Raw genomic sequence first — 72,089 nt, 5'->3', positions numbered from 1 at the left:
CTACAACATATTTCAACACACCCCATTAATTCTGATTAAAAAGCATCACCCAGTTGTGATTCTTATTAGAACTCTATTAGCGTCTCTGCTAATAGATGCCATCTCCGTTATTATCATAATTATTGTTATTTACCACTTATGTTACTGCTGCAGTGCCTTGAGGGCTCATTCATAAGCCGTGCCCTTATTGGATCATTTGCAAATGCAGATTCCAAATATGTTCCTTGCACTCAGTGCCTTTCTTGGTAAGACAACAGATAAAAGATGAAGGAACATAAAGAGACAAAGTGACCATCTGGGTTGGCACTGAGACATGGCTTTCAACATATCTGGAGCCTAAGTGTTGCCATGCTTCCACCAAATGCAACTGAGAATGGCACCCAAAGTTCAGCACTTTCATCTTGATTTTGGCATTCTCTGTGTCCTCAAGTGCTGAGGGTGCCACTGCCAGTGACTCCTTTATAGCAGACACAAGCATGGGAATTCAGAAGACACAGATCATGTAACATTGCTGCCAACCACTAGTTGAGTGTGTGTGCCCAAGTAAAACTGTAGCTCCTGCATATCTGGGGCTCGTGGGATACATTCAAGCCATGCCTAAAATGATTAAACTCATTTACAGCAGTGTTAATATAAGCAACATGTTTCTACTTTTGGTCTTATAAATAAGCAATCTGATTTACAAAGTGCCACATCCTGAAATCCCAACATCCTGAGAAGCAACCTTTATATTTGATGTCCCAGCTGTGAGCAGCCACACAGGGGGCCATGTCCCTGCATACCCTCTGGAAAGTCAACCTGAATAGCTCTCCAGAAAGTCTCACAAGTGGGGATGAAGAACAGATTAGGGTGAAATGAGGAACCAGGCATATTTTCAAATAATAAATAGAGCAGGTAATGCAAGAAAGGTGAGTTTGATTAAAAAGGGGAGCAGACTCTACTTTCTCCAGCTCCTCTGATCCTCCCAATCATCTGGAATCAATCACTTGTATCTATGTCACCTTGTAACATTAAGCAGAATGGGAGCACTGGCTTGTGAGATGCTTTGTAATCCCAAGACAAAAGGTATTGAACAACTGCAGCATACTTATTGTTAAAAATGTTTTCATTCTGAATTACAGCACCATCACAAAAAGATCTTGCATTCCTCCATCCCTGTAACCTGGGGCTGTCTTCTTCCTACAAATTCTTTTGCAATTTAGCTTGGAAGATTAATATTTTAAGAGCAACTAATGCTGCTAATTGAACAGGGGAAGAGATATGTCAACCTTTGTTTTCCACAGGACTCACTTCAGAAGCATGAATGATAAATGCACCCCAAGAGACATTATCATAAGCATCACTCCAAATAAACTTTTTAGACAATGGAGTGTGTGGGCCAATAACTTTCAATGAGATACAGAAAACACACTCAGTACAACGCTATTTCCTAAACATATGAATATGTATTTTCGTCCTGTTGTAATGAACTGATACTGTTTAGATGAGAAGGACCAAGACCAGATAAAGGCAACATGGAGAGAGCTCAAAACCAGAAGAGATACTGAGTTAGCAATCACACTCAGGCTGTGCACTCCCTGTGGAGCTCCCCATTTAACATCTTGATAAGACCACATGGTTGCTGCAGCAGTTTTGGCAGCGAAACAGAAGAGTGACCTTCGTATCAAAGAACAACAGATACTTGTTGGTGTGAGATGGAGAGTTTTAATTTCCAACAAAAAAATTATCCACTGAAGCTGAGAAATGCTGCAAACCAATAGCTGTTTTTTTCTATCATTAGACACCAATGATATAAGGTGACTTTTCAAATATATTCCTTCTCAATTCTATAATTAATTTAGTATTTTGGGAGGTGTTTCTTTGAGTTATGTTTTACCAAAGAGAAGCAGCATTCAAAGCCAAATGTCTCATTCCCATCACACATGTATGAGGATCTCTGATGGCTGTTAACTGTGCAGCAGAGATCCAAATCCTGTCCTGAAATCCCAGAAATTCCAGGTTGTCTGGGATTTCACTATAGGGTTGGGTCCCCTCCTCCTTGGTGCAAGAGCTCCTTGCCCCAGGCTTTGATAATGAATTGTTTGGTTTTGCTTCCTGCTCCTCTGTCCCTGATGCTTTTGTCAACAAATAAATAAAATAATAATTTTGAAGTTATTTTCTTGAAAGGAAGAAAAACAGAAAACATGGGTTTATGCCTGATTTTTGATATGGCCATTTTCTTCAGAAATGACTTGTTGACAACTTTTCCATCAATCCTGCTCAGAGGTTCTCTGCATTGGGAGGCACATACTGCTTTCCCAATTATGCTGCATTTCTTTGTAGATTCAGCTGTAGGAAAACATGTTAAATAAATTATTTGTTTCCAATTACTGAGTCAGCTCTAAAAACAAATATGCACACATGTCTTTACATAGAGATATAGCAGGCAGACCAAAATATTTGCTGCTTTATGAGCTTATTGGGAAATAAAAAAGACAAATGTCTCTTCTGATTGTGAGCAGGTACGTCATCACTTCTTGTGCATAACATGGAAGGCAGAGGATTTTTTCTGTATTGCAAGCCTATAAATATTACTCCATAAATGTTTTATTTATTTTGAAGATAAAAATGAAGGTGCACAGCTGTTATAGTATATCTTTCCCTTCAGAACTGTAATCTATTGCAGTGAAATGATTCCGATGGTGACTGCCAACAGCTGTGTGATCCTCCTTCCTGGTAAGATCATGTGTCATTATCTAAGTAGCAGAGTTGAGACTATGAGAGAAAAGAGCACAAAAGAGAACATCCTGGAATATATGCACAAACATATTTGCTCTTTCATTTTGTTTTGAAGCCGTTTAACTGTGTTTTGGAAAACTAGTTCTGTTGTCTCTTTTTCCTACTTTAGGAACACTTCTTTTGCATACTTTTCTTTTTTTGGTTTGGTTTTGATGGTCCCAGAAGGAAGGTGCAAAGCAACATGGTCAGAATTCTAATGTTAAGGGGCCAGCTGAACCTGGAGACATTCCCAATGTAGTGTCCTTTCCAGCTTTATCATTAATCCAGTGAATGCCTCATTAGCTGCATCTGCTGGCCTGAAATCAAGTTGCTTTGTTTACAGACCTCTGCTGGGACTGGTCCACCCAGGCAAAGCAACGGTATTTGACTCATCCCTCGGAACCACAGCAGCAGATGGAGCATTTCACCTGCAAAGTATCCTGGATAACAAAGCAGTGATCCATTCACTCACAGTCAGATAAGGATATACCTTCCCAAGAAAAAAAGGCTTATTGCACTGCACAGAACCTTATGCTAACAGTTAACAGAGGCACCAAATTTCCAGCCTTGCTGCTCTATATCTGCTCATAATTGCAGATCTCAGCCATCCCTGTCTGCTTTTCCTGTTTGTTGAGGAAAGGGATAGAAGAGGATTACAGGGATCTTGGATTTGCATTAGGTGAAATAATAATGCAATAATGTAGGAACTTCAGTCATCTCTGAACTATTCATATTTCCTCAATCTGCAAAATTGCACTGGAAATTGAAAACTACTGAGCATGTCATTAGCTCTACAATGTCCTCAAAACACTTTATGAAAATCCCAACTGTGTTTTTTTTCTCTTTTTGTTCACATACTTTGCTTCAAAAGGCAAGGTTTTATTTCCATGTTGAGCCTCTGAAGTGTGAGAAATATAAACCAAAAGGTCTTGAAATGCTGTGCTCTTTTTCATGTAAAGAAATAGTTTGATTGATACACCCTAAACTAAGCAACAAAATGAACTTTAATAACATTGTCTACTTGGGATCTTCACAGTCATCTTTGTTCTAGAGAGAGATAGAGTGTTTGTGCAATCCTAGAATCTAGCAAGTCCCTTAAGCTCATCAGGCCTAAATTCATGTTTAAGCACTTTTGTTACGTGTTTATGAGAGCAGATTCAGCATTTTATCTAAGTACTCTCTTAACACTGGATTTAGCTTTGCAGATTTCCCAGCAGGCTGCCAGCTTCCTCAAACTAATTGACCTGGCTTTTGTTTCGTAAAATAGGAAGTGCAATAAACAGGGAAACATTTGTTACCTATGGCAGAAAAGGCCATTGTCATCTAGCAATCCTTTCTAACTTGACTGAGCAAGAACTTTGCAGGAAAGTCCATGGAACTCTTCACCTTTAGAGAGTTCAACCTTGTCTTTGTTAAGTCCTGTCAGCCTCCCACCCAACACATGTGCATGTTTCTTCTTGGCCTTTCAACTCAAAGAGAGGAGCTGAGAGCCCTAGGCAACACTTTTTATGCACATGATTTCTGACACTGCAGGATGTGGAAGTTTATTTCACCCACTGAGATCAAATCCTAAGGCACTCCCACCAGGTGTCTGTTCCTAATGCCAACCAACTCAGGAATGGTGCTAAATTATTTCATAAGAACTGGTATGATCACTGTCAAAGGACATGTAAAATACTCCTTACATCAGCGACACTTTCAATTGATTCCCACTTGGGTCAAGCTTGGAGAAGCTCAAAAGAAGATGAACCACATCTCACAGCCCTTCTTGAAAAGCTACAGCTCCTCTGAGTCCCAGAAATGCACTACTTGAGGTTTCCTCATCCTCTTGCTCCTTAGTGAATGAAGCTGCCTCACTTTACTCCCGTGGGTGCTGACATGGCAAATGAGCTTCTCCTGCCTTTTATTGTATCCAGTAATGGCCCCTTCAGAAGAAGGTGAAGTGGGCAATTACAGGATAACCTGTCTAAGAGGTGTCTTCTCTCTTGTTTCATTGATGACATTTCAGTACAAGCAGTACATCTTGGCCTAAAGCAGGGGTAAGTACTTTTTTACTGAGAAGTACAGGTACTTTTGCAGAGGAGAGATGACTAGAGCAATGACAGCCTGCAGACATGCAGCAAAACACACTGGAGCCCAATGGCTGTGCTCAGGCCAAGCTTACCACTCTGCAGGGCTGCAGGCAGGTCCAGCAAGTGACACCTCATCAATTTTTAAGGATTCAACACTGCTGCTCTTTTAATGCTTATAATGAAGAGGAAAACCCACAGAGTTGGGGGATTTTGTTCTATTTTCTGTAGGGGAAATTCAGGGAGGATGATACAAAAAATCCTAGGCTGAGATTCCTCTTCCCATTCAAGCCACCTCCTCCCTACATAAGGGAAACCCATAAGGATAAGTATTTCCCTTTAAGGAGCAATAACAAGGACAAATTTGCCCTGAGCTGTCTAAATGTATCAGCAAAAGTTCCTTACTTCTGGGGACAAACCAAGCCAGAAAAGATAATATTGTGATTAAAATTTCAGCCTGAATTCTGGATATATCAGTTTACTCCTTGTTTGTTATTCACTTTTTACATGATAGCAGAAACTCCACTTAAACTCTCTGTGAGTAAATTCACCATCTGTGTAAGATGCATAACCACATTTCCTTTTCTCTGTTTTATTTATTAAAATGTAAATTGTTAGGTCATCTCCCAGTACTAAGGGGTATTTAGTCATTGCTGCAATATAAATACATAAGAGTAATAAAATAACACTCCGAAAGACAAAAAAATGTGTGCTAGAATGCATAATGTATGTCTTTATCAGTATGGCTCTAAGTCCACTGAGAATTAACCATTTGGTGGCTTCTGGCCTTCCTGGCAGATTCGACAGCTGCCCCAAGCTCAGGATCCAAGTGGACCACCTATGATGAGAGGACAATACTACTGGTTTATCAGGCTCCAGAAAGTTCTCAGTTTGCAAGACAGATCTGGTGAACTGTCTGCACACACAGAGCTAAATGAAGTATTCATTATATCTACAAAGAATATAAGTTTTGACAGAACATGGTGTAAGACTGGATATCAATCTATGAGTGCCACATACCTGAGAAACTGTAATTTTCATCTTAGCCTGGCTTTTTTTCCAGTCAACCTGAAATACTATATATGTTGAAATTTGTGTGAGTGTGTGGGTGCATACATAGGTGTGTGTGTTTGTACGCACTAGAGTTTCCCCTTCTGCAAATAAACCATATACAAAAGAAAGTCTTGGTAAAATATGAATGAACTCTTAAAATCAAGGAACAGAAATTTCTTGAAGTCAGTTGAGTTGGACACAAAGTTAGGAACAGATCTCAAACCTCTGTGAACTCAGCAGAACTGCAATGATGATGCCTTCACTCATTTACTGCAGTACTCTCCTAGAATGACCCTGCACAAAAAGACAGAAGGCATGGCAGTACATATGATATATAAGAAATTAGAATAATGAAAACATAGTTAGTGAAATGAGAAATAATTCTTTAGTATTAAACATTGAGAACAGCATTATTCACAGCAATTCAGGTATCAAAATTTACTGGAATAAAGATTTTACCCTATAAATGACTGAGAATTTTTCTGGACATAGACTTTATGAAAACAAGGATGAAATCTTTGACAGCTGGTGGCAAAACCTTATCTGCTAATAAGATATGGCTTGAAAAACATCTTCCAGGGAAGGCTGACTTAAACAACAGCTCTACCACCATTAGGAAATATTTCCAGGTTACAGTTGGAGCTCTGTAATAGAGTAACAGTACAGGAATAGCACAGGCTTGGCAAAAAACCCCAAGCAATTCCAGGAAAATCTCTGGCTTTTCACTACTATTTCTTGCTATAGAAATATATTGTTACATAAATTTATGTTAGCCTAGCCCCATGTATATGCTTAGGGCAAGGGACACACAAATAGTCTCCATCTTCCAGCTGATGCATGCTAAATTGCTGAAGTGCAATAAATTAATCATATGCATGAACCCTTTTTGACAAATGACCTCTCATAATTATTCCTTTTCCTAAGGAGACTTCAAGACTAGAAATTTAATCATAAAGAAAGAGTCCAATAAACGATGCCTACTAGTCCCAGATGTAAAAATTGTATCTATGGTTATACTGTATGTAGAAAATGACATATTGCATTAGTTAGCGGAAGCTTTTTGGCTGATTCACTGTCTTGGCAATCCACACGTGCAGTGCCACAGGTGTAAGACACGAGGTGTGCATTAAAGCACACTCTGCGAATAACTCCTGCTGCCTTTCAGCAGTGCCACTTACCCACACGATGGGAATGTGGCTGGATCCGAGCCCCTGCCAGCAGAGGTCAGTTCTTTCAAAGGTAACCTCGGACAACAAGGCACTCACTCCTTCCCACGGCAGAAAGGAGCTCACTCGCTTTTAAACCCGGTCTGGAGCAATTTCCCCGCGCCACCAGCAGAGCAATCATTTCAGCAGGAGCAGCGAACAGTTTGACCCCATTTAGTGTCTGCAGACCCAGCCCCGTGTGCTGCTGTCCCTGCCGACGCCGGGTCAAGCAGCAGCCAAGAGCACTTCTCGCTGCAGCCGTTGTCATCCCCACACACTGCGGGGCTGCCCCAATGCCAGCAGAGAGCTGCCGGCCAAGCCTTCCTGCCAGGGAGAGCTGGCAGCAAGAGATAAAATAGTTCTCCAGCCGAAGCTGAAAGCAAGGGGAAGCTTTTTCCTCACCCAAGGCATGAGAAAGCTGTAAAACAGCACGATATGTGTGGGAAGGAAATGGAGCCTGACGGGTTCATATCATGAAAGCACCAAGCGTAATCCATTAAAAGATTTTGCTATTACTTAGTGCAGTTGTAGTGTGAAGACACCGCAGGGTGGAAATCCTGGGTCTGCCCATGCCACTCTAGTACAGGAGAGAGCCAGACCTGCTTCCCTGTGTGCCTGTGTGTCTGTCTGCCTGTGACACAGGCCAGGGTCTGACACAATACACACACTTCGTGCTCAGCATTCCTCTCCTCCCCTTCTCTCAGAAAGGCAGAAAAAAACAAGAAAGGGAAATTTATTCGTCCATGAAGCCTTTTTGAACAGACAAGGTAATTACCTGAGTACATCTATTATATTCAGAGCTGCTCTAATCATCACAAAGCACAATTGCCAAAGTATAATTAACTGCAAAAAAACCCAAACCCCAAACACCCAACCCTGTTTAAGTCACCTTAATGCAGGGACACGGAACAAAAAATTTCTATTGTCAGTTCCATTGTGCAATGTCAATGAGAGCATGAGAGGCCAAGAGCAGGGCTTCACCCTGAAATATATATCCCTGACTCTTTAGATCACTGTGTCAAAATTTCTTAGCACTGTTATTTTTCCAGAAGTAGTCTGCTATGGAGAGTTCCTAAACATACATCAGGAGCTCAACACAGCACTAACAGGAGTATTCAGCAATCAACCAAATGGACCGAGCAAGAGCCAGGAGGAAGATAGTGTGGGAGAATTTCAAGTGAATTAGTGTGTTCATAAAAAAATGACAAATAGTCCAAAAGACTCTTGTTCGTTCAGGGAAGACAGAGAAGCAGTGCAAGCTCCAGGAGGGGGGTTAAAGCGTATTGGGGCTGAAGAGCCTGGGGCAAAACCCCCACTCTTCCTCACCAGTCCTGCACAGGCATTTCTTGAGACCAAGTGCTGTGCTGTATTCCTCTCTCTTCATGTCTGCCTCCAGGAGAAGAAGATGCATCAGTGGGAGCTAGACATTTCCCTCAGGTCAGCAATACCAACACTACAGCAGTGGTGCTTGTCTGGAAGCCCCAGCCCTTTCCCTCCCCATGGTTTTGAGGTCCCTTCTGGTGATGGAAGGAGTAGCTGGAGTGTAGTCCTCTGCTCCCATTTCTTCCCCAAGACCCCAAATACTGCAGAGACAAACCCTGGAAACAAAGGATTCAACACCTGCTGAGAGAACAGTTCAGCCCCAGTAGTCCTTCAGTAGACCACCACAACATCCTGCGCCATGTAGATCAGGAATAACAGAGCGGGCTTTTGTCCTGTTTCTCCTCCTTTTCAGTTCTGCCCCGTTAATTTTTTACAGCTTCAGATTGGCTTTAGTTTTGTTTCTTGTGCCTCCATCATCTGTATCTGGGGAAGGCAGAAATGTATCCCTGCTGCTCATAGTGAAAGGGTCCAGCTGGAGCCTAATCTGACCCAGTCTTCTCTCACTTCTTGTCCTTTGAGGAACTGGCATAAAGCCAAAGCCAACACCTAAGTGGGGTGGACAACAAGGGAGTCCGAGTCTCAGTATGCTCAAATCCCAACTTCACATGATCAATGCAGACACAGAGACATTCACAAGCTTTGGGCTGAGGACCTCTGAGATCACAGTGTTTCTGGGGAGAGAGAGGTTGTCTGGAAAGAAAATCATCTTCCTGTTCAGCTCTGCTCTACCGTTCTCATATGGCATCACATTTCCCCTGAATAGCAGAGGTTGTTCCAAGACAGAGGCAAACTAGAGCAGTGTGCACGACTGGAGACAGGCAACATCAGCAGATGTCTGCAAATATGGTCTACTACTACTCACCCAGCACCAGAAACTGCTCCACAGCCACCTCATCACAAAGAAACCTCTGGAGTTTGTGGAACTGTTGCTGCCTAGATACAAAAGATGACCATGAAGCACTGGGTGGGGGTACCTACTTAAATAAGCACTGTGAGAGAAGAGCTCATACACCCACATGTTCAATCCTTTCACCATTCAGAGGCATTGGACTGGACAGGTTCTTACTGCTGTCATTACTCCAATGTCACTGTGCTTGGCACTTTTCAGACTTGCTGTGATAAATGATCACAGCCACCATTTAGTTCTGTTTAGAAATATTGGTACCTACAATAGGGTAACTCAGTTGCTATATGAAGTTCACACTGTACTCACAGAATAGACATGCTAGTTCTCTTTGCAGAAAAAAAAAAAGCAGTAGCAGCAAAGCCAGGTCACTACAGCTGGTTCCCTAACTCACATCAAAGAATCCAGCAACTGGGAAGAATTACAGAAGACCACAGCAGACAGAAAAAGAAACATCTCATTTCTACCCCTCCACACCCATGTAATTCCAAAGAGCTCAAAATCAATTCATCCTGACTGCCACAAGTATGGAAAGAGAATCAGAAGTCACATATTATTTGTTATAGCACTGAAAGGGAAGAAAATATGCAGAGGGTAGAGCAAGAGGTTTGGGGGTTTTTTTTCTCCAGCTCTAAATTTATTAGGACGTGAATTCAAGGAAGCCTCTGGAGACACCCCAGTCCTGCAGTTGACTTTGCCCATTGAGCAGATTGCTTAGTTGCATTTGCACTACTTGACCCACTTTTCATTTCCCTGTTTGAAGAAAAAGCAAAATCATACAGAAAATCAAGCACAACCTAGATGCACTTAGAGGGCCTTTGAACAGTGAATCACATAGAAAGAGAACTTGAGGAAAAGAAGGATCTCATTTTATCCAGGGTACAAAAAAGGGACAGGTATCACATCTACCTTCACTGTAAATTAGATTCCCCTTGCCTTCCTTCTTGCACCAGATTTCACCCTCACTAGCTAGGATACAACCATATATGCCTGTCCTAAAGCTACTGTAACATCATGTTTGTTGTAGGCCAAGGCAAGCTCTGTGGGAGCAAATAATCATATAGACTATACACTTAATTCCAGCAGAGATGGATGCTTAACCTCAAGGTGTGTGCAAGAACACCCAAGTCATCTGCCAAAATGAGAAACTTCTCAAAAGTTAAGGTCACTGCCTTCAGTATTGGAAACCTGGCTATTCTGCCACTTGACACATTTCACAACCTTTCCTGTGGCTTAAGATCAAGTCTCCAGGCCTTCAGCTCACAACAAGGTTCACATATATTCATTTTGAGGGGGTAACTGGCAGACACACCACATTCCCACTGATTTATGCAAGCTCTACCAACTTCCACTCACCTAAACTAAAGTTACACCCCAGTCCTGCCCCACATCTTGCTTCATGGCTGCTCTGACAGTAGCCTAAGGGACTGTTCTCAAAGTTCTGCCTAATGAATGTCACAATACGGCCTCACAATTATTTTTCATTCAAATGAGAATGATTGGACTTGTGTTTGAAAGGAGAGATAACTTACAGTTCTCTCAGAAGGAAAATCCTCACATATGTGTCTCTGCAAATGTCTGCACATGTATTCACACATGTAACAGACCAAATTTTGTCTACTTGCAAGCAAACCAGACAAATTACTGACAGTACTCTAGTGAAGTTTCTTCCTTTACCTTGCATGTGTTAACATAACACATCCTAGTGTCCTATTTTCTCTTGCATTTTTAAAAGTCAGAACTCTAGAGTAATTTAATGTCCCCATTTACCACACTTTCTATTGAATACAGAAATCAATAACAAACTGCTGGTCAATAAAGAGCTGCTTATGGAAGGGAAAAGCTTCTTGCAGTTGCTAAAAAGGAAAAAAAAATAGAAAAATAATTAATATGTGTTTGACAGTGGCTACCAGGCTGTAACTAATAAGGCAAATGTATCATTTGTTAAGAGAAAGTTTTCATTTCACAGCTTCCTTGACGACCTGGGGACATTTCTCTGGTTGTCTGCAAGAGCCAGGCATAGGTAGTTACCATCTCAGATAGATGTTTTAGCCAAGCAAGGAAAATATTTTTTTCATCTCCTTCAAAGAAGTTATTGCTTGAACAGAGATTTCTTCCGATTCCTAGCAAGCCAAAAACCCCTTTTACATTCCTGTGAAGCAGGACAGAAATTCTAATGCCTTCATCATCATTATCATCAGCATCATCATGTGGCTGTATCTGTTCTGTCATCAGGGTTTAGACCCTGCTCCCTCACTGACACAGATCTTCTAATTTTTACTGCATGACTTAAAGAAGATGCTAACTGCAGCCTATTCCCTTACCAGTCTATCGTGATTCAGTGATCTAAGAATTGTCAGCAGAATGGCTGATATAAGCCTAGCCCAATTCATTACAGAAATGATTATATTCTATCCCCATTGAACTGGACAGGACCGTGGTCACCACCAACAGGCTGGCTACAGTTTGTGGAAATAATGCAATAGGGACAGGAAGAAAAGTGATACAGTAGGTACTCTATAAAATAATAAATAATAAAAGTGCCCATAAAGGCCAGCCCTCAAACTGATGGAGGACTAAACACATCAATCAACATTCACAAATGAGCTATTAAATTTTTAAATGCATTTTTATATTTATGAAAATTTTAGGAACTTCCCTCAAGTTTACAAATCCTGCAGTAAAGTGCTCTGGATAGTTCAGGTTCCAAGATCACCTCTGCTCAACCTCACTCCTGCGACCTTGGGATCCAAACTGGATCAGATGGACCAGGTGCTGTGCACAATCTTTGTTGAGACTGATTAGAACATGACTTCTTTTACAGATGAAGACAGAAAGATGAAAGAAGGGGATTGTGGCTGGAAATAGTCTATGAGGCAGATTTCAAACCCTTTGCCTTGACAGCCAGGCTTTATCAGCAAGGTTTGTGAACATATTCCTGCTGTTATATCACTGTACAAACAACTCAAATGCCCCTTCTACTTTCTTTTGCTCCATAAGCTTTTATTTTCTCTGTCAGTGCTATTACATTTTAGTTAGAGGTGATCACTCTACATTATCCCACTGTTCTGACCCCTCAGGTGCCTCAGGTATTAGATTATACTGCCCCATCTGTGAAGGCAAGGGTATCAATATTATCTGTACATCCATCCTGATGAACCACTAACCACTACAAGATCACCTTGAGGGAGGAGCCATTGCAAATGTCCAAGAAATGAAATTTGAAGGGGAAAAAGACAAGACCAAAAAAAAAAAAAAGGCACGTTTGCCTGCATGGGGTACAGGTCTATGGAATAACAGCCTTCAGCAAAGAATACCTCCTACTGATGAGAAGTTGCTACTGCTGTTGTTTTTATAGAAGTGAGTATGAAAAAAAGACTGAGCGTTCAGGTAAGAGAAATAATTGAGCCTGTAATCAGTTATATGTCTCCAGATGGAGTCTCATTAGCTTTTCAGACAATATATATTAAAATTCTGACAAGTTCATACCAAAGTCCAAACACGTCAAAGATCTCTCAAGCATGTCTGTGACCTGCTAGGATCTCTTTTAACCCTCACCACTGCAGTATTTTAGTTGGAGACAATGAGGAAAATGCTCCAGCTCTGAACCCAATCCACAGACAGCAGCAATGTTAAAGCATCAGGATGTAAACAGACTGACATTTGGTATATTTAGTGTTTAATCTATATGTAAATTTCTTGAACATACTTCAATAAAAAAATAATTCACAAAAATTTACGTTTACAACTGTGGGTGTGATTCTTTATGTCTTTAACTAATGGCCTCAGATCTGTACTGTTGTATTTTATAACACAGAGCTGATAGATTGTTTGAACAGGAGCAGAACTGAACATTTGCTTTTGTAAGAACAGAAGAGACCTGAGAGTTTTGTTAGATGAGTAACAGAGGTAAGACACACAAGTCCTCTAGTGACTTTAAAGCTCTTATAAGCTAAGCATCTGTGAGTGGATGCAGGAAGAAAGTAAGAATAGCATGGTCATCCTGTTTAATTTTTAAATCATGTGGCCTGTTGAACCCTCCAGTTTGCCTGCTTCATCTCCAGAGTTTATTAATATGAGGAGCACAATCCACTGCTTCAGGTACGTTACATGTGAAGGGTGGGTCATTATTCCAAGTGCCGGGACTGACTCCCACAAGGCTGTTGAGCTATAAATTCAAACCAGTGGACATTTCCCACCTGCTGTGAAACATCATCAGGACTATACATATTACAGCTGGAATTTTGACATGGCATGACATAAGCCAAATGAGTTGCCACCTGCAGAAACTTTAAATCTTTGTCCACACCAGCAGTGGTAAAATGTGAGCAGTCAAAAATAACTCTCACTATGGATATAAGAAACACCAAGGCAACTCAGACCACAGTTTAGTCTCCCACAGAATTGCTTGTGTTTTGTGGGACTAATTCATCCTTTAGCTTTACTCAAAGTGCAGGTGCTACATTTAAAAAAGCTTCTAGTGGGTGCTGGTCTGAGGCCATCCCAGCACATGAGATGTGTCATCCTGGCTCGCACACTTTTGCAGATGGATGGAGTGACCTACCTGACTGTACAGTAAACAGCAACCACTCTGCCCCAGTGGAAGGAGGTTGGAAGCAGGTCCTATCTCCCCAACATCTCTCAGCAAGCTTCCCCATCTGTGGGTGGTAAGAGCTTATGCAAGGACTGAGCTCCTTCCACATTCAGGTGCATCCATATATGGGGAAGGGACACATCTGTGTAGCATGTGGCATGTGCAGCATCTCAATCCTGGTACCCTCTGCACAGACACATGCAGCTGCCCCCATTACCCTGACTCCCATGGAGAAGAGGTGCTACCACAGCATGGAGAACATGGTGCCACTCTCTTTAAGTCATGGTGGTGACTAACCTGGAGTACTCAGGCTGCCTTCCCAGACATGACACAACTCAGTGTCAGCACACACTACTTACCTCTCCCTGTCCTACAGCCCACTGGTCTTTAGAACAGGCACGCTGAGCAGCATGGATGCTCCAGCTGGATCCCTGGCTTGGAGAATCAGTGATGAGGACTTTGGAGACCTGTGTGTATATCCCCTGCCCCATAGTCCAAACACAGAATGCAGTTACTTGAAGATTTGCAGAAAGTGAGAAACCAAAATATCATGTTGATCCATAACATTGTTGCAAGTGAACTCTAACCAAACCAATGGCAGGTTAAGAGCATTCCTAAAGACACATACAGCACTGCCAGCAGGAGCAGAGACCTCCAGAGGATCTGGCTAGACTGAGTATAAAAAAAGAAATTTGGATCAGAGACATCATATTAAGACAAGAAAAGGGTCTTAAAGAAAGACATAGGTCACTACGTCCTCTAGTTCCTCCTACAATGAAAACAACTCCCCAAGATAGACAGCCTTGACTAAAGTCTTCAAGCAATGGAGATTCATCATTCCATTAATTCTCACAATTTCTCGTCTCCATGGCAGCGACACAGTAGTTTTCATGCAAGCTGAGAAGCACTGAGGCACTTTGAAAGGAAATGCTTGTACATATAGAAGAAATGAATCAGAAATGCTCATACTTAATATCCACTTAAATCTCTCACAGTAACATGGAGGTTACAAACAAGAGACCCAACAATTTCAGATCTTTATTGAGATGCAAAAATGTTCTTTTTAATCTTAAATTCTGTAAAATGTTGGAAATGCTAAAACATGTACTTTTGCATATCACCACGCGATTCATATGGAGATGGTTTAATTGACTAGTTCAATAGAAGCCACATTAGTTTGCTGCATGTAATTTTCAGAATATTTTATTCATATTATGTTTGTAGAAAGATTGGGGAAAAAATACTTATATGCACTTTGACGGCTTTCTGTTAAAAAACTAAGAATACTTACATGCCATACCTGTTTTAAAATGTACCAGTTAGTAATATTGAATTGGGAAAATTTAAATATAGTTTCAAGGCAAAATACATGAAGAATACATAGAGGTAAGTTAAGAGCAAAGCTGTTGCAAGAAAAATCAATAAAAATATTCATTAAAAACCTTGGCTTCTCAGAGTTAATAGTTCTCTTAGAATGCTGTCAAATACCTTAAGGGGAAGACAATGCACAATGAAGACATTTAATTAACCTTAACTTTGACTCCCATAGCAATAGTATTCGCATATCATGCAATCATTATTTCTCCACTACCTGATATGCACCTTTGAGAGCACACTTTTTCATCACCTTCTCATCCATGCTTTTCTAAATTTCTCCAAAATAAGCATAAGGGACACTTAATGAAATAACAGAAGGAATCACAGACAATGGCATGAGATTAAAGATAAGCATAGATGGAGATCGTCTCTTTGGCTGGGAAGGGAAAATCTTCAAGATACGAGAAGACGATCTGTAGTAATGCAAGTGTAGCTGTTCCTCTTCCCTGGCTGTACTGCAACAGGAGGTCAATGAACAGAGAGGAAGACTTATAGGGAGAGACAATCTTCTTTAACACATAAAAGAAACTACATGATTCTGGGAATGAGGAAGGCTGCCAAACCACTCTCTTACCTTGGTTCCCTGTTTGTAAGAATAATAACCAGGGTTTTCCCCTGGACATGAAAGGAGCAAGCCCTATGGAGGCAAGATGAAGGATGGGAGGAAGAGACTGGTTCAGGCTTTCTCAGAAAACTTGACAGGTTTCTGCTAACATTCCTTGAAATCCCCCCTCCCTCAGCACTGTAACCATGATTAGAACCTCAGAAGGGGAATTGTGAGAGATTTATGCTCTAAAAGCTTTTCAATTCACCTTCCAAATGCACAGCTAGTTCACACATGATTGTAAAGAACTCCTGAAAAAATACCATTTGGAAAAATGAAAAGACTGAGGATTTCAAAAAGGTGAATAAGAAATGCCTGATTTACACACAAAATTTCTTAGTGTTCACAGGTGTGTATGAGGACACAGAGATTTAATGGAAAGGGAAAGGAACCCCACAATTTAGACAAATTCCTGCAATGGAAGGTGATACAAGAAAAGTGTCATTTCCTTGCCCCACAAAGAATACTCACAAAGGAAGCCAGAGAGGTCTTAAAAAGGCAGATTTACTAAAGGTCAACATGCATTAAGCCTTCAGCTGCACTGGATGAAGAGCAAAAACCACAACTAAAAGGTGTATTTTGAAGTTATTTGGAGATAAAATGAACTATTTTTTTTTACAATTAGAAAACAGACTCCCTAAAACAGCACAGTTATGGGAAATAGTGCCATAAAAGGGATGCAGAGCATTTAGAAGAGTAAAATTCAGTTTAACATGGGTTATTTTTCCTTGACTTGCAAGGGCAGTATACTTTTACCGGACCGGGTGGTAACTGTGAAACTAACACAAAAAACCTTTTAAGTCAATGAAGAGACTTCCATTGACTTTATCAGACTATAAATCCAGTCCCAAGGAAGATAAGTGCAATGTGTGTCATTGATAAATGATGGAACTGAGGAGAGCTATTTTCCAGCCATAACCAGTTCCTCTGAATTCAGACAAGTGCAGCTCATGGCTGAAAGCAACATCCTCTAAAACACAGCCTCTGCCAGGGCAGCACATCGACCTTTCAAACAGCACAGTACAGCAGCATAACCTGCTTTAGAAAAGAAAGAGCCTCAAGCACTCACACACAGGCAAAGAGCACATACCATGCTCTAGGGGATCTGGTTGATCCCCTAGTCAATGGTTGCCCAAAGATGTATGTATATATTTAACATCTGGAAGTTTCAGAACAGACATGCTTGTGTAGCCTCTCTCAGGCTGCCCAGGACATGAATTCAGACTCAGGAGAGATTACATGGTTCCTTCAATCACCAGACCCACTCCCTCAGAAGATGCTACGATGAAGTCAGCTTAAATGGATCTGGACAGTCTGGATTGATGGGACAAAGCCAACTATATGAGGTTCAACTAGGTGAAGTGCCAGGTCTGGCCCTTGGGTCACAACAATCCCATGAAGCATTACAGGAAAGCAGCCCAGTGAAAAAGGACCTGGGGGTGCTGGTTGACAGCAGCTAAATATGAGCCAGTGTGTACCCAGGTTGCCAAGAAGGCCAGTGGTAACCTGGCTTGTATCAGAAATGGTATGGCCAGTAGGACCAGGGCAGTGATTGTTCCCCTGCACTCAACACTGTGTTCAGTTCTGGGCTGCTCACAAGAAGAAAGACATTGAAGTGCTGGAGAAGGGCAATGGAGCTTGTGAAGAGTCTGGAGCATAAGTTATATGAGGAGCAGCTGAGGGAGTTGAGGTTGTTTTACCTGGAGAAAAGGTAGCTGAAGGGGCACCTTATCACTCTCTAAAACTACCTGAAAGGAGGCTCTAAACGGGTGGGAGTTGGCCTCTTCTCCCAGGTAACAAGCAATAGAACAAGAATAAATGGCCTCAAGATGCACCACGGTAGGTTTAGATTGGGTATTAGGAAAAAATCTTCACCAAAAGGGTTGTAAGAAAAGACTGCCCATGGAAGTGATGGAGTTGCCATCCCTTGAAGGTATTTAAAAGATGTGTAGATGTGTCACTTACGGATGTTTTAGTCATGGCCTTGGCACCACTAAACCATGTCCTTGGTGCCAACCTGAGGGCAATGGCCTTTTGCACTCCTATACAAAGCAAAACACCTGAACTCATTACTTGAAGCAGACAGCCTCTGCTATAATATATCATTGTGCAGACTGCCAAAATAAATAACTTTGAAAGACCTGGTAAAAGATACCGGGGAGAGGCAGGCAGATGGCTTAGAAGGGAAAAGACAAACTCCTCATCAAAGTTCAGACTTACACTCACAGTATCTTAGTTGTTTGCTTAGACCTGATTTTTCAAAGGCTTGTATAGATAGACTGACCTGCCTGTAGGTGAGCTTAGAAAGCACAGTCTAGACCTTGTCTGTGAGAGCTGCAATATCACTGCTGTTGTTTCAGAGGCAGAAACTAAGCCCTACCTGTAGCTCCAACACCCAGGCTTTGACTGTGCTTGCTAAGAATGAGTCTAACATCACATCACAGCAGTAACTTTGGTGCCTTTCTTTGAACCAGACAAGGAAGGGCCAGGCAACTCCTCGCCTAAATTACCCCTCTTGAACACCATCTGTGTATCCTGGGTGTTAGACCAAAACACAGAGACTCCAAGGACTTTTTGATCAAACTGCAGAAGAATCTTTCTGGCAGCACATATGAATGACTTTCTGATAAATACTCCTCCCCTGACCTTTGAAATCCATATGCTGCTCATAGTCCACCTATAGAGTCATATTGGAAAAGAGTGGAGACCTCTTGCTCTGCCAGTTTTTGCTTTGAGCCTAAGTGCTAGTTAAATGCAGCTATGAACTTTTGCCTTCTTGCATGCAATATTTTGCTATGCAAAGCAGGAAAAGTATGAGGAAAAAACCCCAAAACCTCATCCAAGAAGGAAATTAGCATCCAGCAGCCTAATAACACATTCTCTGCATCACATGCAGAGTGGTGTAATTAAAGCCATAAAATATTCAGAATTGATCTCTGCATTTGGAAGATACACTTGCAACATAACTAATGATGGCTGCTGTTGTGTGCCTAGGAGAGGAAATCTTCCCTCCTGCAAAGCACAGTTGCCCCTAAGGAGCCTGCTGGTCCCATCCTGCCTTTCCCAGGGGAGATGAAGGTCAGCTAACCCATGCAGCAAATACATTCTGTTCCTGACCAGCTCCACCTCAAGCGGTCACAGCTCAATGCTTCAAAATCTGAGCTGGGCTATTCCCCTGCAAAAACTTCCCGGAGCACAACCTTCCGAGCCCAGCAGCACACCCAGCAGCAGTGCTGTGCCTGCCGGTGCACAGCACTCACCACTCCCTGCTCACCACTCAGCAGCTGCTGAACTCACCAGCAAAGCAAGGAGAACCCACATACTGGCAGATTAGGGAAATGTGCCCAATGATTCACAGTGTTTGTGGAATTGGGCCCAGTTCCCAAGAGGCTGATGATTTACCAGTGCACCCCATGGCACAGTGTAGTTTGCAAATCTACTCCCACCCTACCAGTATCAGGACAACTTTAAACTTCCCACCTGAGATTTCCCATTGACAAAAAGATGGCCCCAACTAAAGATTTTGTTTTGTCTTGGGTTTGGTTTATAAGTGTGAAAGTCTTCTCAAGTCTATTATATTTGCTTTAAAAGCAGAACAAATTCCTTAGAAAGTTTTAAAAGAAGCATAAGAAGTAGAGATGAAAAATCTTTTAGGCAGAGTTCATTGGCAATAGTGTATTAGGCTGTACAGTAAACAGAAATTATCTGATCTGCTCTAAAAAGATATCTTTCAATATCTCTGTATTACATTTTTCCTTCTCTGCTTTCTATCCCTATTTCAGCCACTGCAGTGACACTTTTGCCAGATCTCTTCACACTTCGGGGCAGGGTTATGAAGCCCATGCTCACCTTGCATAGACAGGTGTCTTGAAACACTTTGGTAGGAGATATCCAGGCTGGTGCCTCTTGCTTCATCATAAGAAAGATTAGGAGCCCTATAGCCAGGACCATGTCTGCTGCACTAGACCCACTGTAGAGCACCAATTACCCACCTATTACATGGAATAAAACCCATTAGTAAAACCCAGGACATCAGAGCCAGTACCTGCAAGAGTTTACTTTATAACCCCATCATTTCTCCCACTATATTTCATCCTGAGAACCAGAAATTCTACTGCCATGTGTAGCTAAGAGACCAAATGCAGCCTGAGATCTACCCTGCAGCCACCTCAGAGCTAGAAGAAAACTATTCCCACAATTCAGCTAAAAATTTTGCTTCCTGTATCTTTCAAGAGAAAAAAAAAAAAAGATGCCTTGTAGAGAACATCGGATGACTCCCCTTGATTTACAGCTAGAGTCTTTAGGAGATGTAAGAAATAATAATGACCTGCTTCTTAAATGTCTTGCTTCTGAAAGCCAAAACCAATTTGAATAAAAAATTCAGCAATCAATATTCTCCCACCATTTTTTGCCAATTAAGCCTGTAAGTTAGTGTACTTTAAAAAATGTGCCAGAGCAAAGGCTTTGTGGGCTAAGCCTTGGCTATTTACCTGTGAAAAATAAAATCTGCTTCATTTTTATGTGATAACAATTATGTAACTTATTTTTGGAAGTAAATAATTCAGCACAGATGAGATGCACAACACAGAACGGGCTGTGCCCGTGTTTTGCCTACTGATAAGGGACAGTTTTGCTGTCCCTTTGAATGCCTGCAGCACCAGCATTAACCTCTGCAAGCATCTTGGGAGAGAAATAAAAAAAATCCCTCTCAGCAAAGCTAAATTCCACTACCAACTGACATTTGTTTCTTTTTATCTATACATTTGTCTAATTAAGAAGATATAGTGCTGTTTTAATTTTCATATAAACTCTTAACTTCAATGGGGATGCATTCTGCAAACCAAACAAGGATTTATTAAGATAATAAAGCAAGTACTTCATAAAAATTTAAATGCCTGCTATAAGCCTCTTTTTTGTGGAACTAAGAGGCCAAAGTGGGAGAAGGATCTGCAGCAGCAAACACTTTCAGCAAGCCCATGCTCAGGCACATGTGTGAGGTCCATGTGTGCAGGGGTGGCTTCCCGTATCTGAGGTCACTTGTCCCCACACCACCTCGACTTCAGCAGGATTTTAGCTATGTGCCAGCTTTGCACCTTTTCAAGCACAGGGGTGCACTGGTTCAAATTAATGGATTCATTTACAAGGACCTCGGCTGAGGGGAAGGCATATTGGTTTCCCTTGCTTGTGCTGCATCGTCTGTTTATAACAACATAGTTAATCAAAGGAAGGGCAGATGAAGATCTTTTTTTGTTGGTGTGGCAGGAAAGACATGCAGCTTTAATTGACCCCTTGAGAGACAAAGTGAAAAGCTTGTGGAGTGAGTTGAATTTTTAACACAAGGGCATGTTTTCCTTTCAGTTCTGCTCTAGAGACTAAAAGAAAGGGTCGCGCTCCCAGCTCCTGGCTGTCCTGGGTGCAGCTGCTGCACCACCTCCTTACCTGAACCATTAGCAATGCAGCTATTAATACCTCAGGGTAACGACTCACAATAATCCCTTAAACCCCATAATTGAAAAAAATGGCCATTGCTGACTAATGATTTTGAGGCTGGGGCATAATGAATTGACTTCTGCAGAAGGTGCCAGAGGATTTTAAAGTGATCGGTAGCTCTGTCTCACTTATCTGGGCTATGCAAGCTGCTCCCAATGGCAACATGCCCTGGGTCATTCAGGCCAAATGGTATCCAAGTTCTCTGAGACCAGGGCTGTGAGGGACCAAGGATGTCCCATGATCTACATCCTCCATCTCTCCAAATACATGGAGACACTGAGGTAGATTTAGCAGTCCCAGCACTGCAGCAGGCTCCCAGCAGGGTGGGCAAAGAGTGACAATGGTCCTCATGTCTGAAGCAAAATTTTGCAAACTGAAAGAGGCTGAGAAAAGAGACAATACACCACACTTGTTTTTGTGTTGTTTTGGGGTTTTTTTAAGGTGACTAAAAGTTCCAACCTCATCACTTAGAAATATGGAGAATGGGGAAAGGATTTTCAGAAATATTAAAAATGTGATAAGAAGTTCCTGCAGAGAATTGGTCAAGTGTGCCTGCTGTCCCACAGGCTTTTACCTGACTAACTGCTCCAGTTACTCCTATCAAATGAGATTTTTCACCTTCCCCTTTAGTTCTGTGTGGGGAGGGAGACCAAGAGGCTGAAAACATGTGCTACAGAACAGGCCAGAAAACAAGTTTCCTACTCTCTTGTCTTCCCCTGGCCATGGCCTACAGCACGATTGCACAAAACTGAGGACAGGCTGGGATTAACTGTTTGGCTACATGAGGAAAGATGTGCTCAGGGGTAGTTTGTCATAGCAAGACCTGATCATATTTGCCCTACATTAAGTGTGCCCTTACATCTGGAGAGATGGACAGTGGTTTCCAGTGGCAAAGGTTGCTGAGGATTGTGACAATTTATTCCCAGTGCTGCATGTAAGCTCTGCACCTCCTTTCTTTCCACTCTCCTGGTAAATCTAAAGTGCAGAAGCAGCATTTTCCTTAGTGGACCTGGAATTCAATAGATTGCCACAAGTCCCAGCTGATAATTGATGTTTTAACACATGGAAATTCCTGGAGGAGATAAGCCTGTAGCTCTCAAATTCTATAATGAAGAATTCCTCTACCAAAAAAAAAAAAAAGCAGATGGTCTGCTTGCAATTCGCACAATCAGTCCTCAGATGTAGACACCTCTGTGAAAACAACGAAAAAAGTTTTTCATGTATGGCAATAGCTCTTGCTACAGCTGAAAGCTATTACTTTTCTTTGTAAAAATAATTTTACCCTTCTCTCAGTGCCACAGTAGTTCCAACAATAGTACCATAAATAATGAACATTATAAACCATGTGGTAAGAAAAATCTAAACAACACCATAACTGCTACTCACTTGACTTAAAATATTCTAGCTGGATTTTTCCCTAACAAACATTATGGTTTTGCTCTTCTTCTCAAACAACTGTGCCACAACTGCATTGCAAGAAAGTTCCCCACAAGCCCCCAGCGTTCTGTAGCCTCATTAGTAGCTTTGATTATCTATTCGGCATATCTCCAGCTTGCCTGAGTGGCTGTGAGACTGTCAGTCCTGTGCACTGATTCAAATCACTAGTGGTTAATACAGTCCAAGTGCCAAAGGCAAGCCAAAGGGCAAAGTCAAAATAGGTAGTGGCATCAGCTGGGAAAAGTAACCAATGCACGTAATGTCAGCGACCTCGTGATGACCCCACTGAGCTGGTTTTTGATGGAAGGCATTGAAAATGAAGACTTCATGCCTAGGGACATATTGATAACTTCATGGAAATGACCACAACCCTGCACTGTTCTTCTGTGAGTTGCCTTTTTAAGGATTACTAATCTTGTTTGAGACAAGAAAAATTGCAGTTTACTTGAATGCTCTGGGTCTACAGGGAGGTTTCATTTCATTCTTCCCTTCCTTTCTCTGAAGCACCAGATGCTAGACAGGATTAGACAGCAGTTTGAACTAGAATGCAAAAAAATAGCCTTAAGAAATATTTGCATTGCCTTAAAAATCCTCATGGAACCAGACATCCAGATTCTGGTCCTCATTTGAACCAGCTATTTTTTCCTTCACTGCAGCAGTGATAAGGAAGTTGATTGAAAGTCAGCAAAGTTGTCTTACATATAATGCCCCTGGGACAACTGCCCAATGACCCATTGACCATCTCCAGCTTTTAGTGAGCAGGACAGAAACATACCTTCAGCCTTGTCTGGAAAAGCCCAGTTTTGACCTCTTTATCTTACACTAGAGGAAAAAGCCAGCCCACTCCTCTCTTCATTTTGTGATCCTTTTTTTAGAAGCATTCCCTCTGACTTTTCAAATTGTCACCTAGAAATTCTTCATCACTATGCCAAAATGTAAGTAATGAATATTATTGCCAAAGGAAGCAACAGATGAATAAAAAATAACTTTATTTTTAACTTTTGCCTTAAAAGGCATAATAACCCCAGAGCTGTCCCACAGGAGTTATACTTTACCACCACTGGGTAAATAGAGATTTTTCTGATTTGTGAAGCCCAAACCATCCATATTCATGTCAAACACATAGAGTTCCTGTCAAAAAGGCTGTAATCAGACAAAGCAGAATGTAGGTTACTCTTGCACCAATAGCTCCTGATATAGTGATATACAAAATGTCATAGCAACCAGTCCTGCAGTGGGCTGAATTTTCCTTGAGTTAATCAACAACTCAAATCATGTCTTGGAATGCAGGCCAGAGCAAGAAACCAGCCCCAGGGACTGTTGGAACCCTCCTTTTCAAGCTACTGAGTTCTTAGCTCATCTTGTAAGAGGAGAAAAAAGACATGAAGTGAAAATACAGGAGGATTTGGACCTAAAATGTTCTTTCCACTGGAGTCAGGCACCACGTGAAAGTTGGAGCATTATGCTCACGAGCCAACCACTGACAAAGCAAGTTCTCCACTCCTTGGGGTTTGCTGGGATGGAATTTGGTTCCAGACACAACATTCTTCCTAGCTGTCAGTCTTGAGAGCACCTTTAAAGACTAGCTGGTTGTGCTGTGACCTTCACAATATACCAGCTTGTAACAGGAGAGACACATCTAACTCCAGCCACGCTCCTCCAGACCACCAAAGTTCATGAGGAACCAGCACTAGAAAACTCTGTACCCTGGAAAGTCATGACCTGGACTTTTCAGGAGTACTAGAAATGCTTGTGCTGCATGTAATTTATAGAGCACATCGTGGCCATGATGTCGACTCAGATGTAGAATCCCAGATGTTCTCAGTGCAGAGAGGATCCCACTACAATGTATAGTGACATGGTTTCCATCATTTCTTCAGAAAGCACTCTGGGATCCCACTGCCCTGCAGCAAGCAGCTCCAAAAGCTACGCAAAGCAGCTTTTCCCACATTGTGCTTCCCTGTGTTTCCTCCCAAGTCTGCCCTTCACACTGAAATCAGCCTTCAGACACCCTTCATCTCCTTGAGACTCAGATTCCCATCTCTACACACAAATATGCCATGTACTCCTTGTACTCTGTTGGGGACAAGGAGAAAAGGGAAGGGGGTCATATCCCCCTTCACTAAATGCTGATTGGATTATTCAACCTGCTCCCTTAAATGTTCTGCTCTGGACCAATAAATTCCACACCCAGAGGTGACATTCCCCAAAGAAACGATTACTTAAGGATTAGTCACGCAGCTGTACCAAAGGCATATGGCTGGGCTTTGCAGGAAGGATTATTGCGGCACAGATGAATACAGATGACTCAAGCAATCGGGACAGGGACCTGTCCTTCCATTTCACCTGGGTATAAAGCTTCAGGCTTGCAGTCTGTCTACCTGCATTTGGCATCTTCTAGTCACTCCTACAACATTGCATGTGATAATTACAAAAGAAAGGAAATTCTTCGCAAAGAGAAAGGAGTGACAAAATTAAAAAAGTGTTCAACTTCCTGAATAGATTTTGATCAATGCCCTAAAAATTCTCCTCCCTCCAGCTGGCAGTTTCTGAAGGACAGCAGAAAGGCGAGAAGCATCTTCAGTTGCAGAATTCATAGGGGTGCCCAGGGAGCTCTTGGTGCAGCCTGAGCATGTGGCCATCAGGCTGCACTGCAAGCGCACATACACCACAAACTCCTCTCCAAAGGGCCATTCGCAGAGCAGGCTGAGGCTAGGGAGTTTCTATTCTCCTTTAAAATGAGGAGCTGCATTTGCTCTGATGAAAAACGTTCTCTGCAAGGCCACAATCTGAATTTTAGCCCTGATGGGGTGAAAAAATACTACACTGATTTCACCAATAGTTTCAAATCAACCCCATTATCTGTTACATGAATAATTATAGGTTTTAGCATAGTGAAACCCAGCATTTTCTTAGGATGCAGCAGATGCCCTTTGATTGCTCTTCTTTTTTCCTATTGCCAATTTAGGATAGTGGTTGGACTCAATGATCTTAGAGATCTTTTACAGTCTTAATGATTCTATGACTCTATTTATTACTTCCAGGACATTGATGGGGCATTTCTTTCTTTTTTTGGAGGGGGAGGATGGAGATGGGGATGAAATCACTGAGGCACCAGCATAGTAGAGACATATGATGTTCTCCAAGTAAAGAGACCAAACTCCTGCATTTACCCATACCCACATATAATCAGTCCCCACTCATGTCTTAGTGCCCACACAATCATGAATAAGACTATTACAGAACAAGTTTGGTAGCAACAGGCCTTAATTTTTATCAAGACTCGTCTACCTTCATGATTTCAAATACTTGTCAGCAACAAAAAGTGTTGAGCAAACCACAGGTGACTGGAAAGGCTTGATTATTCACTTTCGTTCATTCACTTTTTCCTTCATCCACAGCTCACCCCTGCAAGGAGTGGGTGATGTGTGTGCGGGTCTGGGACCCATCGCATCGCTGCCAAACTCCCCGCGGGTTTCCCGACGGGCACACACGTGCGCAGAGCCGGAGGAAAGGGAATTAATCCAGCCTCTCTGGCACCTGCGTGCCGAGCCTGCTGTTTGCCCTTCGCTCTGGTCACGCCCGTTTTAATCACCATTACGCCGAGGCCGCGGGGGTTCCCGGCAGCGCAACCAGCCCCGCTATCCCCGTCGAGCCGCGGTGGGCCCTCATGGCCGGTCCGAGGGGTCCCTCTGCTGACGGGAAGCGGCGGCGGCGGCCAGAGCAGAGCTGGGGCTGCTCCTGCTCTTTCCTTAACGAGAACTGCCCGGTTTGGCTCCCGGAATGCCCTGCCTGGCGCTCGGCACCCTGCCCGGGGTGCTCCCCATCCTGCCCAGGGTGCCCCCCATCCTGCAGAGAGTGCCTCCTGTCCGACCCGGGGTGCCCCCTATCCTGCCCGGGATGCCCTTACACCACCAGTCCAGCCCAGAAACACCAGACTCAAGTTTTGGGTCCCTCACTGCAGAAAGGACATTTTGGTGCTGGAGCGTGTTCACACATGGGCAATGAAGGGTCTAGAAAACGTGTCTTACGAGGAGCAGCTGAGGGAGCTGGGGCTGTTTAGCCTGGAGGAAAGGACGTTCGGGAAGCCCGTATTGGTCTTCACCTGCTAAAGATGTTGTAGCCAAGTAGGGTAACAAGTGACAGGATGAGAGGAAAAGGCCTCAAATTGCACCAGCGGAGGTTTAGATTGCCTATTAGGTAGAACTTCCTCACCAAAAGGTTGGTCAGGCATTGGAATAAGATGCTCAGGGAAGTGGTGAAGTCACCATCCTCACAGGTGTAAAAGTGTAGATATGGTGATTAGGGACATAGTTTAGTGGTGGCCTTGGGCAGTGATGGGTTAATGGTTGGACTCAAAGATCTTAGAGGTCTTTCCCAAGCTAAACAGTTTCATAATTCTGTGTTTTAAGATGGGTTTTTCATTGGTGGCTGCATGGGATCTGATTTCATAGTGGTGCACAGCCCACTGGGTCAGGCAGCAAAGCACCAGGACAGTGCCAATAACTCCCCTGTCCGGGGCCGTGGCATTACTTGGCCCTACAATAGCGCAGGTGGTAGTGTGGCCCCACAGCATCCTTCTCTCTCCTCCACCTCGGAGCAGGGAAGGGATCAGCAGGTCACCTCCCAAATGCAAAATAAGGTACTGCCTGCACTCAGGTTTCCAGGCTACCAAGTAATCTGGAATTTCATGAACAGGAAATACTATTCCTCCCCAGCCTTAAGAAATTGAATCTATAGTGCCTCCCCTCAACGGGTTCATAGCCACAAATCCCAAATTCCCACACAGGCAGCATTTTGGGAAGAAAAGGCAAAACAGGGGAAAAAATGGATGAACTTAGTGCAGTGGGAAGAGGGTGGACCAAAAGTTATTTTCATGAGTTCAGCAGCTCATACCAAACAAATTGACTTCAAATACTTTTCTCACAAATCACTTTCAACACATTCACATTGATGTAGTTCAAAATAATGAAATCATCTTTAGACCACTATTTACATTCCAAGTGCCGCAGAGCACTGGATTGAAGACATGGCCAATTCACCATCTCTAATGACCTGTCAAACCTGGGGGAAGAAGGTCAGAACCAAAGAGGTTTTTCCAGCTCCCTCTGGGCTTAGGGGAGAGTGTAGCAATTCTGCTAAGTGGAAAATAATGTGATGCTGGTCCCAGTCCTTCTTTCACACTCATTTAGCCAGGTGTGATGCTGTCAATAGTGGAGGCACTGCACTACTTTAACACAGGTGTAATTTAGCAAAGGGTCATGTCTGCTTTTTTTCCCTAAAGAGCCTTTAGAAAAAGCAATCTGTCAGACCTTCCTATTCAGGTCATTCCCAAGTCATGTTCTGCAATAGTCATAGACAATAATGTAGAATGTTTTCACTTTAAAGTGTGATGATAAAAGAATAACTGGCAGCCAGTGGGAAATTTTGAGGGGTAAGAGCAGTTCTTCCAACTCCTCTGGGAGTCTGACATTACATACTCCTCAAGGTAAGTAAGTTATTAACTTATTAACTTGCTTCATTCACACCCTTTGGCGGGAAGCAGAACTAAGTGTAAATTCAAGTCCCAAGTATTGCAGATTTCATGCCTAGTTTGGCATATTAGTTTTTTCCAGTTTTCCTAAGTAAGTGGCTATCATCTGAGGAGCTCAGCTTTAATGGAGGAAGAAAACTCTGCTACTTAGTTCTCCTGTTTGTAGAATACCGATGTTTGTAGCTTCACCTTTTCTAAGGGCAGCATGCCAGCTTTCTGCCACTGCTATAAGGCAGCACAAGGTGTTCTATAAACCAGTGAGGATGGTAGCTCAGAAAATTCTGAAGCACCTCTTCTGTGGACCTCACAAATGGAGCTGCTGTGTTTCAGTAGTGACACTAGAAAAGTTCCATCTTAATATCCTGGATGGTGGCAATGATCCCTTGTTCTCACTGACACCTGGACTCTCGAAGAGCTCAGTCTTGCCACCTCCTGTGGGACTGGGTCCTTTTCTCCATGGTAACTATTTTCAGTATGTTCACAGCTGATGGGCAGAACTGGCCTTGTGACCAAGTGTCTCAGTCTACTGTAGAACACAGACATCTCTGCACACAAGCAGGTTTTTTTGCAAAGGCACTTACACACTTCATAAGCCATTTTTAGCCTAACAGTGAGGAGGTACAGGTGCCATCCAGCAAATGCTTTGCTCTTCTTATTACTTATCAGCAGAAGGTATTACTGTAGTCTTAGAGTTCAGTTTCTCATTTAGTGCACTCATGCTTAGTGCTTTATCTGCCTGGAGAAAGAGCACTAAGAGGAAACTTTTTACTGCAATTTTTTCCTATTTTACTTTCTTCTCATCAAAACTGCACCCAGTCCAGCTTATAATGACAGTTATTCCCCAGCAAGGCAATCCTCATACCCTCAGAGATATACTTCCCTGCACAATTCTCACAGCTAGTAATGAAACTCCACTTTCTTGGCACCCTTAACCATCAAGCACTTTGAAGCAGAGTACCGGTGCCCCATGGAAGCAACCAGACAAACAAACTGCCTCTGGTTCTGATGGGCTCAAATTAGGCTGCAGGTTAAGTAGCTCCATCTACAATGAACGCAAGCTCTTTGCTTAATTTGCAGAGGGCAGAAGCATTCAAAGAACTTTTGAAAGAAGATTTGAAGACCTAAGTGTGAAACCAGGTTTTACCCAACAGTGTTTTAATTACCTGTTGTCCCTTTTCATAATGCAGGCTGGGAAAGAAAAACAAATGCATTTCACAAGCACTGCCATGCCAAAGAAGTAGCAGTTCTGGCATTTCAGAAACTGTCTGGCTGCTTTGATGCTACCAAGAAGCTTTCAGGGACTGCAACACATTCTCAAAGTTCAGCGTATTGCAGTGTATTGCACAAAGGAGCCATAAGCTCTTTTCTGCATCCAAATCTGGGACAAGCAAAACATTTGATCCATATCCCTTTGAGGTTCACCAAAACTCTACAATTAGCTTGGCTGAGGTTTGCGTTGCACCCAGAGACAATTTCCTAAAGAGTCATCTAGCTTTTTCCAAGGTCCAGCACATAAGGGTATAAGATATTTGTTTCTGCTTTAAGGATTTAAGATTTATTGTGCAAACAACAGGGGCATCCACACCTGTAATTTCTAACTGCCAGGAGTTGGAGGACATGGCTGGAAGGGAGGAGCACAGTGGCTGGATATGTCTATCCACCCTAAAGGCAGACAGATCTCCCCATGTCTTGGCCCTGCCAGCCAGCTAGTGAAGCTCCATTTTGGCACCGATGTAAAGGTCAAACTTTCCAAAATCACACCTACTATGACTCCTGAAGGATAATTTTCCCACACACATGAAGGAAGAGAGTATGCCCTAGGTAAAATTAGGATATAAACATACGAAGTGTGAAGCTGAAGGCTTATGGTACATTTATGATGTCTCAGATTCCATTAACAAGTTGATTTGTTTTCCAGAAGAGTTCAAGCCTGTTTCATACTTAGGGAAAGGGTAGGAAGGGAAGTGTTCACCACACCTAACTTCAGGCTTCCTTGAGAAACCTCTCTTTTTTTCCCCATGGGAAACAAAGACAGGCAAGGACTCCCACCTCTCTAGCACAGGTGGATAAGTTAGTGCCCAGGTGCCCAGAGGTGGCATTTACACACAATTTGTGAGCTTTGGGACTTAAAAGTGTAAAATTTGACCCTGCCTAATTTTGGGGAGGGGTGAGGGCAGATACTTATCCTGTCCAGAAGAAAGCAAACAAACTGTGAGCACATCAGGACAACACCGAATAAGCACACCCATTGCAGGCAAAATTAGTCGGTGGTGCACAATATTAATTCAGTTCCTTACCCACGTGTGCCAGGATGCTGCCTTTAATTAAATTAGCATAAGCTATCTTCTTGAAGTTCCCATTTAACAGTATAGACTCAAGGGTTTATCCCAGCAAATTCATAAAATATGAAGGTATCCCAGGTCATTTTTTCATATTTCTGTATATGTTCGCTGTTTTTATTGTCTTAATGTTCCAGTTTGTCTTTGCCAGCTGGGGTGTGCATGTTACAGACCAAGCCAAGGTTTGGTCCTCAGAACAGGAGGGCAAATCACTGCTGGGGCTTCTTTATTGCAGCTTGGTGGGGGCTACCCAGTGGGATGGAGAAGACTTATGGTTTTCATCTTCCCAAAAGTTATCCTGAGCCTGGAGAACAAGTGGTAATGGAGCAATTTGTGCTGGGCTTGCATCTACTTCTGGACCATTCATGAGGACTGAGCTCATTTAATTGTTCTCAAGCAACAGAGACTGGCTGTGGAAAGGCTCCTTTCCTTGGGCTGTGTCTTCTCTTTTAAAAGCACTTTCACACTATCAAATGCTGTGAAAATGTCACAGATAGCTGAGAGTCATATTCAATTCACAATGTACACAGCAGGTGTACATCACGCTGCCTTCCTCATACAAAGAGCTCCCCTTGGGGTAGGATTTGTTGCAAGAAGTCTCTGGACTACAGTGTGCCACCTGGCCAGGCTTATGTCCAACTCACTGCCCACCACCATCTACAAGTCTCCCTCCTTGCTGGGTTTCTGCCACCCAGGTAGCTGAGATCCAAACTAAACCCCATCCTGGATCCCCTGTTGGTATCAGCACTTTTGCTTCAGACTGTGTTCTTTCTCTCTGTGTGCAGAAGGTTTACTCTGAGGTGGTGAACCCAGGGGAACCAAGGAACTGAACTGTGCTTCTGCAACACGTGGTTTGTTTCTTCCATACAGCCTTCACATTTGCATGTTCCTGAATTAATCACTTTAAATTAATGCTTGCTGGTTTTCTCATCTCAATAAATGCACTGAATGCAAAACAGTGTCATCCTATTTCTAGCTCTACAGCAGATTAAAACTAAATTTGCTGATGTTTCGAAACTGGCAAAACTATGCATCTGCGACACAATTTGTAATGCTGGTAGACTATTATTAATGGTGGGATGGCTTGTATTAAAAATTCTATGTTTATGAAATGCACTTTTAAATGCTTGGGCATAGCAGCATAAAGCTCACTTGCTTTGTTCTTTAAAGGTAATGGAAACCTGTTCTACTGCAGGGTCATTACCAGGTTAGTTGTGACTCTGCTGCTTATCTGGTGCCATTGCATGTCTCCTCAGCTGGAATGTTTCTGAATTTTTACAGTTCTTCCACCTATGTTGGGAACACTTTTTTCCTGCTGTAGGTCTAACAGTGGCCTGATATTTTAGCCTACAAAGACTATCTGAACTGTGATCAAATGGTGTCCCTCTGTACGCAGAGAACTGGATAAATGGAGCTAGAACACCTTCTAGACAGGCTGTACTATTATCGGTACTTGCAGAAAACCTTCCTACTTTTTCAGGAGCTTTGCCATTTATCCAAGACTTGCACAACAGCTTGTGTTCACATATGTTGCAAGATTAACTTCCTATCTTCAGGCTCAAGAAAAAGGTGGGTGTCCCAACTTTCTCAAGATGGCTGGCACAGCTCAGGTGGATCAATACAGGTAGAGGAGGACGGGTGGTCCCTGTCCTGGAACCTGTCTTCCATCCCAGAGTAGCAATAGCAGGACATTGCAGGCTACATTGATACGACTGGGAATGCTCCTGCACAAAGCTGTTCCCTGGAGACCACCCACATTTTGACAGTGCCAACACCCCTTGCTAGAGTGTGGGATTCACATTATCTACACCTTTTGTTTAATGAGCCAGATGGGCATTGTGCCATGGTCCCTGAGACAGCAGCAGAGAGCACAGAGTGCTCAGCTGATGATTAAAGCAAGACCCATGGAATTTTACAGCTCTACCTAGTGGGATTCAAGGTTTATTTTTACTGAGAGCTGATAGGTAAAAACAACATTAATTTATGGTTGTCAGCTTTCACTGCCAGTTACCATTCCCACCCTCCACCCCTGTCTCAGGGCCCACGGTGCCCCCTCTTTAATGATGGCACCTCCCTGGTGCTCAGCTGGGGTTGCTTGCAGAATCCAAAGATGGTAAGAAATTATAGCCAGTGCTGCAGGAGTCAGAGCCAGCATGCAAAAAAAAGCTGTCTCTATCGATATTTCACAATGAAAAATTGAGCCCCATTGAGCGTCCTTGTAGCTATGCTGAGTCTTTAATATAAAACAGGTTTGCAGCTTTTGGTGGGAAGACTCAGTGAGGAAGGATGAGGACCTGGGTACCTCTATCAGACTGCTCACATTATCACAATGCTTTCAGGGGAGGTTTTTGCAGGATGTTACATTTCAGCCTGGCTTTGTAAGGGGCTGGTTACCCCAAAATACCCACAGTCTTACATGTTGCTTCCTGCCCAGCAAGAGGCTTGTGTTGCTGAATCACTGCTTGTTGTGGGGCAAACATACGCTGTTCACCTTCTGTTGTTACAGAAACACCCAACTTTGCTCCTGTGGTAATAATAGAAAGCATCTTTAAGCAGTGCACTTGTGAAAAGGGGCTATTTTTTAAGCCATGGCCCAGACACCTGCCTCCTGTCACCTCCACTCTGGAACAGAAGCAAGGCAAACTGCACAGGACATCTCTATGGCATCCCCTGCACTGACAGCTGTGCAGGTACTGGTACCCACAGCCTTCAGCAATGGAAATGCAGGACCATCAATGCCCAGGGTTATTTGCTTTGCCAAGAAGAAACATTTGGCCTTATTCCCCTGTGGGAAACCCAAAGAAGTAACAGCACCTGATGTCTCTGCTTCAGGTGGTGGGGCCCTTTTAAACTGCCTTGCCTTAATCCAGAGAAGAGATTAGACAAAGCACATGTTATAAGAGCTCAGCTGTGTACAGTTGGGGTGGGATGTTGTTTGCTCACTGGTCTGTACTGACACACAGTGCTGTCTGTCCACAGATGCCACAGCAGGTCTCAGCATCAGCAGCGATGCCCGGAAAGCTGCTGGCCACAAGCATGGTTCATCAAGCTGTTCACCTGAATCAGCATTTCTCACCCAGCTGTGTTCAAAACCTTATCAGTTCAGAGCTGCCCAGTGCCATCAGATGTGAAACACTTTTTTAAATCTTAACAGTTCAGAATTTTTTAAATGGTGTGAGCCCTTCAGAAGTGGAAACTCACCATTGGACCCAGAGGAGGGTCAGTGAAGGTCTGCAGTGGGAAGCACTGCCTGAAGCCAAGGAGAGGTTTGCACGTCACTCCAGAGTCTTTTCACTTGAAGACAGGTTTATTTATTTCACCTAGCTGTAAACATGTACCTGGGATGGCTGAGAAAGAAACCTTCCCTGCTTGTCAGGTCAATGTAGAAGTTCAGTACCCCAAAAGGACACTTTATCTCCCAAGTTTGCCACATCATTTTTGGAATTGCCTAGGTCACCACTGACTGCAAACACAAGGTGTTAGCCTTGTTTGATGCATCCACACTTGGATGCATCTTAGCTGCTACTGCTTCTTTTTCTCAGAAGTAGTGTAATCACTGGAGCAGTTTTTCAGCAAAATGTTTGACTTCGGCAGGGGGGGTGTTATGCTTTTGTGTTTCTTATCTGCAAAGTTCAACTTCTTCAAAATTCAGTCTGCACAGGAGATTAGGGCCAGGCTTCATCAGGCTTATGTCAAAAAATACTTTAACACAGTTTCAAAAAATGTCAGAATGCCTTGTTCCAACAAGTTCTACATAGAAAACTTCTAGCTTGTTTTCTTCTTTTGCTTTAAAAACTAACCCAGTATTTTAAGTTTAATTAGAATAGCCAGTATTTATAAAGCATCTTCTATAAAAATAAAAACTATAATATGTGATGGATGTGACTCTTTCAGCTCAATAATTTTTCCATGTTTTGGGTAAGTGAAACTTTTCATGGTCTTATCATCTCATCCCAGAATAGAATAATGCCGCAAAATATTTTCAAAAGGCAGAAATAAAAATATTTTCTGTTTGTCCCTTTTTTTGACCCACTCTGAAATTGCAGCAACTGCTGTGGTGTTGAGTTCCCACTGGCATTCAGGTTTCTAAAGGGAGAAAGGGAATGCTCATTTCATGGTTGGCTTTACTTAATTAAATAGGAAGAATATTTGGGCAAATAAAGCAGAATTCTTCCCAGATCAAGCTGTACTCAAAAACATGTGATCTGATTACCCTCATTTGAGCAAACTGACTGTCAGGCTTTGTGACCCAGCTGGAAGATGGACTGCTAACAAATCAGGTATTTACAGTGCAGATGTCAATAATTTATTGTATTTAATCACAGCGCCCTTCAATTTGTCCACAGCTCAGACAAATGAGCTGCCTGTGCCAAGGGTCATGGATGGGTATGGAACTGGTCTATCTAATATCATTAGATATCTCCTCATTTTTGTATAAAAAAGCAATAACGGACCCAATCTCTAACCAAGCAGTGCTGGGTTAGCCCATCTTCAGCCAAGGCCAGATCCTGTATATTTACTGAGGCTCAGCTCTGTGTGGTCTTAAAGAAGGCCTGGGTGGGTATGGGGAAGATTTGCTCTTTGTGAATAATGGCATGTATTTTGCTTGCAAAAGGCCTCTTAGATGCGAAAAGGTCTTTTTCTAGTGCCCAGAGACAGTGCACAAGTTAATTCTGTAGCACTGAGATGATAAAAGTACACCCTGAAGGAATGAATAATTGAAGCCCAGCTCTAAATATTAATAGAATACTAGGAGAAGAGGACACTTTCCTCAGCTCTGCACTTCCTGAGCTGCCTGTTTGGATTTGAAGTAGAGATATTCTCACAACCACTCCAAACTCCTTAAATCCCTTCCTACAAGACTGTGGTGCTCCAAACTAGTGCTACCTTTGTCTGAAATTCCACAGCTTATTTTGCATTCAAACCTCAAGAGGAATGTGGTGGTGTTTATTGGAAGATGTGCTCCAAATGCAAATGGAAGTAAAGGACATTCTGAGTCCCCAGTCACAACAGAGAGGAGAGCAGCACTTGTGCAGGAGAGGATGCACAGTGGGACAAGGTGCAGCAAGTGGGGATTTGCTCCAGCTTTGGAGATGACCAGCCAGAGATGCTTGACGTGATGCTGGGTTGATGGGGGGATATCAAAGGCAGACAGCAGACCCCCTCCAGGTGGTTAATGTTCTCTTCTGGAAAACGTTTCCAACATGCTGGCCCCAGACTTTTTTAAGCAGGATCAGTCCAATGCAGCTTTGTGCATGGCAGTCGCAGGCTCTGACTCCTGCAAGAAAGGGCTCACAGCCAAGCACACACACAGGAGGCCACCCACAAAACACTGCCCTGACATCAGAAGCCAGAATGAGCAGGTACATGAAAAATGGATGGAATTGGATTTTTTTTATTCAAATGCCAACTGAGCATGGAGATTGCTCTGCAGACAGTGCACCATGAGAGCAGGGCAACACTGTGCTGCAGGAGGCCATGCTTCCAGGAGCATGGCACTGGGCAGCCCCTACAAACTAACCTCCCTGCAACCTTCACCAGCACTCAGGCCAGTATAATACAAGCAATTTAAATGAAATGGAAAAAAATTGTTTCTGTCTGTTGATATGTCTTAGTCTGTTGTCTGCAGTCATGCTCTCTGACCACCTTGCACAAGGCGCAACTGTAAGGGAACTTCCCATCCCTACAGCTTATGCTGTAACACAGTGATGGGACAGCCAGAGAACAGGCAGGATAACTTAGCACATCCCTTCCAAATCCCCACTGTGAGCTCAGACCAGCTGTCCAGGCTGTATGTGCCAAACCAACACACCCCAGTGTCAGTGTGGAGCTGCCCTGAGGCCACCAGCCCCCTCCTCCTCCTGTGGCAACACAGAGGAATCCTAACAAATAGGAGGGCTTTTATGGGGTCAAACAGCACTACAGTCCTGTTTCTTTCCCATGTTCATCTTCATCAGACAGACATCACTCCACTGCCTCGCGGAAGCAAACACGTCCATGGGCATCCGCCACATCCCAAATTTAGAACAATTTTTAACAAGCTGGAAGCAGCAAAATAAACAACACTTGATCTGCAAGCTCCCCATTCTTGACAGTGTCCCCAGAGGTAGTGGAAAGCCGAGGAGATAGCTCCTTGCTTTAATTGGTACATTAAAATTCTTCCAGGCCACTACACAACTGTTAATAGGCAACTTAATTAAGCACTAACACAGTTCATATTTCTACCCTCCAGAGGCTCTTGTTTCATTTTTTTTTCTTATTACATCCAAAGCCATGGGGAGTTTTGTCCTAATCATGTAAAACAAGCTGAGGGCAGTGACACCATGCAAGTTATTTAACTTCCAATCTCCAGACACCATTGCCAGATGCCCAGGACATCAGATTCATAAAAATAAAAAAGCCAGAGGATTCCAGGAAAAGGTATGAATTGCTACAAGTCAACAAAAATAAATGTCAATAATCTTTAGCACTAGTAGCCAAACCACCCCCATGTGAGTGCAAAAAGGAGATGGTGTTAGGCAAAGACAGATCATCTCCAGTTATCCAGACAGCAAACAGGTGCTTTTGACAGAATTTTGCCTTAATGACTGAGGAGCCTTGTTCAGCATGCCATGTGCATCTTCCAAAATGCTCACATCACCCAGAGGAGACCCCTCAGGAAGGGGAGGTAGCAAAGGAAGAAGGATGGCATCTCCAGCTTTAATATTTGGCTGCTCGAACCGCCTGGCTCTCACTGTCACTATCTGCTGAAGGAAACACAGGAATAAGCACCAGTGCCCCACAGAACACCCCAGCCCTTCGTCATTGCTGGGCAGCTAAATCACTGTGTGCAGTCTGAAGGTCAGGCTGGATTTAAGGGTTTGATGAAGAGGCCCTTGGCCACAGTGTTTTTAGAAGTTCTCTTTGTCTTTCTAAGGCTGGGTTGGGGTAAATCAAAACTTGTTCTAAAGGCTGTCATGGAAAGCGACCAGTTTAACAGTCACTAAAACAATAGCAGGGTTTTCATTATAGGTGAGTTACAAGCCATCTAAGTTAAAAAACAATTGCATTTTACTGCTACCAGGCAGCTTAAGGTAATACCCACAGATTGAGGAAGGAGGAGTGACTATGGAGAAGCCAAGCAGTCACCTGGCTTATGGAGGGAAGGAGCACTTGTTGCTGGTGATAAATGAGTACAAATCCCTTTGCTTAAGGAGAAATGGTCTATTTGCCTCAAAAGCCATGTACACCAACACAGGCACATTGCCAATGCATGCATCATGATTCGTGATGGAATGGCAAAGCTGATGTGGCTTTTCCTCCACTGCAAAATATGGTCTGTCTCCTGCAGTAACACTTTTATTCCAAGGGAAACAAGGACTTCCAGAGCCCCTAAACACAGTAACAGTGTAGTTGGAGACTTCTAGCACAAACATTGACAAACAGCTGGGAAGGAGACAGAGAGGGAACTGCTCTGGTGACATAAATCAGGGTGTCCACACAGACCTTGAGTATAGTTCACATTTGCTGAAGTCCTGTCCCATAGATAGAAACAGGATCAGATGGCGCTGGCAGTGGTGGTGAGGTACTACAACCCACCAAGCTCCTGGGCTTGGTGAAGAGATAGGACTGTAAAGGCTTATCCCACAAGCACCACTGTAAGAAAGGCTGCCTAAGAGCAGAAATGTGCTTTGCATCATGATCTAAAGCTGCAACATGTCCACGAAGTTAAGAGTACTGCAAAACAGAATAGTTAGAAAACAGACCATTAAGTATGTTGTTATTGAAAATACTTCTTCCTTCCTTCCTTCCCACAAAAACAAAAACCTCTATGGATTTTTGTTTTAATCAAATAAGATTATACTTTTCACTTGAACAGTATAATTTTGTGGTTATTTCTGTGGATGGTTCATACAAAAATAAAACCCAAACCTGGCAGGAACTTGGTTTACATTCAATCTTTTCCTTGCTCCTCTCTAACTTCTTCCTTCCACCAGAAGAGGGGAAGGGAGAGACCACCCAGGGAAAGCAGGCACTGATGGAATAAATCAAAACCTGGAAGAAGGAAAAAAAAAAAAGAGCGTAGTTTAATTTCTACTGGAAACTTGAAACTCGGACAGGAAAGGATATCAAATGTAGCTGTTTTCAAGGAGTGAATAGGGAGAGAGATAAATGCCTTAGGAACATGTGTCAGCCAGCCCTGGCCTGCAAAACACCATCTCCCTCTGCTGAGATACTAAATCTGAGAAAGGGATAATGATCTCCAAGCTCTGACCAAAAGGTGGTGTCAGACGCCTTGCACCAGAAGCCCAGAGCCCAGGTGGCATGGAGGGATATGAGCTGGAAAGTGAATGATGGATGGTATCTGCTGAGGCTATTGGGGTGGGTGCCTAAGGAGAAGACAAGTTTGGATTGCCCCACCTCAGGTACTCTGCACTGGAGAGACTCTGGGATGGCACTGAGCCCTGAGTTTCCGGGATATGTGAGGGAGTGGTCCCAAGTTGGTGTCTGACTGTAAAAAGGGAATTGAGGTGGGGGAAATGTCTAATAGAGCCATTCAAACCTTGCAAACTGCTTTTGATGTTGTGTCCTTCCTTCCCACTAAAGTGTCTGAGACAGTCACAGTGGCTTTGGACAAGAGCTTCGCTAGTTTCTATGTTTCTCCTTTTGGCAGAAAGCCTCTTTCACTTTCCTGTGGGAAACGTGCCTGTAAGTTTGAGGAGATACCTACTCAGACTGGCTCTGCCAGGACATCCGGGACAGCATTCTTGGAAACATCTGGGGCAGCACTGCAGTTCTCTCCACAGGTCTACACCAACCAGCAGTCTTCTGCTTGAGCTCCCACCACTGCCCTGGAGAGCTGCCTTCCTGCCAGGCTCCAAGGGCTCCCACACAGCCAGAAGCTGCAGCATTTGCCTGACAACTCCCTGACCATTCAGCCTCACTACACACACATCCATTTTGCTGGGAAAGACACACCTTGTTATAGCACCACCTGTTTAGAGATCCCTCGGTTGTCCTTTGATCCTGTGGCAGTCAGAATCCACAGAGGCAACGGGCACCTTTGACAGCACATACTCATGAGACACTTTGGACTGGTTGATGTGTGAGCAGGGTTTCCATAGACACAGCTGAGCTGAAAGCTAATGTTTCCAGCTGGTGGAAAACCACTTGGATATTTAAATATATGCACCTATCTGCAGAGGCTGTGGTGTGAAAACAACCTTTTAAAGCACCTTATTGCACTTTTGTTTTGTCACTTCCTTGGATAACACAGCCAGGAAGCCAGAAACTTTTGTTTTGGTCCCCAATACTTTTCTGTTTGGCTACATGATACTGCTTTGTTTCCAGAACTTGAGGGAAATACTAATTTCATGTCACTTAGCAACAATCAGTATTTCCCTCAAAAATATTTAGGGGGAGAGGGAAAGAAAATCATGCACACAAACATTTCCATTTGCACAGAACATTTCTTTGAAATACCAGGAATTTGAGTTACTGGTACCCGACTGGTTTTTTCTACATCTAACACTGAACTTGGGTTTTGAAGTGTGTGTCAAGACTGACTTCAGAAAGCATTCAGCTTGCATCACGTCACTTAACCACCAGGTGTCTCTGCGCACTGCACAGCACCGGCCGGGCTGACAACCAAGCCGCAAAATTCTTCCTTTGTCCACTGTATGTGTATTTATTTATTTTTAACTTAATAATTGCTTTGTGTCCAGGAAGAGCTGCAATTCCATGATACTGCCACACATCCTGCACTGCCACGGGCTAGACAAGTACTCAGTGAGCCATAACAACAGACAGAAGGACTGGCCTGTGTGCTCTGTGCACACAAACCTCTGCTGAATGTCTCCACATCCTTCCAGGACCTGTCATGGAGCAGAAGTGACTGCTCCTGCCAGGCCTCTCCATAACATCTGCCCAGCGTCTGGCACAGGGCAGTCCTATATGTATTTCTTCCCTGTCTGAGCAGGATGCACATATAAGGGTGGAATGATCGGGATCTTGCCCTTATTCAGGCTGTCAAACCCAACACATCACTATCACTGACAGCAAGAGAAGTCAAGACAGAGAAAACAGCAGGTTGGAAGCTTTTATTCAGTAATCAGTCCTGCTGTGTGTGTAATATCTTAGCAACTGGAACTCAAGTATGCAAAAATACTGAGTTTTCAGTGAAAAACCAAACAGTATAAAATATTCCAGTATTGCCTCTGAGAACCATTATTGAAATAAGACCCCTGTTTCAAAGGCAATGTGCTCATTTATTTTGTTAGCTCAAACCCTCCCCCCCCACCCCCCCTCCAAGAAAAAAAATTGTTCAGACAGCAACCCTCCTTACCCCCACACTACCCACACATGTTGCAGGGTCAGAAACACTACATGAAATCCCTTCCTGATTTCCAAAGGTTAATTGAAGATCCTCCCAGTGTTGTCAGGGTCCAAGAAGACACAGACTACTGGGACACCGAGTGGTCCTGATGCTCTCCACACCGCAGACAGCTGTGATGCTACTGAACTCGGACGAGAGGCTCCGTCTCCCGGATGAGCCACTGAAGAGCTTCATGCCGCCCTTGCCTCTCCAGTTCTGCTCCAACTACTTCCCTGCATTTCTGATGGTAGTCATTCACCCAGTTACACTAGAGAAAGGGAAGGGTAAGACACTCAGCATAAACACAGAAGAGTTCATGCCCGTACAAGTTACGTTCAGCCAAAGACATTTGCAGGCCCTTGCACTCTTTGGGTCTGAGCTGTTAGGCTGAGATGGAATCCTGTCCCAAAGAAACAGACCTCTATTGTATGGAAGTGACTTGCAAATTCGATGAGGGTAGGAACTGAAGCAATTTGTCCTCTGTTTTCAAGGAGCCATGGTTCAGTTTAGCTGACAAGTAAAGCCTCTACAAATCACTGCCTCCAGCAAGTCCGAATAGCTGCCTTGGAACAGTTTAATAAGCTTTGCAAAATTGTAACTGGACAATGCACTCCTGAGGCACAAGTTGACCTATTCATCTGAATAGGTAATCCTAGGGCAGATCTTGGTACCCTTCACAGCCCTTTTCAGCAAATGGAAATGCAAACAGGGTTATAATTAAGAAAAGGAGGACCTGGTGAGGCAAAATAAAGAGTGTGGTAGAAAAAACCAGGATGAAACAAGACATGGTAAAGGTAGTGAGAAACATAAACAGAGTATGAAGCTATTCAGGAAATAAATGCTACTGAGCAGGTATCATAGAAGTTTGCTCAGAGGGCATCTATTGAACTGGGGTGTGGCTGAATGGGACTGGTCACAAGCAGATACAGTCAACAAGATGGGACAGTCATGACTACAGTCCATGGGGAGACAGCATGATAGTCTGGCAGAAGCAAATTAGGGCAGGAGTTGGAAAAGAAAAGAGATGATAGTGCCAAATACCCTATCAAGGCAACTACCAAAACAACATAATAAGCAGGATCCTCACTACCTTCATCATAGAATAACTTACACTGGAAGGACCTCTGAAAAGCTCATTTAGTCCACTCTCACACTCAAAGATAGATAAAGATTAAAAATAAGTCAGAGTGCTCAGGACTGCTCTCTGAATCTATAAAATGGAACAGAGACCAGTGGTTCCTGTAGAACAAGGTGGTTCTAGTGCAAAGGAGACAATGCAAACCAGTTTTACTTACCTCTTTTTGTGTCAGCAAATTAACATCAATCATTTTTGTTTGGATTGGAACCAGGGTTAAAGGCTCAAAGGTCAGGCTCCCTCTGTTTTTGAAATTGTACTGCAGCAGAAAGACAAAGGGATTGTACAGCTTTAGAAACAGCTCCAGCCAGATCACACTTGCTCCTTGATTGGTGTCATCAATACAGAACAACCCAGGCAACATTCAGATGAAAGGGTAGCAACTTACATTAACATTTTTCTTCCAGCTCAAGCAAAGAATCTCAATATAAACAGTTCTTTCTTTCAGCAGTCCCTTTCTAGAGGCCATGTCCCAGGTCACAATTGTATAGAACTTTAGCTTGACGACTGTATGATCATTTTCAGTTAGGCATTTCTAAAAGCATAACCCAGCCAGGATGGCAACTATAGTGTAAAAGTCTGTCTGCAGTTTTGGTTTTACTGCCACTGAAGACTCTCTACCAGAAAGCAAAATCCCGCCTTGGAAGATCAACCAACAATTACTCCAACGGGCTAAATAAAAATGCTTCTGGACCTTCATACCCAAATATAAAACATTTTAAATCTCTTTCACACACACATACATTTCAAAATATGGAAACTCTGCAGAAGCATAACTGTCTTCTGTACCCCATCAGCAAGGGAGACTTAAAATCAGTGTTCACCAGTGCAAGGTTTTGGAGACCAGGAATCTTGATTGGGATTCAATTGTTGGCAGCACGGTCCCACCTCAAGTTCTAGTACTTTAAGGTTTACAACCAGTGAGTTATGGAGAAAGGTGCATCTCGAGCAGGTTTCTCACCTTGGTTTCAGCAGGGATCACAAGGACGACATTTTCTATTCGGATCCCAAAGGACCCATCTTCATAATACCCTGGCTCTGCAGAAACAGACAGTAATTAACTAAGCCACATCGCTGCACTGTGCAAGTACTTATTCCCTGTGGCTAAACTTCCCCTCTATGGCTTTAGTCCACTAAAGTCACTAAGCAATCTTGACATCAGGAAGCCACAGAGGCAAACAAATTTCTGACTCTACTTAATCCGCACGGAAGCCCCGAGCAAGGTGACAGCAGAAGTTCTCAAAGAGACAAAGTTCTCAGACAAGACAGTCAGCCCTCGAGGTTGAGAGTCCCCATGCAAGTCAAGAGAGAGCACAGAATACATGTGTTCCAAATACTAGAAACTCTGAAAATATTGATGTCTTTATGAAAGGTAGGTGGGTAACCTCTTTCTCAAAACACTTCTTTCAGAGAGTGTTCCTCTGACTCCCTGAGAGGTCTTTGCATTCCTGAAGGAATGTAACTCACTCAGCAGGCTGTTAATTTACTATTGGAAAAATAAGATGTAAAGATTTAACAGCTGCCTCAAATAGCCCATAGCAAAGACAGGATTAGCTCCTGAAAGCTTGGTGTCCACTTTGTACCAGAGCCAGTTCTTCCACAGCATTGCCAGAGCCAGGCTGGTCAGGAGCACAGCTCTCCTGAGGTCTGCACTGTACAGAGCAGGAAGCAGACCTGAGCACCTGACTGCAAAGGTGCTTCATGGAAGGTGAAACAGCTAAAATGAAGGTCTTTACCTAGAGAGCTTAAATGACAATTAAAATAAAGAAGGCAGGACCAGAACTTTGGATCTGACCTTTCCTCTACACCACTATCAAATTTATTCCCTCTGAATCTTAAACAGCTTGGTCATCCCTCTCCAGTAACCAGAGAGAATCACCAATGCTAAATACCATCAGAGACGATCATTCCAGCCTCCAAGGGCTCATCTGCAAAGGTTTTGTAGCTGATGCCACAAGGACCCTCATGCACATTTAGAAAAGAGCCAACTCCATGTCCTGTCCCATGCAGGTAATCCAAACCACAGTCCCACAAGGCAGAGCGGGCAAAGGAATCTAGAAGGTGACCTGTAGACAGACATGGAGAGAGAATTTAATCATGTCAGGCTCCCTCAGAGAAGCTGATAATCACACTGAGACTTCAAACCTGGAAAATATGCAAAAAGAACCCCAAACAAAAAAACCTACAATCACCCCCTCAAAAAGTCCCACCAACAACCAAATGGTTAGAAGTTACAGGATAGACTTGGCAAGTTTGACATTCAAGCCCTTTCTCAGCTAAAGAGCACTTCCCTCTCTCATGTTACAGAGGTCATCAGAGGATGGTTTGTACCAGAAACATTGCACTGCAGCTTGCTCCCCTGGTGTTTCCAGGAAAGAATCCAGTGGTTAAATGTCCCACTTTGGTAACTTTCTTTAAAGGGAGCTGCACTAATTAAACTCGAAGTAGGAGACCTGCCAATTGTATTTGGTGAACTAATCAGCCAAACTTCTTGCCTGGATGGCAAATCATTTCAGATCATTTCGACCAGAGGGCACAGAATTTCTATTGCCTGCATGTGAACACCAAGCCCATATATCCAAGTTCATACACCCGTCAATTTCAGTTTGGATTTCTCGTACCCCTATGCAGCTGCTTTTAACTTGTCTACCCAAGAATGCAAACTGAAGAAAACTCAAAAGAGATGGTTTTGTACAGAGTGTGACCAGGGAGAAAATTGCTCTGCAACAAATTCACCAGAGGTGAATGGATGTCACAGCTTCTCCTGCACAAAATCAGAACCGCTCCTTTGTGTGTCATTGTCCCACTGATACAAGAGATTTCATGTTAAGTGGAAGAGAATTAGCCCATCCTTTGAAGCTGGAAAGTGACCACTTGCTTTGACAGGGCCATTAGCAAAGAATAAAGACAATCTCCAAGCACAGAAAGGCCACAGATGTGCTAGAGTACCACTGGCTGATGAAAGTCACTATCACCTTAGAACCAGAGCACTTCGAACACACTTCAGACTTTCCAACACTGGTTAATAATGGCAGAGAAGGCATCAGTAATTCAAAATCCAAACTATTCTGATGAAACTAGAGAGTTACATCAACATCTGCCTAAAAACATCTAGACCTGTCAACCATAACATTGTTCTCACACCACTTAATGGTTCTTCAGAGATCACTGCAATGGTCAAAACATTCCAGTAGATTAACCCACCTTTGGTTCCATTTGGGAAGATGGCTGCACTCACAGCTATATGTCCCTTCAGGACATAGGTGAAACATTCCTGTCAAAGAAAGGGGTGTCATTGGTAAACAGGGAAAGGCAAAACTTTGTATTCCTCAGGGATGGAAGGAAAGACTGCATCTTGTAGCAAATTGGGGAGGATCAGGAAAGACTTATGCCCTCCTGTGGCTGGTAATGCCAAAACAAACCAGGAGTAGAAAGTTTAACTTACTCTGAAGATCTTTCTCTGGTAATTATGGAGAGTGCATCACAAACTCAGACTGCAGGTTTAGCAGCAGGATTCACCTGACCTACATGACTGATTCTCTTTATGGATGTACTTTAACTTCCTGAGCATACCCTACAGCATATTTTTGTCACTAAGTGAACTATAATGATGAAATTAGTTTTAGTTACAGAAGTAATTCAAAATAAAATTACATTGCTGAATTTTCAACACAGACCTTCTCAGGTAAGTCTGAGACTAATTTTTTATATGTTACACACCAACTGGAGCCTTGCATAAGACACTGAGCTTGGCACTAAATTACACCCCCTAATTCCCATGTTGGACAAGCTAGAAATGTTTATCCTCAGCCTGCTGATTTTATTATTTCTCAGAGGAGACATGCCATTTTGCAGATGGAGAGCTGTGCATTTTAAGCTAGAAAGGTGTCATTTTTCTAAATTGCTCAGTTTATATTTTAGAAGTCCAAAGTCGGGCAGTGCTCTTTTCAGTCTTTATCCAAATGCTGTCACATACTAGCAAATAAATGATACTTGATAAAGCACTTTGACTGTACAGCAATAGAGCACATTACTAATTTAAGTATCTCTAATAATAAGGGTCAGGTCACAAACCACACTGAGATGCTCACTTACCTTTTCATAGGCTGATGGTGTGCCAAAATGCATTGTCCTGGTCACATCTGTTGTACCATCTCTTCAGAGGCAAACAAAGATGCAGGAAGCAAAGGGATGGAGCAAAATGAAAGATCAGAGTGAGAATACACAGAAAATGCAGTCACACTGCAGCAAATGAATCAAGCTCATAAAGGGGTAGTCATCTGTTCTGTGCTACTCAAGCCTGATGATGTAATAGCTCCTAATCTCAAGAATTCCTGAACACAATGCCCCAGATGCACCAATAATGATCTACAATTCAAACTGTTACCTTTGCTCATAAAAATGATGCTAATTTGAGGTTTAGCAACTGGTAGCTGCCCATCGAGAACAGGCCAAATTTAGCCTTATTTGTATGAAAGATGATTCATCAACTGCTTAAAAATATATACTTACACACAAATGACAGCTACCAGCTTAGGAAAGGGAAGTGTAAGAAGGTATAGTAAGTATCCTTTTCATCCTCAGGATGTCTTGTGCTAAGATTTCTGCAAATTATCCTGCATTTGGATAGGGGTTAGCCTGAGCTATCAGAAACTGGCTTCAAGTTCCTTCTACAAACACCATTTTGAGCCTGCTGTCAAAAACACAATGGCTCTTGAAATAACGAGTTCCCTTTGAAATGCTCACTCCTGTCCCTGTGCTCTTCCCAGCACACACAGGCCATGGTCACAAAGAACTCACAGTTTAACGTCTCAGCAGGGACAAGCAAAGCATCCCTGTCACAATGCTGTGGTAAGTGCCATTGATGTCCAGATTATATTGTATTCACAAGGCTGCTTTTCATAGTGGCACTAAGGAAATCGTTAATTAGGCCATCAGAGGGGAGGAAAAAAGATCTCCTTGTAAAAATCTTATCAAAGGATGTCTGTATGGTTCTTTTTTAAAGCTCTTCCTGACTGACATAACAAAAAGGCATAGCTGTAAAGACAAAGCTCATCTCAAAGGAGCAGCCAGGCTTGTCCTGCATCTTCCTGAACAAGCCACTTCTCATCTATTTACACTGGCTAAAAACATCACTTTTCTCATTTTCCATCGAGTCAGAGTTCCACAATAAAGGAACTGAGGCCACTGAATGGCACTGTCAAAACAGCACTGAGTGCCTTCCCAAAACCAAACTTAAGACCCAAGTGGCCCCTGGGATGAGAAAACCTGACTCTGAGTCTCTCTGGGAAGGCAGAGACCATCACAGGACAGTGCTGTTCTATTCCACTGCCTCACCTTGTTCTAACTTTAACATCAGCCAAATTTGCCCATAGGACAGATCCTGGCAGGGTAGGCACCTCTCCCAGCTGTCCAGGGTTCTGTGTAGGTAGCCCAAGGCTAAGCCAGGGCAGTCAGGTCTGCTGCCTGCTCCAGCAATTCTAGCACCAATATGCCAGGTGTGCAGAGCTGCAACAGAAACATGCACCACCAGCTAAAGCACAGCTCCCATCCCACTGGGAATGGGACTCAGATGGGAACTGTGTCGTGGCATCTTGTCCCCTACACCAGGCAAGGCTTGTCAGCCCTAATCTGCTGTCCTGCTCAAAGCTTGCTGGCCAAGACAACTGTGAGCTGACCCTGCAGGGGGCCACTGGGAACATAAAACACATCCCACTTACTTGTATTGTGCTCCTGAGTCCAGAAGGTAGATCTCGTTCACAGACAGCGTTCTGTTGGTCTCAGGAACTGGCCTGTTCAGTTAAACACAAAGTTTTTTGTTCCACAGTTTTAAGGTCTCTAGTCCACATCTGCAGTTCAGAAACTGTATTTAAGTGCAAGCTTGGATGTGTCAGCTCTGAATTCTTGTGGCAGTGATGGAAATCCCACACATGCTGAGCCAAGAACCATACTGAGGAACGTATTTGTATACAGCAAATAGCACTACAGTACAGAGAATAGCTTTGTTGCTTCCAACAAAACCCGTTCCTGGATGTGTTTCAGAACAGTCTGCACTTTATACTCATCCTTCCCAGACTTTTAGCCCCCAAATAGCCCTTTTCTATGGCCCTGAGCAGATCAGCATTATAATACATGCATGTTGCCAGCAGGGAAAGATCTTTATTTAGTAAGTGTGGAATAAAGAAAGACAGCAAGCACCATCTCTCTAGAGTACTCTGTTGTGACTCCATGAAGAAGTGAGACAGCTCATTCCAACTGTGTTTGCTGAAGGATGAAAGGAGACAGCATGTTTCTCTTACTTGTAGTGAATGATGGCTCCATTTGGACCTGTGCTTGATATGGTGGCAAAACTCAATTCAACGAAGTCTTTCTGTTGACTGAAAGAAAAGATTTTGATCACTACAGCACAAGTGAGAACAGCACAACAGGCACCTGGGGCACCTGGAGTGCCCCACCCTCAATTTCACATCCCCTCAGCCTTTCCCTTGGCCTCAAAAGCCATCTGGGCAAACATAATTTAGGTAGAACGGCACAATTTGAAGCCTGCTTCTCCCAGTCATGTAGAAACCTGTTCTCCTTCTCTACTCTTTCCTTAGAAACAGAATATTCACCATCCAACCACCCAGGGAAAAGATGTGATGAATCATTTCTACTTTGTTACTTACTTACGCAAAGCCACTTTAGAGGACCTAAATGTGCACATGGGAAAAATGGTGTTTCTTCTCCATCATAAGAGAGGGAAATCTAAATTTTACATCAATTCCTCCATGGTAAGAAAGCAACTCTCTTGTATATAAGTGTCCTAACCTGCAGCATTCCTCATTGCTATCTCAAAAGAAAAGCAGATAGGATCCATTGGGCTGGGACTTGTATCTCCCAAGAGACTCAATTCTTCCCAACTCTGTCAAGTTTTCAAAGAAATCTTGTAGTAATTGTTTGTCCTCAGGTAAAATATATCTGCAAGTGAGATGGATTTCTAAAGAATAAAAAACAAAGGATACAAACACCACCCAGAAAACTTCCTCAGAGTGGATTTACTTTTTTTACCTGCGGAATTCCTCTGCTTTGTCTGCAGCAATTATTTCTGTTACTGTTCCCTTTGGAACCTAGTGGGCAAAGACATAGGTTGAATTAGTTCCCAACAAGTAAAGAAAATTCTATATATGCTTAAGCACTGGGTCTTGTCTGTGCATTATGAAATCCAGTGTGGAAGTGGCCTCTTTCCAAGTTTTCTGTCCTCATTCCTCAGTAATGACAAACACAAACTGAGCAATATTGTGCAGAGCATGGAAGAAGCAGGAAGTGGAGATGGGTTAGAGCAGGATTGCTGAACCCTGACTAGGGAGCAGTTAGGGCAGTACTAACTTCACTGAGATGTGTACAGAGCTAACATCTCACAAGGCAACATCTCACAGACAGGTTACACTAAACTTGAACCGTTCTCTTCAACACCCCACGGTATTAGAAATTTTATGCTTTTAAATAAGGAATGGAAGCAGTTGCAGGAAAAACAAAGCATGTTAAATTTTACTTCAGGCATTTGATAAATTAAAACCTGTGACACAACTTCCCAGGACTGGATAACAAGTGAAGGGGGCAGGAGCTAGGATTCATAACCCCTGAGGCAGACTTCTTGAAGTACTCAGACATGTAAAAAGGCACCTTCTGGAAGTCATCAAGCCATCTCCATAAATAAAGTAAATGGTCTCAGACATGCAGTAGCACAGAAGGAGCACAGCTCAGTACATAACACTTGGCACTCTGCACCTTCACTGTGTACTTCTAACCCAGTGAATACACAAGTAATTTGTTTTTATCCCATTTTCACTGCACCTCTCCACTCATAAATGCCAAATCTCTTCACATTACCAGACAACCCTGATTATCATGATAGTAATTCCAAAGTATTCTAACAAGCTGGATATTATTTCATTGTTTACACCACCAAACCAGGACAAGACAGTATAAACACTACACTGTGCTGTTCAGGTCATTCCTTACTTATTCCAGCTTTCGACTATGTAAAATGGATGGGAGTATGTTTCAAAAAAAAAATCATTCAGTCTTGAATGAAAACATAATTGAAATCCTCACCAAAAAAAATAACCACCAGATAAACCCCCAACTGTTTCCTCATTTTTAGCAGCAGCACTATAAAGACTAGCAAAAAGTTTATGCCAATGAATAGCTTTACACAGCAATAAAACCTCAAAGTTAAAAAAAATAATACCTCCTTTTCCAGCCAGTTAAACAGCTCACACAGGGCAACAGCATCTTTAATCTATGTTAAAATAAGCACAAGAAAAGGGAATTGAGGAGAGAAGATTTGTCAAGCCTCAGTATAATCAGGTTTTGATGCAAAAGAAACTGCAAGTTTCAGAAACACAAACTAAGAGATGATCTAAGAGGCATTTTCAGGATTTGCATACTGTAATTAATTTAAGCACTGGAAATGTATCTGGACAGCTAAATAAACATTAGTAAAGGTTAAGTGCTGGGACATACCTTACTGTATAGAATTACCAAGTATTCAGAAAATACTGGCTTTACCCCACACAAGACTTTCAAAACTTTTTTTGCTTCAATACACAGGATCTTGCTTTTCAGATAGCAGAAGATAATCACACAACACATCTGCTGATGTGACAGGGGAACATGTCCACTGGGCACATGGACACCACACAGCCTCTGGTTCTCTTGCCTGAGCCCCATTTTTGTTCCTTTTTTACTATATGCTTGCAGCATGAAGGAGCAAGAAGCAGGAGACACATGTAAAAGAGCAAGGCACAGTTTTGCCCTCAGGTGGCAGGTGACGAAGTGTCTCTGCTCAGTACAATTTTTTTACTTACCATTAACTAATAGGTAGAAAAAAGCATTAAAATAGAAAGTACCAGTACCAAAGGAGCTAACAGAAAATATGGGACAAGCCCAAAATTGCTACTCCTGCTTTAACTAACACATTTCTCTTGCTGTGAAAACTGCTGCTTAAAAACTAAGAGGAAATAAACAAGAGAAAAGTTCAGCTCCATCATGAACCTATTTCACAGGCAGCTTCTTTGCTTGAAAATATTAAGCTTCCTGGGAAATCAACCTTGTTTCCAGAGTGTGATGATGATTAGACAGAGTGCTTTGAGGACACTGGCTGCTTCTGAACCTCCTGGCTCATTTCTGCACCATGTGTTGAAGAAATTTCTGTGTTCTTTAGGCTATGTTTATACAAGTGATAACAATTTTAAGACTCCACTGACAAAGACAACAGAACTAGCAAAGGGGGAAGAACATCCCTTTAAGGGCTGACACTCCAAGTAACGCTTCTCAAGTCTGCCCTGTCTTCCAACAGAGCAAGGTTGTTTCCTCACACTATTGCAAATATTGTTCTTCAAGGGAATGCAAAACAAGCAAAAAACCTGCTTCAACAGCAATAGATGTCTGACAGAAAATCTTTTTTATACTGTCATCCAAATTCTTATTTGCTTTTTATCCATAACATTAAAATTGAAAGGAAAATTTAATTTCCTTCCCTAAACATAAAGCAAACCTGTTGTCATGTGCAATGAGACTCTCAAGGCTTCAACTTACATGTGCTCTTCTCATGCCTTCTGTTTCCGATGCGTTCTTCACAGCTTTTGCAATGCAGATGGGGGTATATGGGGTGAGGTACCGGTAAGCCTGCAGCAGAAGGACAGGGATTACTTGTGGATTAGTCAGACTACATAATCCTACAGATTTAATAACTCAGCCTGGCCACAATTTGTACTTTGGCAGCCTCTCTCACCCTTCAGCACAGTGAGATACTGGTTGCCAGTAGTCAGCTAAGTGCACTGGGGAACAGAGGAGAAAACAGTCCCTTGACTGCAGGAAGAACAGCCCCAGGGAAACCCAAAGAACTAAAGAGTCAACAAACTGTCATGAAGCAGAGTGAATATATGTATATACAAAAGTGTGTGAGCCATAGATTTCCTGTTGCTGGTGTACACTCAAGGCCCAGAGACAGTCAATGAGAAACACAAATACCAGACACTATGGTGGAACTTGAGCTGTGGAAACAGACCTAAAAGTCATCTTGACTTGTTACCTGACTGTCACTCTCAAGCAGCAGGGAGCAAAAAATAGCCAGCCAAGGTACCAAGCACTGGAATTGAACCCAGTGGGCCCCTCAGGGCTCCAGTACTGAGCATTCAACCACTTTTAATGATCAGCAGCTCCGATTAACACATCAAGGCCTCAAGAAACATGAAAGCCCTTTGCAAAGCTGAGCTTTACAAGCTGCCCATTCTGAAAGAAGTTTACATCAGTGGTTTGAGACAAAGCTTTCCTATGCCTGTATGGAGTGACCCTGCATTAGGAACTGATCCCTTACTACTGCACACTTCCCCAAACATCAGCTGTCCTCAGATTAGCAAGAATGCTTGGCTGGTTCTGAGCATGCCTTCAAAAATTCACCAGCTGAGGTGAATTACTCAAGTCTTATCACACTTGGCATCAGAAGAAGGAAGAATAACCAAGTCTTTCGTGCCACAGTTCTCTGCTCTACCCATTATATATCAGGAGGTGGAATGAGCACTACAGAAGCACAGCACACAAAAAAAATTCACTCAAACTCTTGGAAAGGCCTGGCAGACCCTCAGCAAAGACTAATTTCACATAAATACTACAGGCTTACAATTTCCGAATTCTTAGAAACACGAAGACAATTACATAATTGTTATAATGCAAAGTAAAAAAGAAGTCACAAAAAATCAGGAAAGTCCTTTTATCAAGGACAGGATAAATGGTCAGATTCTTAGATTGGCTTGCCTTTTACAGATACTTGTAGTTCTATTAATCTTCTGTGAAAAGCATATTTACATGCATATGTAAGCAAATCCATAAAGAGTTTGCAGATCTGTGTTTAATAATGGACTGGATTTTTGCCAGTGTCAATATTTGGCTTTGATGGAGACAGACAGTAGATGAACTTCCAGTACTGATGTTCTTCAAAGCACTGCAGGCCAGTTCTTAGCTGGTAGAGAGCCAGAGAGGAACTAGGAAAACTTTGGCTCTTTCAGTGACTCTCTAAGTGGTTTTTAATCAAGACATTTCAGTACTCCTTTCCTGCTTTCTATTGCAAAGAGCTCCTTGAGGCAGGGACTCTCCCACTGCAGACAGAGGGCATGTAGCACTGTAATGACTCAGTATCAACAAAAACTTCCAGTACTCACAGGGTCAATAATGTCACTCCAGCTCACTACATTCCTTAATCTAGGTCAGACCTTCTGTAGTTCTCCATACGGATGCTCTACATAAATTATCTACAGCAACTTACCCAAACTGGGAATAGACCATGGACAGCATGGGGCTTTCTACTCTGAAGTCAAAAGAGCAACAATTTATCTTGAATCCTCCATAGACTCACAAAACAGTATTTATTCATAGTATCTGCTGGTTACTGGATATCACTGTAAACCGGATGGCATTTCAAGAGAATTTGATCTCTGGCAAACAAGAGACGTAAACAAGATGCATGGAAAGCATCTTATTTGTCCATAGTTGCTGATGCATCCTTCCCTATGTATCTCCTTTCATGGCTACTGGAATATTAGGTGGACTGTGGGAGTTCCAGACAGCCAAATTCAAGTACAAGAGTAGCAAGATATAGCATGTATGGCTGTACAGAAATTATTCTGATGCTACAACTGTCCCTCAGCAGATGCACTCGCTGCATGGACAACTAACACCTGCAGGTCACCTGTGCCCACAAGGTTCCCTGCTGCAACAACTCTGTTGCCTTGTTCCTCCTGCCTTCAGTACAAGACATCACATATTGCCTGATATCAAGCTACTGAACTAAATAAGGGCCACCATCTTTAGACACTCAGATCAAGCCAAATGCATCATCCCAGAAGTCCCGCTCAACTTTCCTGCTTCAATTTCTGCAATTTTCCAGTTCTTCCTGCTGGTCCACATAAGGTTGATGCTCCATCCATGGCCAGAATGACCTGAGTTCACCCTGCTCCCTCTCTCCCTCCCCTCTCTCATTGTACTTGTTTTATCTTAAGCTGACAATTCTTTAGCTCAATCAGCTTAGTGAGTTGGAAGGGCAGCGAGAGCAACCCTGGGATTAACAACCCCTCCATACCTCAGCATGGCTGGATCCCTTCTGCACAAGCTCCAGCCTGCATCATGGTTTTCAGAGGGGAAACTGTGGTCACTAACACCATTCCTGACCATGGTGAGCAGAGAAGAGAAATGCATTTTCCCTTGCAAGAGCCACTGACCTTGGGAATGGCCTCAGTCAGAGCATAGCTGGCTTTGTCGCTGAGCCACACTTTCTCCTTGGGTGAGAGGCCTGCACCAACAGCCTGCAGCTCTGACAGGATAGATCCGTAGGGCATCACCTGGATTTTAAACTCAGGCTCCAGGGTGGAGTCGAGCTGTAAGTGCTCCCTCACAGCTGGGTCACTCATCCGGTCACCATCAATGAAGAGCCTGAGAAACAAATTGGATAGAACAAACAGGCGGGACCACACCTGACAGCGGCTGGAGTTAAAAGAGGGAAGGAGAAACCATTCTGGCAACATTTCGGGGAGAAAGGAGTTTGTGAATTATGTGCTATACTGTGTCCTATGTTGTTTTAACCACTTCACCCAGATTAAATCCTGCTTCAAAATTAAGATGTCCCGTCCTGCTGACAGCAAAGAAGCTGACAGCATTTTTATTTGTATAACACATTAAAAATGGCTACATCCCACTACTGTGCTTGAAACAGGAGGGTAACAGAGGGAAGCAACAGCCAGTCTCTAATCTTTAAAGGCAACATCTGGAAATAGAAAACCTACTGTTGTTCTAAGTTCTAGTTGTTTTATGTTCTCACTTTCACCAATTGAAAAGTTCAATTCAACCTTCACATACAACCCCTACTCATTCAGCCAGGTTTCACCTCAGATGGGTCTAGGCAGTAGCTTGTAGATGCCTCTAAAACACTTTTGCTTGCTATGGCTCAATATATGGAGCAGTCATAGGAAAGAAGCCTTCATAAACCTGCCCTGAAACTTTCCTACACAGTCCCTGCAGTTCTGAAGTTACTCAGCAATTAGACAGCAGAGAAAAGTTTTCCAATGGCCAGGCCAGCATTGGCTCTTACCCACATTTCACCCACAGCTCCAAGAGCCCTCCACATTCTCTCAGGGTGACAAGACAGAGGGGTCAGCCACCATGCCAAACATCACCCAGCAAGTTGGCCAAGTGCTGAGGAGCAAAGCAGAGCTTGACTGCCCCTCTAACTCTGATCAGGGAGGAGAGTAATTAACAGTGAAGACCAAACTGCTCTGAAAGGACAGTGAAGCACCCCAGTGTAGGCATTTGAAAAGACAAATGCTTGGCTAGAACAGCTCTCCCAGAGAAGAATGTATCTTGAGGAAAAGAAGAAGGGGATGTAAGCACCTGATTGTGTTCATTCCTACGACAGCATAGGCAAAAAACACAGGATTGTACTCAACATCAGAACCTCGAAGGTTGAAAAGCCCTGAAAAATAAGAATGCCAAGAATCACAGTCCTGGTTAATATTTTGCAACATTACAGAAAGTCAAAAATAATCTCAGCAAAACACAGTCAAGCAACAAGACGTCATAGGTGCAGGGCGTGGGTTCAGCTCCCACCCACTTGTCCCACGTCCTGCTGCTTTCCTGGCAATCCTACGTTTTTGCCAGGAGATGGCACCAGAACAGCAGTTTAAACATTCCCATAGGGAAAGGAAACAACTAAAGGAGGGCCGGCTTGGAAGAAAACAGGTACAGGCAAAGAAGGACAGGGACGTGTACAAAAAGTAGTGTCTGCCCTTTCTGGTCTGTGCAATGCAGTAAAAGCTCACTTCTTTACAGCCTGAAAACGTCAGTTACAAGTTACCATTTCATTCCAGTCCTTCTTTTGATACTTGAGGGAAGAGCAAGACACAATAGGCAAGATTAAAATACCCTAAAAGGGCCTCTCCTTTGGGTGCCTCCAGTATCTCAGATTCAGACTGTATAGTCTTAGCCATTTTTCACAAAGATTTTATCCCAAACAACTCCAGACAAAGTCAAGAGGGGAAGTAGATGTTCAGCATCTCCAAACTCCTGATTTTAGGGTCAAATAAAAACTCCAGGGTACCCAATTAGTTGAAATTAGTTACTCAAGCCAATAAGGCCAGCCAGCAGGACAGCTGGGAAATGAACCAACATGTCCTAAATCACAATCCAGCACTGTATTCATCGAACTGTGCAAATTCTGCCATGAAAGCAAAAATAGAGTTTAATTCTCCCCAGGGAAGGAATAGGTCACTTGAATGCAGGAAAGAGCCACAAAGAACTCCTTACTGCATGGGCACAAACTTCCTCGCTCAGCCGACTCCCAGTGCAGTAAAGAGGCAACAGTCTGCTTTGTGGTTCTCATTCTGTCCCCAGAAACCTGCCTGGAGTTTAATACAGTGAATCAATTAGAAAAAATTAAAGACAACTTCTCCCCTTCCCCCATTAGGATAAGAAATCAACCAGGCACCTGACAATGAGCTTCTCTCATGACCTTCTCTGGTACATCTTAAAACTCTTGATTCATAACCAAGCTTGGCTATGCTGTAGACATTTAATCTGAAACCACCTCAGGGCACCAATTTATCATTAATTTAATTGGAGATGGGCCTGAAAAGGTGAGACACACAATCTCTGCTCATGCAGGCCTCCCCAGGGAGGAGTCATATTCACCACTCTCCAAAGTACTTTTTTCATGAAACAAGTTCTTTACTTAGTGTCCCAGATCCAGGAGAGCTTCACCCAGCAACAGAGACATCGTGCTGGCAGTGCCGGAGCTGGGAACACACCACCTTCATTCCTACCTTTTCAGATAAGACATGGTGCACAGGCATTGGCAGCACTGACACTCTGCCAGTACTATGTTCCTGTTGCACCAGTCTGTACACTGGTGATTCCTACACAAAGGACAGCAGCAGCCCTGGGGAAACCACTGCTGTTTGTGGCCATTCTCCCCTCCTACACACTGGGCTGGAAGCCAGGGTATGGAGACCTAGCCATGCTGGGACCCCAAACACAGAGGGGATTCCAGTGAGACCCCAGGTTGAAATGATCTAGAAATACAAGTTGAGCCCAGACTTACTTGTTTTAAGCAAAGCATTTGCTGAACATAGGAGAGGTAAAGACTGACTTAAGAAATTGTAACAATTAGGAAGATTACTGTGAATGCTGTGCACCCCACCCTTGCCTTATGTATACAAAGCCACATGTTGCACTGCTTTGTTTATAGCCCAGACTTCACAGCAGAAAACAATCTCTATCTTTCGACTGGGTGAGGCACCATCAGGATACTTTATTGCCAGAAAACCTCACAGTTCTTTTTATTTCCATCAGACTGCCTCAGGCTTTATATATAACCTTCCTCTCCTTTTGCCTGGGCTGCTTTTCAAATGTGATTTGCTCCATTTCCTGGGCCAAAAATGTACTCAGGAGCTGCACTGGTGTAATAAGGCACTGTGCAGAAATACAAGCACGCTGCTTGTGATGCGATTTCACCACTGCACTCGATACACAAAGTAATTAATGGCTCACAAACATGTTGTCTGTTAGAAGTGCCTCTCATCCTGGCATGGTTCTTCCTTTCCAGAGCACAAAGAACATTTCTTCTGTAGGAAGAACCAAGAAAGGACATGCAAAGACTTACATGCTACTTCATCCAATGCCGTTACCACAAACCACATTACTTTTCTCTCAGCCATTTTTGAACGGAGGGCTACAATTTTGTCTCTCCAGCTGACCCCTGCAAAACACAATACAAAAAGCTACATTCACTAACATCACTGAGGAAGATCATTAAAACACAGAACAACACGCTGGATTTTGGAGGGATCCAAAACACACTGTGCTTCTGCTCCTCACACCTTTCTAATAATTGATATGAATTATCTCAAACAAACTGCCCTCCAGACATCCATGGATTTGTTTTAAAGTCACCCAACTTCTAGCAAATGGTTATTTGGAGTTTTGAGGACACCTTCTTGACCTGTTCATAGTGGATCATGTTGTGCTACAGTACTGCTTTTCTCACAACTTTGTAAGAGAAAAGCAGAAGGGCAATAGGGCAGTAGAAACAACCCACGTCTATTTGGGAGTTAAGCTTCTCACCTGTGTAACTCAGGTCAAGCATGATGAGAGGCTTGCAGGGGCGTTGAGGACAATCTGTCCAGATTGTATCGATCAGGTTTTCCTTGACAGGCACAAGGTCATGGCCAGCACTTCTCAAGACTTTGGACATCCTCTTCCACTGGTCTGACAAAGGGAAAAAGTCAAGAGCTTCAACACGGGTTCAACAACAGACTCAAGAATCTGAGTCACCTGCCTTCTTTCTTGACTCTTCTTCTTCCCATTCCCCTAAAAAAAGCAAAATCTATTGCAGTTACAGTTCCACAAACATTCCACAAACTGCCACTACAGCCAGTAGTGGAAAGTATTCATAGTCTTGGAGCCTCCTGCTTGAGCTGGACAGGAGTGCCTGGAAGAAGCCACTCCAGAAGCTGCTGTAAGGGTGCCCTCCACCTCACTGCAGAACCATGCTAGATCTAAGCTAGATGAGAGGTGAGAGTCACTTCCACACAGCCATGAGATGGTTTCTTAGCCCATTTGAATCAAGCAAATATCTCCCCTTGCCTCCAGTGACCCTTGCATTGGGCCCCATGTTTTGAAGCATGAATAGATGGATATAAATGATACCTTTCACTGTGCTTCCTACAGGGAAAGCTGCAGAGATGGCAAGACCACCAAACAGGAGTAGCAGCATGGATTTTGCCAGGTTGTTTTGTTCACATGCTGGCCAATGCATTCAGCGGCTTTGTACTGAAGTGCCCATGACAAGCCAAAGCACAGACAAAAGGAGGTAGATCAGGATTCTGGTTTTCAGGTAAGGTCACTGCAAGCCTAGAAAGCAGCTCTCACCCCTTGTGTTCTGGTGTCAAACCATTGTTGTGGAGCTCTCGTGGTACATGCTTAAGCAAAATCCAACCTGTTTTGCATAACAGTTTAACCCACCATCTCATCTGGGCTGAAACATGCTTAGCTGCACACCATCACACAACAGCTTAGCCAGACAAGCAAGGAGCCAAAATATAGTTGCCCAACCCAGAACTATAAAATAAAGCAAAACCAACCAGCTGGAATAATGAAAGGATCCACTCCCACCTTGGAGCCTTCTGGGAGGACACTCACTAGCCAATCCTCCTGAGTTGGTGTATCTTTCAGACCTAAAAGGATTAAAAAAAAAAAAGGTTCAAAGAAGCAGTCACACTGACACATTCCCACACTATGCAAAAAGTACAAGATAATGCAACTACTGAGGAACGTCTAGACCACTTGGCAACAGTTGTCACAGGACACTAAAGAAGGAGCAGTGTATCCAAGATGTCCCTAAGTCCCTGCACGATGGGATATCCTTAGAGCCCAAGCTGAACATGTGTGAAGTAACCAAACAGCCTGTGGCTGTTCTCTGTTTATCGGTGGAGCAGCAGCCCAGTTTCCTGCGTACCCATTTTCATGAGTGTCCAGTTGTTATCCATTTGATGTGCCGCCTGCAGGAAGTAGCGTCCGTCAGTCCACATGGCTGCATGCTGTTCAGTGACTATGGCAGTACCTAGGCAGGAAGGCAGAGGTGGGGTGATTCAGGGGTGGGCAGCCACCATGCAGAGACACAGACAGCAGGGACAGTGTTTGAAATACACTCTAATTCCCTAAAAGGCAGCTCTGCTTACTGTTCAAAAGCAAGTCCTGTTTCAGTGGAGATACTGTTTCCCCTGCACTATGACTTCCCAAATGCTATCTGAGACAGAATGCACAAAGATGCACCCTAATGAATTGCCTCACATGAATTTGACTTAAACAAATCTCAGCCAGTCAGTGGAACTGGGTAAACAGGGCTTTCCAAACCTTCTGTAACAGAGACCGTGGTTTCCACTAGGCTGTTGTCACAGTAACACATATTGTGCATCCCTGAACTCCACCCCATCTTTTAGGGAGGAAGCCTGGACTCTGGCCATCCACAAGAAACAGCTGATACTAGGCCTGCAGACATAGGTATCACTTCCAGCTGTCAGCTGCACCTCCTTCCCAAACAATACAGCTCTAGCAGAGATGGCTGAACAGGAAACATGAACAAAAACTTCTGTTGGTTCCAGTGTCTGTCCTATTGCACTGACTCCAGATGGAGGGATGCAAGCAGACAGCTGAGGGGCAGTGACATCTCAGAAAGGCACTCAAGCTGCCTTGCCCTTGGCAATACAAAACAAAACAAACCATGGCACAAGCAGAAACTGAATCCAAGTCTTTTGAGTCTGCATCTTGATCATACTTTCTGTCACCAGAAACTGAATCCCAGATTAGCAGTGCAGAGATTCCAAATATGAACTCATTGTCTTCTACCAAACTCCCCCAACACAAACCACATTTTAAGCTGCTTCAGCCTGAAAAGATGAAGCAAGAAACACAAGGTGAGCCCCTGTGTGAAATCTCACTGACTTGCTGAGCATTAGGCTGGGAACATGGACCTTCCAAGTACATACCAGGGCACAAATTAGAGGGGAAGGTTATGAAGAGGTCATGCAAAAGGCGCGAAATTAATGCAGGATTCATGTTAGCCATTAACAGCAATCTGCATCCCTGGATTTATCACCTTCCACATGAGATCCCAGAGCTCATAGGAACTGATGAACAGATCCTCCAAACACATAGGTATCAGTATTTGTAATCAGATTTACAATTAGAGGGGGGGAGAAAGAGTTCGGTAGACTAAAGTGACTTTCCAACAACGACAGAGCAGAGTAATTTGCAGAGCTTAGGGTACAGCTAGGGTAAAAACTAGGTCTCTTGAAACACAGACCTACCCTAGAGCCAAGAAAACATCCTGTCTCGGTAAGATAAGCAAACTTTTCCACAGCGTTCAGTTTCCAAATGCAGTGTTTCTGGCCCTGTCTCTATTTAAACAGAAAGGCCAACTAAAGTCCATCACTTTATTCATCCAGCCCAAATGGGCAACATAAAAATCTGTTCGTACTGGCTGCACATCAAAAGAAATGACCGTGGGTTACAAACACCACATGAAAGAGTTAACAGGATTTTACTTTAAGAGAAGTTCATTTAGGGGTCAAACATTTTCTGAAAACTTGTTATTCCGCTGATATTACATAATTCCAGTGGGTAGCCAAGACTTAATTCTACAGATGCTGAAATGGGAATAAAACAGTCCAAACAAGCTGAATAGGTTTCCTTTTCCATTCTGCCTCAATGCCCTGAATGGAACTATTTCTTTATAGGAGAATTATGCAATAACCCAAGTTCTGGAAAGGTACCTGCAGAGCCATCAAATCCAGAGATGAACGCCCTTCTGCAATCACACGGTGCAATGTATTCACTCTAGAAAACAAAAGAGGCGGCAATTATTTATAGCAGCAGGGGGAAAAAAACCCAATCAGCTGATGACAAATACTTTGATAAGCTTTTTCTCCTAAAGGACACCGCAGGGAGAACAAAATGAGTTAAAAAATCCTGGGCTCTACTCCACTGGAACATTTAATCATCTGTGATTATACCGTATTTATGTTCAACCGGTGCGTTTTTTAAGCTGCAGCACTTTTTTCCCACAAACGTCTGTAAACACTGAAGTACTTCAGAGTTTGCAGACCTTTATTTCACACAGCCTCCCCTTTGGGCAACAAACAAATGATGCCTTTGAAGCTGCAATGTGAAAGGAAGAGAAACCAGAAGGATCCACTGATCTTGGGGACCAGACTAATCAGCACATAAAATCTGTAAAATTCACTATCTCCAGAGAAGTCCCCTCACTGACATTTGTAAGAATTCCTTCAAGACTTTCTTTTCCATAACAATGACATTGAAAAGAATCATCAGAGTGGTAAAACTGTAAAAAAGTTAACCTTCAGGACCTTTGATAAATAGGTACTGATCCTCTCACTTCTCTCTTGCCTAATCAAAATTAGACTACAGCAAAAACCACCAGGTTTGATGGAAGAGACGGAATCAAAGGCTACAAGTCCATCCTCATCCCAAACCTATCACAACCTGTGTTTGTGGACACATCTCTTGGCAGTATTGTAGAAGACCCTGAGAATGTTCAGACTTCAAATATCCAGAGGAGTTGTCTAAATTAAAAGAGCCGTACCTTTACATGGCCCAAAAGCCTTTTTTATGGGATCTCATTCTGGCAAGTTTGGAGGTCAGAACTGCTGAGTAGGCCTGTTAATTAACTAGTGCAGCTCAGCAAATCAGCTTAATCCAGGCTGACAGCACCAATGTATGAGCTGTAAAACCCCTGGATTTGTACCTTACAAACGGTCTGAAATGCAAGTCTGCTCCTCAGCCCATAAAGTTTCTCTGCATCCAGCTGTGCTGGGGCAAAAGAAACATCTAAGGGATTGAGCTAAGAAATCACAGCCCACTTCTCAGGTGGTTTTAGTTCCCACTGCGATAGAACCACCTGAGTGTTAGAAAATACTCCTTTCAAATCTGTTACTCCTCACCATTCTAAAGAAGGCTGAGGGTTCAAAGCACAGCAGTGAGGAAGCACAAATCACAGCACTTGGGACCAGCTCTTTATTTCTGCCCCAAATCACACCATGATCAAACCTCCTTCAGAACAGCCAAGTCTCTCCCCTCCTGGGAGAAGCCCTAGGCAGCAGCTACCAACCATTCCCCACTAACGTTTTGAACCAGAGCCTTGCAACAGCAAATATCATGGCCCAAAAGAGGATCTCGTTTTTGCTCCTGATTGCCAGGGAAGATTCATGGGATATGTTCCAAAGAAATCCTCCATTTTATCCAAACACTAGTGAAAACTGACAGAGAGGAGGGGAGTATGGAGGCTGTAGGTGCCCTCATCTCTGACTCACTTAGTTTCCTGTGCCTACTTTTGTCCAGCCCCACAGGGCTGTCACATAAACTCAGCAACTGTGGGGAGGAGAGGGGTCAGGATACCCGCCTCGGGAAGGGATGACTGACCTCTGCACACTAGCTCATGGGGTGGATCCACCTCAGCCCCCCACAGCACACTATCACAACTAACCCCCTTTAAAATACTAACAAAGGCATCAGCAAAGAGGACAAAGTCGTTCAGGGAATGGAATCGAGTGTCTGTTTCCCCACTGCCCATCTCCCAGCAGCAGGACAGAACACAAAGGCAGATCAACGCCAGACCTGAGGATTCCCCATTTCAGCATTTCCTAATGACTATTCAGCCTGTTGGCTGTTATGACTCCCCATCTGCTACACTTCACAGCTCAAAGGTGGGACACCACCTCCCAGGCTCTAAGTCCTAAGGAAGATGCTGGAAATTTCCACTCATGGAATGTATCACTAAGTACATCCCAAAATAGACCAGTGATTTCTCTTCCATTTTTCTTGACCAACACAGTAGAGACTACAGGCTAGTTTGCTTGTGCAGACAAGAATCTCATATTCATAGGTGGGTTAACACCACAAAATAGTAAAATGAGTGAAAAAAACTTAAAAAAATATTAAAGGAAAAAATGAAGTGTATCAGGTTTAGATCTGGTAAAAGCTGATGAAAATTAGCAAAGACCTTGACGGCATGGAAATACCCCATGCTGTCCCATTCACAGACAAACCCAGGGCATAAGGCAGATGGACTTTGAAAGGGAGAATGAGGGATCTGGAGGGAATGATGGTTCATTCACTTGTCAGTCTGAATTGTTGCACAACCACCTGTTCTGTTTCACACAGCAACCCCCACTGTGCAAAGATGAGTCCAAGTTTTGCACGAGCTAAAATTACTGGGGGAGCACCTGTGTACGCCACACAAAGCACACACCACAGCCCAGTGAGAACAAGGTATTTCCCTGGGGCTTGTCTTTCAGCTCTGATGGCCTTCAACTTGGCCCTCCCCAGACTTTTCATGTCTGCTTTTCACCACACCTGTCAGTCCTGCAGACAAAACTACATCACAAAAATGCTTAGCTAAGCCAGAAAGAACCCCCAGTATCTGTGGTGCTTACTCCCACAGCCTGCAAGGTTGAGCGATTAATATATTAAAGCTTATTCTATCCTAATGTCAACCAAGTTCAGCAATGAAAAGTGCAGCTCACTAGCCTTAGAAGTATGACACTGGTGTCATTAAAGAACAAACCCTGCTGTGTACCTGGAGGGAGGTCAATATTCACTGCCAAAAAACAAACTGCATTGGTAAGATCTGGAACAGGTCAGTGCAACCTGTGCACAAGCTGTCTCTTGCTTTATAGCCCCACTGATTCCTCAGCTCAAGTGTGCGTGAGAGGAGCCAGCCCGGAGCAGAAGACAGCACCTCTGCCAACTCAAACACAGGGCTGTGAGCTGGGCAGGTGCTTCCTTGATGTGGAAGACCAGCCAGATCTGACTAAATTTGTTTTGAGTCAAGGCCTGGAGGTAGAAGCCAGCCTCAGTTAAGCTGTGACTGGCTCCAAACCCAAACTCTAATCCAAACATCATTACCTCCCATTAAGAAGCTCCTCCAATCTCTGAATATTCCTATACAGGCAAACTCTATATTCAATGTAAACTGCATGACAACATAAAAATGGATCCTGTGTTTACCACTGCAACACCCCAAAAGCTCTGACAGACATTTTTAACCAAACCACAAAGGAGTTATGTGAGTCATTCCCAAAAGCATGGCTTTTCACCCCTTTGTGATCCTTGGACAGCTGCAGCCACAGGATCCACCTAGCGCTCACAAAAGGAATGGGATTATTTGCATGGAGTTTATCCCATTTTTGACTGGGACTGCTCTCCTTTTTCATCAGCCACTGGACCACCCAGGTCCTCATGGAAACAGTCTGTTTCTTCAGAATTCTTATCACCAGCATCAAAATTTTCAAAAATTAAAGCAGCCAGACAACATCCAGGGCTGACTGCAAGACCCACAAACCCAAGGTATTAGCAGCTTTGAATAAGCCAGAGTCAGAGCCAGCAGTTTGAGAAGCTCTGCAAGTCTTTCAGTTCCTTACACAACTAAACATCAAAAGCAAAGGATACAACTGGTGGCAAGACTCCTGGCAATATTATAATATAAACCTCTTAGCTTTGCAGGAAAACCAATATTAAAAGCATTACAGAACTCAAAGCTCAAGTATTCCCAGTGTTACAAAGAGAAATCAGTCAGCAACTTGCAGCATCAGGGTGTATGAGCATCAGTCCAATTCATGGGTTCCTTTCCTACCCAGAAGGGAATAGAGCTTCCCCAAATCTAAACGTGTGGCAACACCACAGGAGGGAAAGCCTTCTTTGTTGACAAGTTCTGTGATGTGGATCCCAGGACAGCCTCAGGAATAGCTGAGGCAAGGACAGCAATACACCATCACTAAGGCTGTGGGGAGGAAATGGCTTGGGCCACCAAATTCTTGGGTATCGTTAAACCACAGTGTTCTGAGTCATGGAGGGAGCTGCCCAAAAACAAAATCTGACTGTAGGGATGTAAAGTTCTTGTCTGCACATAGGAAACAAGCCCTTGCTTGGAACATGGGGCAGCTGCAAATCTCAGGTTATCACAACCTCCCTGGAATCAGTAAGGCTGTTCTGGGATCAATAGGGACCTGTCAATGCCAAAAATTGCACCAGTTCCCAAACTTCACAGAAACAAAAGTCTGCATGAGCTACTCAGGAGGCACCAGAATCAGCAGTGTAGAGTAATAGTTTCCATTCAGATAGATTCTCTCTGCAGAGAAACCTGACCAACTCGCCTGGCAGGAAATAGCAACATGGGGTTCTCTGCTTAACTGCACTCTGTCAAGGAAAAGAAAGCAACAGAAAAACCCAGAAGTCCTGAGGGTCACATTCTTCAACTCACATGACAGCATTTAATGTCTAGTGAAATGAAACCAGAGTTATATATGGACAGAGGCAGCTTGCGGCAGGAATGCAGCAGACAATAGCAGCTGCAGAAAACGCCTTCCCCCTACCTGCCCAAGTTTGGATCCCTCTAAGAGGAAACACGATGCTGCACATATGGTCCCAGGGCACAGGCAAGTCTGGACTCAGCTCACCTCAGTGCCAAGTCGAGGGCAAAGGTTCTGATTCAGTTGCATTTTGCTCTCATGCACCCAGGGGTAAAAGGGAGCTTTGGGTGTCAGCCAGGAAAGCTTCAAGTCTTTTGTTTCCTGAAAATGGCTGAGGAGGAAAAAACTCTTGGCAGTTCTTGGGTCTCCTAACAGAGTGAACAGAAGAGTAAAACTAGTGTATGAGCTGGCAGGGGAGGTAAAAGGCAGTTCAGCAATTTAAAATTTGTCACAGACTACAAAAATCTTAACAGTGGAAGCAGCACACACCAGTTACTGCCGTGAGTTACCACCCTGGGCCAACTTCCCTCCTATCTTTAGTGCACAGATCATGATGCAAAGCAGCAGGGGAAGGGAAGCATCATTGTGGCCTGTTCCTTCCCCGCCTGTCCAAAGGCCCCTCCATGTGGGATCTAAAGGGCTTTAGCATAAGACAGCAAATTCCAGTAAGAACCTGATCTAGCAAAGGGAAAGCTCTGCAACTAATCCTTCACCACCTTGCTTAAGAGTATGTGTTGATCAGGAGGTGCTAATAGAGAAACTAATGCCTAGATAACTTCTGTTCCTCACCCAGTAAATCTATTCTTTCCAGCAGCCAGGATGGGTACAAGTCCTTTGGCAAGCTCCCTTTTCTGCAGTGTCAGCTGCCTGGAGACAATCTGAAGAGAAGCTGTTGGTAGACCATGCACTCTGATTTCTTACAAATACATAAAAACCTTGGTCTCCTGAACAGACCTCAGACACGTTTTCCAACACGGTATTTCTCAGGTTACACAGACTTTTATACTAGAACCATTAAAGCAAGTTGAGTGGAGGGTGATTTTAGTTATCCCTTGCTTTTATTTTTTGCAGGGAAGGAAAATGAGACCATTCCCATAATTCATCCATCCATACCTGGTGGGCATCTCCAGAGGGCACTATGTAGGCTTGGACAGGCTCCTGGACATACTTGGGATTCTTCATCACCTGCCGCAGTTGTTTCAGCAGCTCCGTTGTAATTTTTGGACTCATCTTCCTACCTGCAACTAAAACAAAGCACAAAAACCTCAGTTTCTCCAACCATCGCAGGTCACAACATGCACAGGAAGAGGGCCATCACCACTGGAAACTGTGCTTGAGGACAACTGTGCCAATGTCATCCCTCTCAGACCAGAATTTCACCTGCCTTGTCACTTCACTCAATTTCCTTAAGAATGAGAGATCAGATTAAGGCCTGAGAATCAAAGCTCATCTGTCCTGTAAAGGATCTTTCTCACCTGGTGAAGGATGGCATGCCCTATAGTGACACACATGAGCTTAACACACCAACCAACCCTTCTTGCATGTGGACAGGAGCAGGAAGCCCAGCATCTCAGATATTCCCTATGAAAGCCAGGAAAGGGCTTGGCATGTGATATAGATGGCTCCAAGTGTCCACAGATCAGAAGTAGCCTCACCCATAACATGTACTGAGAGAAACTTTCCGTGTTCTCACTCTGGGGCCAGAGATGCTGTGGCTCATACACCACAGGAGCACAGGCTGTTGGGAGAGCAAGACATGACATCAGGAACTCAGAAATGGACCAATTACAAATGCAATTTTTACAAGTTTCACTACAACCCAGAGCTTCATGGTGGACTGGTGAGTGGATTAACTCGGACAAAAGAAATATGCTCCCAAGGACATACAGAGGAATGCATTCATTGGCCACATTCACCTCTGGGCTGTGAGCTAGTTCATCTAGAAGAACACAACTGCAACAGGAGGAACAGCACATTGAGCACTCACAAGGGACTGCCAGAGGACAACTAGGGAGGCTTATGGGAACCTCCTCCAAAGACTTTTGGCAAATGCTTTGCAGACCTCAGCTGCTGTCAGGCAGGGGTTGGGCACAGCCTGGATGGAAGATGAGAGGGGAAAACAAGGGCATAGGCCAATCACCCTCCCTGGCTGTGGTTTTTTTAATCTATCTTTGGCATTGCAGTGAACACCAGACTTTCAATTTGTTACCCCAAAAGTGTCTCCCGCCAGTACCTGCTGTGAGCACTACACATAGTGATCATCAGGCCCTGCTGCTGTGCTGGCACAAGAGAAGGCTGCAGTGGAAGGCACACACTGACTGCAGGGGGATGAGCTGGGGGATGCCTGGCCAGAAAGACTATGAAAATCAAGTAACCTGAATCTCCTCGGAGATTCTTTTCATCTTTTCCTCACTCCCATCTCCAAAGGGTGCCCAAAGGGAGCCCCTTCCCAGTTCTCTACCCATTTCTTTCACGTTTTTAAGAATGTGCTGGGATCTTAAAACTTTAATGCTGTTACTTTCCAGGACAAGGTGGGTAGGCTGCATGCTGCTTGAATGCCATGCTATGCAGTATTTTATTCTGACCAGTTAATTTCACATCTCATTTCACAGCCATGTCTACAAACAGACCATAGATGGGAGAAGCAAACAGCATATAAGACTCAAATATTTTTTGCTTATGCAGGCACTCACCCTATTTACACCTCAGTAACTACCAGGACTCCCAAGTGACATTACGGTCTTATGCCAAAACACAATAAGGCACAGTCCCTGCCCTGTGATGTTTGCTGTCTAAATGGGAAGGCAGAAAATCTGCCTCCTCTTCCCAAGAGATTGAAGACATGATTTGACCAAGGTCACACAGCAGGTCTGTGACAACGTGAGGAACTGAACCAAGATCTGATGCATTCAGGTGTAAAAACCTCAACCCAAGACCACCATTCACATGTCTCATCACAGCAAGTTTAAAGCATACAAGACTTGTGTGTGACTGACTCTGCCCAGAGGTACACTGTATTTCAAAACCCAGGTCAAAAGAAGCAAATCAAAGTCAAAGGCACTGAATACTGTAACTGGTACCTTGTCCCTTTGCTGGGATGAGATTACACCTCAGATTTATTTCCAGGACACATTTCATAGTTTTATACAGTGTTCGCAAGCTACACTGAGCTTTATAATACTGTGATTGTTTCTGTCTGTCCTCTGCAAGCAGCTGCTGTAACATTCTATAACATTGCTGCTGATTTATGTTCAGATAAAGTAAAACACAAAGGAAAGAGAGCAACAACATAGCAACCAGCCAGCAGCAAAGAATCTCTTTCTACAAACTCATAAGGACATGGCTTCCGTTCTTGGCCTGTGCTTTGTCTCCAGGAGTCCAAAAGTCTCATATAAACAGGCAAGGCATGACAAGGCTTTGCCTTTTAATAAAGCTCTTTGCTGACAAGCCATGGTTTTCTTAGCAAGTGAGAGATGCTCAAGGACAAAAAAAATATCATTTAAAAGTACTCTACCTGTTGAAAGATTTGCTTGCAATATTAAAAACACAACTATGCTAGATTAGCAACAAAACCGATACCAAGGAGGACATCTATTTTAGATAACTCCATAGTACAAGAAATCACTCTCAAAAAGTCCTCCAGAAACTTTACAATAAAAATTGCCTTCTGTTTCCAGAGAAAGGGAAGCTATTTTATCACAGATCTTTGGTAGTGCTTTATTCTGGTCCTCCTATAACTTTTAAAAGGTGATTTCTCCTCCCTTGGCCATAATTATAAGCCTCTATAAAGTTAAACAGCTTCTCAATCCTTATTTAATCACTCCAGTGATTAAAACCAAACACCTGAAATTAAGGTAGTGGACTTGGCAGTGCAAGGACCACTCCCATTACCTGCCCCAACTTTTTCAAAGGTCTCAGGCTCCCTTGTTACCTGTCTCTGTAGTTCCCCACGTCTGGATGCCGCTCGCCTCTGCTCACACAAAATACCATCCAGCTCTTTGCCCGGCCTTCATAAGTTCCACTGTGCCTGAGAAAGCAAAGGGCAAAACTGAAGTGGCTAACAAACTTTGCCCTCCCATAAAACATTCTCATGCCCCAGCAATGAGCTGAAAATGCATTAACACTACATTCTACTGGCATGATTAGAGATGCACTGAGGGTGAACCATGAGGGAACAGGGAATGTCAGGGGTCATGCATTTGCTTGTCAAGACTTATGATTAAATCTTGCAAGTGTGTGCTGTTTTACGCCAATTTGTTTTCTCAATCATTCTGTCAGAGGCCACTCCCCATTTTACAGATGCAGAAACTAAAGCAGAGCAGAAGTAACATGCAAAGTACCACAGCAGTATGACGACAGTCAGAGCTGGATCCCAAAATCTGTCACTGTCTAGACAAATTTTATCTGTACCTCACTCAGACCATAGGAGGCACTTCTCCAAGAGCCCAGACCAGATCCTGCCTGGACAGCATCTCCACCAGGCTCATGGCGCAAAAAGCAACCATGAAAATGCTGCCAGAGGGACTAGACACTTCCTCCTGCCTCCCACATGCACGCACAGCAACGGGCTGCTCAAAGCCCAGGCGCCAGTGAGGGCTGGCGACACCAGGCCAAATGTGTCAGGGTGTGTGTCAGTGCCATGGCTGGGAAGGGAGGTGAGGCCAGGACTGGCTACAGCTGGGTCTGCTTTGTGGCTGCTTTGTTAGGCCATCCTGAGTGCTTATGTCCCGTTTTCTTCAGATATGCTCTTTTATGAATAGCCTTGTTCAAAATAAGCACACAAGCTTGCATAGTGAGGAGCCAGCAGCACCAACCCAAAGACAGGGCTCTCTCTCCTGGGCTGGGTGCTCACAGGGCAGCCCAAGCACTCACAGCCACACACCAAGGCACAAACCCCATTGCTTGTCCTCCTGTGCCTGCCTGCACCTCAAACTCACCAAACAGAAGCACAGAATTGTTAGGGCTGGAAGGGACCTTTAGAGATGATCTAGTCCAACCTGCCAAGGCCAAGTCACTGGGACAGATGACACAGGAACATGTTCAAGTGGGTTTGGAATGACTCCAGAGAGTGAGACTCCACAACCTCCCTGGGCAGCCTGTCCCAGTGCTCTGCCACCCTCAGTATAAAGAAGTTCTCATGTTGGGGTGGAACTTCTTGTGTTTTAGTTTACAGCCATTACTTCTCCTTTTGTCGCTGAGCACTACCGAGAAAAGCCTGGCACCATCCTCTTGATACCCACCTTTGAGATATTGCAAATATCTTGTGAATATGCACTGATGAGTCCTCTCCAGACTGAACAAGCCCAGCTCCTGCAGTTTCTCCTTATAAGAGAGATGCGCCTGCCACTCAAAGCCAAAAGCCTCCCCCAGCCCCACACCGGACTGACAGGACCGCCTGGGCCTGGACACCCGGCCTGGGCCTGGCTGTCAGTGCTGGATGCCCTGGCAGAGCCAGGGACAGGGTCTGGGCCTGGACACCCGGCCAGGGCCCGGCCGGAGGGGAAAGCCGGGCCGAGGCCGTGCCCCAGCCACACGTGGCGATCTGTGCCACCAGCCCGGGGCTCCCGTTCGGGCAGCCCCCACCCCGCGCCGCTCACCTGCCGCCGGCCCGCCCCGCCGCCGGCGCCGCGCCACGTGGGCCGGAGCACCTCCCTCTGACGTCACCGTGACGTCAGGGCCCGCGGGGGCGGGACCGGCGCCGGGATTGAGATCGGGATCGGGATCGGGCACCGGGACCACCGCAGCCGCTCGGCTGAGCCCCGCGGGGCCCGGGGCAGCCCCAGCTCTCCCCCGGCGGGAGGGAGCAGAACGCCTCTCCCACCCCTTGGTTTGCGTTCGCTTCCGCGACCTTCCAAAAATACATCCTGGAGTGGGGTGGGGGGTGAGGCTGCTCAGCGAGTGCCCCCTGCTCCGCCGGCCTCGGCCCGCTGGAGTTTGGGAACTGCCCGGGGCGGGTGCAGAGGGAGGGATGGGGCTCACACCTCTAGTGAGCAAACATAATCT

At 43.8% G+C, this 72,089-nt stretch overlaps 1 protein-coding gene across 4 annotated transcripts; it reads right to left on the bottom strand.

The window, feature by feature from the left end:
* Window positions 1-40,809: 40,809 nt before the first annotated feature.
* XPNPEP1 (X-prolyl aminopeptidase 1) lies at window positions 40,810-71,745 on the bottom strand. Of its 4 annotated transcripts, XM_071563609.1 has the most exons (22): window positions 71,684-71,701; window positions 71,327-71,408; window positions 70,018-70,113; window positions 67,200-67,330; window positions 61,593-61,656; window positions 59,777-59,881; window positions 59,403-59,495; window positions 58,384-58,527; window positions 57,923-58,018; window positions 55,657-55,738; window positions 54,492-54,702; window positions 51,814-51,903; window positions 50,465-50,515; window positions 49,282-49,340; window positions 48,534-48,611; window positions 47,955-48,026; window positions 46,330-46,390; window positions 45,439-45,508; window positions 44,127-44,300; window positions 43,196-43,272; window positions 42,395-42,493; window positions 40,810-41,367 (listed from the first exon to the last, which is right to left on the bottom strand). In XM_071563609.1, the coding sequence occupies exons 4-22, from the start codon at window positions 67,314-67,316 to the stop codon at window positions 41,239-41,241; spliced, it is 1,872 nt and encodes a 623-aa protein (XP_071419710.1). In that variant the 5' UTR covers window positions 67,317-67,330; window positions 70,018-70,113; window positions 71,327-71,408; window positions 71,684-71,701; the 3' UTR covers window positions 40,810-41,238. The 4 variants fall into 4 exon arrangements, with proteins under 4 accessions (XP_071419710.1, XP_071419711.1, XP_071419709.1 ...); XM_071563610.1 differs by lacking the exon at window positions 71,327-71,408 and having other exon boundaries at window positions 71,684-71,745; XM_071563608.1 differs by lacking the exon at window positions 71,684-71,701 and having other exon boundaries at window positions 71,327-71,674.
* Window positions 71,746-72,089: the final 344 nt, after the last annotated feature.

The sequence above is a fragment of the Pithys albifrons genome, chromosome 9 (assembly GCF_047495875.1).
Source record: "Pithys albifrons albifrons isolate INPA30051 chromosome 9, PitAlb_v1, whole genome shotgun sequence".
Taxonomy (NCBI): Eukaryota; Metazoa; Chordata; class Aves; order Passeriformes; family Thamnophilidae; genus Pithys; species Pithys albifrons.
The sequence above is the reverse complement of the archived record's forward strand: the minus strand, read 5'-3'. Positions and strand labels throughout refer to the sequence as shown.

Excerpts from the sequence above, each read along its gene's own strand:
- XPNPEP1 (XM_071563610.1), bottom strand. The coding sequence starts at position 67,316 with ATGAGTCCAAAAATTACAACGGAGCTGCTGAAACAACTGCGGCAGGTG. Across the intron at positions 42,494-43,195 it reads TGATCCCTGCTGAAACCAAG|TACAATTTCAAAAACAGAGG; the intron begins GTGAGAAACCTG and ends TTTCTGCTGCAG. Across the intron at positions 41,368-42,394 it reads ATTTGCTGACACAAAAAGAG|TGTAACTGGGTGAATGACTA; the intron begins GTAAGTAAAACT and ends CCCTTTCTCTAG.